Genomic DNA, 72,089 nt, shown 5'->3' on the forward strand with positions numbered 1-72,089 from the left:
AGAAAAAATGTTAGCTGGGTTAGCTATAAAGATGGTTAATATATAAGCTAACATAGTTAAGATGCTTATCAAAACTGCTATAAAATGTTATGGTTAACATGGTTAACATTTTTTAGCACTGCTATAAAATATTAGCTATAAAGCATGGTTAGCATAGTTAAAAATCTTAGCATAACTGCTAGCAAACATCAGAGCCATTCCAACTTTCAGTTCTCATCAAATATCTACCTATAAACAGCTATTAAACTATTTGAATATCAACATTCATTAAACTTCCAGTCTGTCAACAACTTTTAAACTATTTACCTTCAACTTTTAAACGGTCTACTTTTAAACTATCATTAAACTATCTATTAAACTAGCTGTCTATCAACAACTTTTAAACTATCTACTGTCTATCAACAACTTTTAAACTATCTACATTCAGCTTTTAAACAGTCTACTTTTAAACTATCAACTTTTATTAAGCTATGCAACCACCATGTCTATCCTAGCATCACCGTAGTAACCATCTCTGTATTATCTGTTTTAACTATACATGATATTTTACATCACAACTTAAGCATTTTCATGCACTGGTAATTCCTTGGAATTGCATTTCTAGTTATTATTATTATTATTATTATTTGTATTATTATTATTATTATTATTATTATTATTATTATCATACTTAAAAGTGTTTTTCATCTGATGTTAAAATAATTTCCATTGAAAATAAATAATAACTATTTTCCAAGACTTGATCTACAAGTACAGACATTTACAACAGTTTTAAAAATTCTACACAGTTAGATCTGATGAGACAGAAACTGAAATTGGATCAATCCATTTTCAGAGGAACATGAGTTCATTTGCATATCTACAGCAGGCAAAGCAACACAAGAGGTTAGGGATGATCTGATTCAGGCTCATACTACAGGCAAAGATCATGACATAGAGGCTGGAGTCAGATACACCTAAGCACAAATTCCATGATACATTGACATAGCAAAAATTAAAGACTTTTACGAGCATGACTCAAAAAAGAAAACACAGGCACATGGCAAGACCATCATGTTAAAGACTGGACATGAGAGACGTTTTTTCTCACCCTCCTGGACCTTAACCATGGTCATTGGCGACACCTGAGGGGACCCCAAGGAAAACCTCTAAAGCAGCACTTGCAAAGCATTTGCAGAAACTTGCATCACTATCAGATAATCTTCCAGATGAATATAATACAGCAACAATCATTGATGGAATGTCTCTGGTCCAGAAGGTCAGTAACAATGTCTCGACTTATGCAGACATTGCTGCTATTCATAGCATGATCCGTAAAGAGGCAAAGCAGAGGCAGATAATTTTTTAGATTAAATTAGATTAGATTGAACTTTATTGTCATTGTGCAGAGAACAAGTACAGAGACAACGAAATGCAGTTTGCGTCTAACCAGAAGTGCAAAAAAGCAGAAAAGTGCAATGTGATATACACAGTACAGACAGGTGGTGCATAGACAGGACAAGAAATATAGTGCAGTGTAAACAGTAGTATACAGTTGTTTTGCAGAAGGTGGTTTAGAGTAGCATAAATTAAATATAAATATGTGTAGTGTATTAGCAGTTACCTTATAAGAGCAGAATAAATATGGCTATGTACTGTAATATGAACAATGTATGAACAACATGTACAGGTATGTGCAATGTAGTAGCGGTACCATTATAGTAGTAGTAAGAACAATATAGATGCAGTGTATTAACAGAATTAGTATGTGCAGGATGAAAAGCAGTAGAATATGGCTATGTACAGTATAAGTGTAATTACAGTATGTACATTTGTAAATAAATAGATGGATAGATGGGTGGGATAGGGTAGTGCAGTTGTGGGGGGGGGGCTAGGGGTTGTCCGCCTCCTTGTTGTCCCTGTCAAGGTTGCCATGGTCGTGGACACCTCAACAGGCACAGGCAAGGAGGCATCAGGCGGGGCGGGCGGGGCAGGGGAGATTGGGCTTAGTTTGTTGGATGTCACCCGGGATGCAGAGCTAGAGTTCAGTAGGGTGACAGCCGCAGGAAAGAAGCTTCCTCTGAACCTGCTGGTTCGATCGGAGAGAGAACAATGCGCCTCGAGGGGAGTGGGGTGAACAGTCTGTGGTTGGGGTGAGAACAGTCTTTGATGATGCGCCGCCACGCCAAGCATCGCTTGCCCTGGATGGCCTCGATGGATGGGGAGTGAGGAACCGGTGATGTGTTGGGCAGTTTTCACCACCCTCTGCAGTGCTTTCCGGTTGTGGGGCAGAGCAGTTGCCATACCAAACTGTGACACAGTTGGTGAGGATGCTCTCGATGTTGCAGCGATAGAGGTCCTCAGAGATGTGGACACCCAGAAACTTGAAGCTGGTGACATGCTCCACCTCAGTCCTGTTGATGAGAATGGGTGTGTGTGTGCTAGCTTTAGACTTCCTGAAGTCCACAATAAGCTCTTTGGTCTTCTTGGTGTTGAGAGCCAGGTTGTTATCAGTGCACCACGATGTTAGGTGCTGGACCTCCTCCCTGTAGGCCGTCTCATCGTTATTGCTGATGAGCCCAATCACCGTAGTGTCATCTGCAAACTTGACAGTGGTGTTAGAGCTATGTACAGGTGTGCAGTCGTAGGTGAAGAGGGAGTAGAGGAGAGGGCTCAGCACACATCCCTGTGGTACACTGGTGTTCGATGGTTGAGGAGGTGTGATTATCTAACCTAACAGACTAAGGTCTGTTTGTTAGGAAGTCCAGAATCCATAAGTTTGGTTTTTCTTTTATCACATACACATATATTGGTAGATGTTTTTTCTTTACCTTGACATGTTTTGACGTATACTTCCGTCTTCATCAGAAGGTCACACGGTGGAGTAGTGTGACGCGTTTTTTATCAGCTGATGTTGTTACGGAGGTGTGATCCACCTGTCAGTTTTTTGACAGGTGGACCACACCTCCTGCATACCAGAGTCATTAAGCAGGAGAACAACCGATACCACCGCTGGATAAAGAAGGCGATTGAAATAGGAAAGCAGAGCCCAAAGACGATGAACAGAGATGAGGGAGCATATATGCTCTCCCATACCTGGAGTGCCATCCTGGGGGGCGGCTGACTGACAGCAGGAGGTGTGGGCCTCTGAGGGCTGAGCTGAAGTCAATGAACAGCATTCTTACTTAGGTGTTGCTATTGTCAAGGTGGGACAGGGCAGAGTGAAGTGCCATAGAGATGGCATCCTCTGTGCTCCTGTTCTGATGATGAATTCAATGAATAGATTAAAGATCCTTTGTACTCGTTTCAGCTACAATTTAAAAAACATTTGTACTGCAGACCTATGTATGTCATCATTTAACATTAATTTCAACTCACAATTGAAAGTAAGGAAGGTAGAATAGTAATGATCAATAAGGTCTGCATTCAGGTATTGCCATAACATGTTGGTCAACATCAAACACCACATATGCATCAGTATTAATAAGATTTGGATTATTTTCTGGGCTCTTCTAGGTCAACTTTGAAGGCCTGTACAGCCACAAAGCTACAAGATCCAACTTGCTATCATACCATTTTATACTCCAGAGATATGTAGCTTTCAGAAAAATATTTGCCCCCCCAAGTGGTAGTGACGACCCCCTGTGGCTCATGGACTATTTGTTCTGCTTCCCTTTGATGTAAATATCTCTGTGAATGAAAGGTTGTCTCGTGGTGCCCAATTTTTTCTGATGCATATGTGACCTCTCTGCAGATATAATAATAATAATAATAATAATAATAAAGCTTTATTTGTATAGCACCTTTCATACACAGAATGCAGCTCAAAGTGCTTTACATTTGAAACATGTAACACAATAATAGTCAGTCAGTCATTATCAATCACTTTTCTTTGCTGTTTATGTTATACTCAGCAACATATCAAAAAATATAGAAAATGACGTCATAAGACTGGCAGCCTTAACCCTCTTACCCCCCACAAGCACGCCATATGGCAACTGTGGCAAGGAAAAACTCCCATATTCCAGGAAGAAACCTTGAGCAGAACCTGACTTAATAGGGGGAGCCCATCCGCTTCTGGCTGGCTGCGCCCTCCAATAGTAGCAGATGTAGAATAATCTGAAAATGTAGTCTACAGGATAAGATGAGTTAACTAAAACATTAGTTAACTCTTTAGTTAACATTAGTTAACATAGATATGTATTAAACCTACAAACTATAAAGACACACTTTATCTCAGACTCCAGTTAGGCCCATTCATTGGTGTGGGTACATTTCTTCCACATTCTTATCTGCCTCTTTACATTGATCACCCCACCATGGATGCTTCCCACACTAGTCTACATTACTATACTGTAGGTGTGTATAGCAATCATCACAGCCCAAAATACTCTGTAATTAATAATAATAATAATACATTTTATTTATAAAGCGCCTTTCAAGACACCCAAGGTCGCTTAAAAAATAAAGATGTCGGACGGAGCGGCGTAGTCGCCAGCGTACCCGTGACAACAAGACATGACAAATACATTTAAAAAATAACAAACGCAGGACAAAAGATGCCGGACGGAGCGGTGTAGTCGCCAGCTTTCTTCTCATGTTCATAATGCTTTAATTCAATGTCATAATAGGCCTAATCAACATCACTTTTTTGAATCAGTCTAAGACAGGCTCTTCAACACGGAGCCCGCAGGGTGCATGCCTATGAGGTGGACAAGTCGCCTGCAGATCACGCTGTAAAACATCCTCTATTGAGACATTTTTAATGAATATTTAATTGTAGACCATACATCTGTACCATTAACTTGATATTGTTGATACCTTACAAATTGTAGCTGGGTTAAATTTCAGCCTTTGGCCCTTGCTAGTTCTTATATACCCTGGCATCACTGTTAAAGCATTTGGTGAAAAATTTATCTGCCAACGCTACAAGAGGCCTTGAAAACAAGATTGTGTTTTTATATACCATACTTTGTTTGAATGAATGAATAAATAAACAATTTGAAGTAAAAGGGATAATAGCAAAGTTATGAAGGAAATAAAGTTTGTACCTTTTAGAACTCAATTTGACCAGTAATACACAAACAGTAAACTGCTTAAAGTGTAACTCTGTGCAAAGTGTAATCATGCTTAAAGTATAACTCTGCTTAAAGGAATACGCCACCCCTAGGTGAAATTGGGTCACTCCCCGCTGTCCCTAGAGTTGGATGAGTGAGCCAAAGTGTTTTATAGCCGACCCAGCCATTGTCCTAATCTAGAAACGGCCCGGGTTAGCTTTATCTTAGCGTAGTCGCTACAGGACGACAGGAAAGCATGTGCATTATTAGGGTAACGACACACAGGAAACAAGCGCTACTGTTGCAGACATGGAGGTCATAGCATGGTCAGATCATCTGGCTGTGTCTGAAAGCTTTGTGAAAAAAAGGTAATAAAACTGCCAATTAGACATAAGCATGTGGTAACATGGCATATATAGATATGGGTGTAGACATAAGCATGTGGCATATATAGATATGGGTGTAGACATAAGCATGTGGCATATATAGATATGGGTGTAGACATAAGCATGTGGCATCTATAGATATGGGTGTAGACATAAGCATGTGGCATATATAGATATGGGTGTAGACATAAGCATGTGGCATATATAGATATGGGTGTAGACATAAGCATGTGGCATCTATAGATATGGGTGTAGACCTACATAGGGAGACAGAATAGGGATTTTCCCCATGTGAATTTGAACATTTGATCATTTTCTTTTACTTTATCTTATAACCTGCCTGTAATTCACTTTTATTTCTGATTTTTCATTTTTCTCAATCACATATGGTGTTTTGTATCTTATATTTTTGTATTATTTTTTATTCTTGTAAAAAAAACTACTTCCACTAAGGAAGTGTTAAAAGGGTTTTTCTTGTCTGGTCGTTCAATAAAGAGGACGTTTTTCCCTCCCGAATTGGATAACTTAACCCAACTCCCTCCTTTGGCTGCAAAATCAAAGTAGTATATGGTATAGTACAGTGTATACAGTATGTAGGAAATAAACGTTTTATTATTCCAACTGGTAAATTAGTAGTAGTGAATAACATCCGAATGTTTCTAGGCTAGCAGGTAAGAGTTTTATTATTCTAAAATATTTTGGTGAATAATAACGAGGAAGCATCACAACACAAACGAAATTCTTCTCATTTAACATTTAATTCCTCTATTGTGTCACTATAACATCTGCCTTCTCCTCTCCTCTCCTCTCCTCTCCTCTCTTCTCTTCTCTTCTCTTCTCCTCTTTTCTCTTCTCCTCTCCTCTCCTCTCCTCTCCTCTCAGCTCATGGCATCTTTTCTCCTCTATTGTGTCACTATAACATCTGCCTTCTCCTCTCCTCTCCTCTCCTCTCCTCTCTTCTCTTCTCTTCTCTTCTCTTCTCCTCTTTTCTCTTCTCCTCTCCTCTCCTCTCCTCTCCTCTCAGCTCATGGCATCTTTTCTCCTCTATTGTGTCACTATAACATCTGCCTTCTCCTCTCTCCTCCCACGATGTGTAATGAGCGTAGACGACCCCACACCATAGAACATTATCGCTATCCTGGCCTTCTACTGGCTATAGTGCCAGGGTAAAAATAGCACAAAGGTTAGTTGATAAATAAAACATTGAGTTCATGACTTCTGACAAAACTCACTGTGAATAAACTGTGTTGAGAACAAAGTCCAATCTTTAAACAGGCGGAGTTTGGTGCAAAATTGTTTTATTGTTGCCAGTAAAACACCAACAGCATGAACCAGAATGTATCTTGGGGTCGCATAGCTCGCTTCCAACCTTATCACCCAATTTTATGGGCGTTATCAGTGGTTATCACCCGATTGTATGGGCGTAATCAGTGGTTATCAGCCTCTTAGATACAGCAGAGGCCTGCGGAACCTTCTTGAAGGATCAGATGGTCATTATCAACTATTCACATGAGTGATCACAATCACCCTGTGGCACTTCCACCAGACCACCAAGTGCTTTGAGCGGTTGGTCCAGCAGCACATCCCAGCCTCTCTTTGACCCCTACCAGTCTACCTACAGATATACTGTCATTAGAACCTCTCAAATGACTCCACCTACAGATATACTGTCATTAGAACCTCTCAAATGACTTCACCTACAGATATACTGTCATTAGAACCTCTCAAATGACTCCACCTACAGATATACTGTCATTAGAACCTCTCAAATGACTCCACCTACAGATATACTGTCATTAGAACCTCTCAAATGACTCCACCTACAGATATACTGTCATTAGAACCTCTCAAATGACTCCACCTACAGGTGTTGCCTTACTAACTCTTACGAAAAGCCTTTCTGGGCTTCCAGATACCCATGTCCAAAAATGGTCTCCCTGTTCCTGACGCTTTGATTAGCGGCATCATCTATTAGATGGTCAGCACGCGCCTCCCCTTTATGAGTGATGGTCTCACATTTAAAGGTGCACTATGTCTCAGTGTCTATTTGTCTGAGTGAGAGTCTGTTGGAATGTTTGTCTGAGTGTCTGTCTGTCTGTCGGTCTGAGTGTCACATTTCACATTTCTGACGGATTTTGCTGCACAAACACATTTAGGTGGAGAAAAAAAAAGAACAAAAGCAATAGGATTCCGCAGTTCCACAGTTTGGACCCTTAAACACAAATATATAAATATATAACATATTGCAACTCTGGGGGGCAGTTTCACAGTTTGGACCCTTAAACACAAATATATAAATATATAACATATTGCAACTCTGGGGGGGGGGCAGTTTCACAGTTTGGACCCTTAAACACAAATATATAAATATATAACATATTGCAACTCTGGGGGGGGGCAGTTTCACAGTTTGGACCCTTAAACACAAATATATAAATATATAACATATTGCAACTCTGGGGGGGGGGGGGCAGTTTCACAGTTTGGACCCTTAAACATAAATATATAACATATTGCAACTCTGGGGGGGGGGGGGCAGTTTGGACCCTTAAACACAAATATATAAATATATAACATATTGCAACTCTGGGGGGGGGGGGGCAGTTCCACAGTTTGGACCCTTAAACACAAATATATAAATATATAACATATTGCAACTCTGGGGGGGCAGTTTCACAGTTTGGACCCTTAAACCCAAATATATAAATATATATCATATTGCAACTCTGGGGGGGGGGGGGGGCGGTTTCACAGTTTGGACCCTTAAACATAAATATATAACATATTGCAACTCTGGGGGGGGGGGGGCAGTTTCACAGTTTGGACCCTTAAACATAAATATATAACATATTGCAACTCTGGGGGGGGGGGGGGCAGTTCCACAGTTTGGACCCTTAAACACAAATATATATATATATAACATATTGCAACTCTGGGGGGGGGGGGGGCAGTTACACAGTTTGGACCCTTAAACACAAATATATAAATATATAACATATTGCAACTCTGGGGGGGGGGGGCAGTTTCACAGTTTGGACCCTTAAACACAAATATATAAATATATAACATATTGCAACTCTGGGGGGCAGTTTCACAGTTTGGACCCTTAAACATAAATATATAACATATTGCAACTCTGGGGGCAGTTTCACAGTTTGGACCCTTAAACATAAATATATAACATATTGCAACTCTGGGGGGGCAGTTTCAAAATACATGAAACTGCCAAGTCTACCTTTCATATCTTTGCTTGTGAGAAATGGGCTGAGGAGGTTCCCCAGCACACTAGCTCTTTGTCTGGAGCTGGTTTATGCTGACATGGTTACTTTCCAGGTGCAGGTGCAGGTGCAGGTGCAGGTGCAGGTGCAGGGCTTCACACACAAGTTTGGGAGTGTAAAAGAAGAACTCCATTATGGAATGTAAGAAGAACTCCCCTCCATTATGGAATGTAAGAAGAACTCCATTATGGAATGTAAGAAGAACTCCCCTCCATTATGGAATGTAAGAAGAACTCCATTATAGGATGTAAGAAGAATTCCATTATGTTTATGTTATGATGTCTGAATAAACACACACACACATATCATAAATATCATAAACTCATAAAGATGAGACTTGACAGGCTGATGAATTGTATTTAGTTTGAAGCAAAATATACATGCACTGAGAATTGCATGTACTGTATATGACAAGTTTCATTGAAAGCTGCAAACAATGTAACCAACTCAACCATTATTCATACTCATCATTTATTAACTGGCCTGCTGTAATCGAGGAGTCTGTGTAACATTACGAGACACAAAGTGCACATTCTGCACACAAAAACACATTACGAGACACAAACACACATTCTTGGGCCTCTTGAGTGAGATAAGCTCAAGGTCTCCCGCCCGGCTACATTTGAGTGGTGCCAGCAGGCGAGACAGGATGCGCCGGTAGGGAGGACATCTACTGCCTCAGATTAGAGCTCTCAGCTGACCAGATAAGGACGTCCTGCTCTCAACAGTGACGATTGTGCCCAACATGTTCGAGGAGTCTGAGTCAGCACACTCTGGCACTGAGGCCCATGGGACTAAAAATTACTATTAAATTACCAGCCTGTCCCCCCCCATTATCAAACTATCAGCATGCCCTCCCCATTATTAAACTATCAGCCCCCCCACTACTAAATTACCAGCCTGCCCCCCCCACCCCCCATCATTATATTATCAGCATCAGCCCCCTCATTCATTCATTCCCTCACTCTCTGCCTCCAGCTGATGTGTGGCCTATGAGTAGCCTATTAAATATCAGGCTACATGCCCTGAGCTCAGAATGACCCAGTGTTTATCTTACGAGGAAAAAGTCTGTTCAAGTTGATCATCAATCTCTCCTTTTGTATCCAATGACAGCATTCGGTTAAAAAGCTTGTAGGGAATTTCCCCTTGCAAGATGTCGGTGACCAGAAAAAGAGTAAGATACTGCATTGACTGAACCCTAGACTGTATACTGTATATAGTTATATATACAGTTATATATATATATATATACAGTTAATTGACGGCACACTCGTTTAAAACTCTCTCTTTACAAATATGAAGCAAAATACTTTGGTTGGTCTGCATGGCCCCACTCAGTAGCAGCACAAGTGCCATGATATTTGGAGCCTGTCAGTCAGTGGCTGAAAAGAGTGAGGTACTTTTGGACTTTTTTGTATCACATGCATTTGCAAGATTCCGACCATTATCAAAGACCATAAAAAATGGTCTCTCACTGTTTTGACCGTCACAACTGACAATTCAGACAGTGAAACTCATCTGCATCTCTGCACAGGAAGTGAAACCAAATCCGTTTCTCTGTCGCTCTCAGTGCCTTGTTCCTCCTCAGTTGTCATGGCAACTCCGCCACCTTGCCCCTTTCCTCAGTTCACTCTTCCGCTTCTACTGCACAACAAGTAAACAGATATCTCACTAGACAACAAGTAAACAGATATCTCACTAGACAACAACACAGATATCACTAGACAACAACACAGATATCTCACTAGACAACAAGTAAACAGATATCTCATTAGACATCAACACAGATATCACTAGACAACAACACAGATATCTCACTAGACAACAAGTAAACAGATATCTCACTAGACATCAACACAGATATCACTAGGCAACAATACAGATATCTCACTAGACAACAAGTAAACAGCAACACTAGACAACAACACAGATATCACTAGACAACAACACAGATTATCTCACTAGACAACAAGTAAACAGATATCTCACTAGACATCAACACAGATATCACTAGACAACAACACAGATAACAACACAGATATCTCACTAGACCAAAGAGATTGTTGTTGACTTGCGGAGAGGTCACACCCAACACCTGCCACTGACTATCGACGGTGCTGTGGTGGAGAGAGCGAGCAGCACCAAATTCCTGGGGGTGCACATCAGTGAAGACCTCTCCTGGACCACCAACACTGCATCACTGGCAGTGGCACTTCCTGCGGAAACTCAGGCGAGCAAGTGCTCCACCAGCCATCATGACCACATTCTACCGAGGCACCATTGAGAGCATCCTCTCCAGCTGTATCGCTGTGTGGGGCGGAAGCTGCACTGAATACAACAGGAAAGCCCTGCAGCGCATAGTGAACACAGCTGGAAGGATTATTGGTGCTTCACTCCCCTCCCTGAAGGACATTTACACCACCCACCTCACCCAAAAGGCGACCAAAATTGTGAGTGATGCAAGTCACCCCGCTCACAATCTGTTTGATCTACTGCCCTCTGGGAAGAGGTACAGAAGCCTGCGCTCCCCGCACTACCAGACTCACCCAACAGCTTCATACACCAAGCTGTAAGGATGCTGAACTCTCTCCCTCCTCTCCCCCCTCCACCCTCAGCTACATAACATCCTGGACATTGGACCCACAATGGCCGCCTGCACTACTCCACTTGCACACTTGTACACTTTACAACTTGGTGTTGTTGTCCTGAAAACACAACACTTCTGCTGCTTTTACATAACTTGCACCACTATGCCACTTTCTTTCTTACTTAGATCAAACAGAACTACCCAAGCCTTTTATTGGCCTGACTTTGCACTAGTATTTTATTGACTGTCTATGCACAATTTCAACCAAATTTTGCTGCTCTTATTTTTTTTCATTATTATATGTGCCCTCTTATTTACTTATTTACTTACTTTTTTGTTTACTTGAATGCTATGTTTGTCTGTGGACTTAAATTGGTAAAACATGTCTTGTCTTCACCGTGGGATAGTGAGAAACGTAATTTCGATCTCTTTGTATGTCTGGAACATGTGAAGAAATTGACAATAAAGCTGACTTTGACTTTGACTTTGACAACAACACAGATATCTCACTAGACAACAAGTAAACAGATATCTCACTAGACAACAACACTGATATCTCACTAGACAACAAGTAAACAGATATCTCACTGACTAGACAACAAGTAAATAGAGTAGAAAAGGTTTTATCGAATGAATGCGATCTTCAATAAAAGTAGAAGTGTAGTTTTTCTAGGCTATCGAACTGATGCGATCATCGATAGGTAGGAGTGTAGTTTTATAGGCTTTAGCCTATGAGACAGAAGCTATCTGATAAATTAGGATTTAATTTTGTTGTATGTGATCTAGGTAATATAACATAATGTCAGGAATTGTACATAACATCTGTTTAATACAAATATACACAGTAGCAGTTTTTGGCGGCATCTTGTAAATGAAAAATGTAAATCAGGGGCCGTATTCACAAAGAATTTTAAGGCTAAAAGTAGCTCCTAAGTGGCGAATTTAGGAGCAACTCCTAAAAATAATGGGCGTGTCACTCCTAACTTTAGGACTCTTTCACTAAAAGTAATTCACGAAGCATTTTAGACATAAAAGTAGCACCTAAGTCTGGGACAGCCTAAAAGAAGTCGAGAGGACTCCTAACTCACTAAGACCTATTCACAAACAGCTTTTTGTGTCATTTCACGTTGCGATGTTTTGAAATGGGTATGCTAACAGGAGCTTCAATCGTGAGGGAACAATTTTACATTGTAGGCATAAAAGGGATGCTATAACGCCACCAACAACAACCAAAACTACTCATTGTCAACATGTAAATTAAATGTAACGTTTCATTGTGAATCAAATTAAAATGTTCTCCTCTTTGCAAACGTAGGCATATGGTGACAGATTAATTTAATAATGTTGCAAAGATAGCCTAGCCTACTGCATCAATCCGTAGGCCTATGTTTTATTAGGCTACTAGGCTATTTGTTTTGCCTTACTCTTTATTCATTTAGGCTATGCCTTTTTATTCAGTTATTCATCATCTTCCGTCCTTCGCACTACTTGTGTAGCGCACGCATTCTCAGACCTGTCACCTGTCAGTCATCATCGTAAGGGAGGTGTTTGGAATCCCCCCCCATTAATTTACAAATAGGCTGACACCAGACATAGTTTCACTGCATTTCTTACTTCCAGTAACTATATGCATGTGACAATAAACTTCCTTGTATCCTTGTATCCTTAAATCATTCCCGCGTTACAATCATCAGCCAATCAAGGTGGTCACTTCAGTCAAGCTCGTGCATGAGTAATGACGTCATCCATAGCAACGAAGACTCACTCTTAGTTTAGGAACTGTCATTTTTCCTTACTAAGAGTAGGTCTGAAAGGCTTTGTGAATAACTTTTAAGAGAAAACTCCGATTTAGGAGTACTCCTAGTGGTAAGATAAAAGGCTTTGTGAATATGGCCCCAGGTCTATAGGCCAAGAATAGTTGCATATACAAGGAATTTGGTCTCTGCATTTATCCCATCCGTGAACTAGTGAACACACAGTGAGGTGAAGCACACACTAACCCAGAGCAGTGAGCTGCCTTGCTACAGCGGCGCTCGGGGAGCAGTGAGGGGTTAGGTGCCTTGCTTAAGGGCCCTTCAGCTGTTCCTACTACTACTGGTCAGGATCGAACCGCAACCCTTCAGTTACAAGCCCGAACCCCTAACCAGTAGGCCTCGGCTGCCCCATTTTGCCGAGGGCGGCACGAGCACTCGTAAAAAAAAAAAGAATTCAGGAGTTTTTTTTTTAATCTTTCACTTGCGATAATCATTTTTATAACGCTCATATGCACATCAATCACTATGTGGGGAGTGGGCGCCCTCTATAGGCCAACTTTGCAAGCGCCTATGCTTGCTACTGAGAAGGTCTCACACACAGAAGTGAACCATATTATGCCTCAGGGCGCTCCCTGTCATCCTCTGGGTTCCTTGTGATCTGCTTGTGAGTGCTTTGTGTTGAACACAAAGGGCTCATTGTGATTGCACACACTTATCTGTGTATTCAGTGGCGGTCCTACCTTGGATGATGCCCTGGGCAACCACCCTCCTCAGCGCCCCCCCCATTCTTTTCTCTCAAAAATATTGTTAACTTATTCTGACAGCCATGAGGCTCTATGACTTTGTTAACACAGGGCATCTGAACACACAAAACATTTTTTTTTTATCATTTTCATAACAATTGTGTATTCCCGGTCAAAAATGACCGGCCATTACAAATTAATGGGTGAGAAAATGGTCAGTGTATAAAATTGAGTCCAGGCACAAACCTATTGATCAGATGGACTGTATATGTGCTTCTATACATTAAACACTCACACAAACACAAACACACCCTCACTCCCCCTCTTTGCTTCTATGCCAGCCCCTACTGGAACCTTTTCCCAATATCTTCCCCTTTCTGACTTGCTAATGTTGTGATTTGATAGACCTTTGTATCAACTTATGTTCTATTGGATATTACCAGTTTTAAACTTCCATTTGATATGGCCTGCAGGCGTTGTGTGATATTCCCCGGCCGCTCCCCCACTCCAGGGCCTAGGGAGACACGCTACAGTGGTTAATCCTCCGGCCGCCTTTCCCTTCTCCATTTAATAGAGCATGGCTTTAAATGATTCTGTGTGTTAAAGAATAGGAGTGAGGCTTAATAATAGGATTAGGATGAGCGAGGTGCCCATCCACTATTGTATTGTATGATTAAGCAAATTAATTAGATGAACATTTATAAAAAAGGATTGAATGTTGAGAAGAATGAATGTGTGCATGAAATGATGAATGGGTGAGTGATTGTAACAGACTTACGGTCCACATATCTTTGAGAAAGGGACTGTATGACAGATGTACGAGGGCCGAGGGAGATAGCTCGTTGTTCTGTTCGGGCTAGTTATTTCCATCTGGTCAGAGCCGGTTTTGTACACTAGTTGGCACCAACCACGTTGCGTTGGCATGATTTACGTTCATGTTGTATAACAGGCTTTGTCTTAGGTTTTGACTCTGAGACGTATTGAGAAAGCGACTCAAGGAGCATCTTCTGTCAGGAAGCTCGAGAAGCCCACTTCTAATAACAACCTTGACTGTTAGACTGCTCCGTTTTACTGTTCGAGATTTAGCCTGTGTTCTGTTATGTATTGTTTTATCATCTACAATAAATCATTTGATCACTGATCCTGAACCAGCCGTCAAGCTTTATTGACCATCTTCAATACAGACATTAGAACTAAAACACATCGCAACGACCAGAGAATCCAACAGGTGTCATTTGAAACACAACACAACGACCAGAGAATCCAAGAGGGGTCATATGAAAGGAGCACAGACACATCTACAGTGGTGGATGAATTACACAAATCCTGTACTTGAGTGAAAGTAGAGATACACATTGTTGGTAAAAATATTATATACCAAAGTGAAATATGATATCCAGTCACGAAAAAGTACAAATCAAGATGCAAGGTTTATTAGGCTATATACAGGAGAGAGGCACACCCGTAGCACAATGTACTCCAGAATATGCGTCTCTGACTTGACACAGAATCATCCAGGGTTTAAGTACCCGACAGTAAGAAATAGATAATCATACAGTGACTGTGGCAACGCCAGGAGACATTCAGTCTACCTTAATCAATGACGAAAATGACTGTTAACGCAGAATAGACAACAGCAAGTGATATCCACTCTGGCGCCTTACATTATCATGTTTAAAAGAACAGTACAGATATCACACAGGGTCATGATGCAGACGTAGAATCATACTTTTAGTATCAAAGTGAGCCACTAGTGAGACATGCAGAACATTAAACCACATACTGAATATTGGGCCCAATGCTGCACATTAAACCAACATATTAAAGTATTGGACATAATGTTCAATTCCATTCTACTCTCAACATGTTCAAATGTTACTCCAGTAAAAGTAGAAGTCCTCCTTTTACATTTCCACTTGAGTGGAAGTACAAAAGTACTTGCCTTCAAATGTACTTAAGTATCAAAAGTAAATGTCCTGAAATGTATTATGACTAATAAAGTTGCATTTACTATTGTTGAAATGATTCGGCACAGACATAGGCATTCATTGAGCCTTTCTCCTCCATTCAAGGACAACATAAGCTAATAATTGTTGTATGTAGAAAGAACTAAAAACAAACTAATATGATATCTTATCTTAGATACTTCAAAGTAATCACATTTTTCTTTGTTGAATGAATTACACTTTCGGATCAAATCAAGATGTTCCCTTTTGTGTTTGATAGTGTCAGATTGTCTATCATTGTCTATCATTTGCTCAATGGCGTCAAGAGGCTAGCTATGGTAACATCAATATTGTGAAAAGGGGTAAACAAGGGACAGTAAATGGTGGTTATGACAATAACATAGGTTAGGCAACACCATTATTTAAAGCCTAGCTCACTTAATAGAAAATATACATGTAAGTACACATGTATTTGGAGAGTCTTTTTTCCAAAAGGAACTTCAGTTGTACTGTCACAAAATGTAGTGGAGTAAATAGTAAGATATTTGGCCTCAAAATGTACTGGAGTAAAAGTAAAAAGTTTAACAAAATTGAAATACTCAAGTAAAGTACAGATACATGAAAAAGCGACTTAAGTACAGTAATTGAGGAAATGTACTCAAGTAAAGTACAGATACATGAAAAAGCGACTTAAGTACAGTAATTGAGGAAATGTACTCAAGTAAAGTGCAGATACATGAAAAAGCGACTTAAGTACAGTAATTGAGGAAATGTACTCAAGTAAAGTACAGATACATGAAAAAGCGACTTAAGTACAGTAATTGAGGAAATGTACTCAAGTAAAGTGCAGATACATGAAAAAGCGACTTAAGTACAGTAATTGAGGAAATGTACTCAAGTAAAGTGCAGATACATGAAAAAGCGACTTAAGTACAGTAATTGAGGAAATGTACTCAAGTAAAGTGCAGATACATGAAAAAGCGACTTAAGTACAGTAATTGAGGAAATGTACTCAAGTAAAGTACAGATACATGAAAAAAAAGCTTAATTTAAGTACAGTAATTGAGGAAATGTACTCAAGTAAAAGTACAGATACATGAAAAAGCGACTTAAGTACAGTAATTGAGGAAATGTACTCAAGTAAAGTACAGATACATGAAAAAGCGCCTTAAGTACAGTAATTGAGGAAATGTACTCAAGTCATGTCCACCACTGCACATCCATCACACGGAATGTGCACAACTGCACGAGGGTCATGAGGGTCATAGCACAGGGGAAGCTGAGAGATAGAAGATGCCCTAGAAAACATGTATTAGTGCAGGTAACCCTTCAATTGTCCTCTCAATAGTCCTTGTTGGGGTAGTCGTGGCCTACTGGTTAGGGCTTCGTCCTCTTAATAGTCCTTGTTCAGTAGTCATGACCTACTGGTTAGGGCTTCGGGCTTGTAACCAACGGGTTGCCGGTTCGATCCCCGACCAGTAGGAATGGCTGAAGTGCCCTTGAGCAAGGCACCTAACCCCTCACTGCTCCCTGAGCGCCGCTGTAGCAAGGCAGCTCACTGCTCCAGGTTAGTACAGTATGTGTGCTTCACCTTACTGTGTGTTCTGCTCCGGGTTAGTGTGTGCTTCACCTCACTTTGTCTTCACTGTGCTCTGTGTGTTCACTTATTCACGGATGGGATAAATGCAGAGACCAAATTCCTTGTATACGCAAATATACTTGGCCGAGGAACCTACTGTAAGCATGCGGGTCTTAACTGTCGAGTAATGAATGGGATCATTAAGAACAAGGAGGATGTTGACCTATGACCTATGCAGTAGCTTTAAAGAATTAATACATATTTCTATGTTTCTTTTTTAATTATTACCAGGGTTCTAAATGAACTTTTTTGATCACCAGCCAATGTGGCTGGTAACTTTCTAAAGTTACTAGCCAATCAGAATTTCTACTAGCCAATTTTTTTCCGGTAAAAATAGGAGAATTATGAGTTTATGAGATGAGTGTCACTGAATGCATTTGATCATTTTATTAACATTGTTGGCATGAATACATACCACAAAATATACACAGAAAGTGCAAACACTTCATTTCATGTTTGGGATATCTATCTATCTATCTATCTATCTATCTATCTATCTATCTATTTATTTCTCTCAATATCCTCATCCCCTGCTTCATTCCTCTTCTCGCCCCCATGAGTCTATCCCAACCACCGCCGCATTTAGTTTAATCTTAACTTAATAAAAAGGAGATATCAATTATCATCAACAATGACAAGCCAGCTGGAATCTGCCACTCGTTTTCTCTCCTTCTCCTGCACACTCAGACACGTTCTCAATTAGCCTCCGTTGGTTCTTCTAATTCCTTGTGTTTTCTGGTAGACGCTCCGTTCGTTTTCATGGTCTCTTGCGCTGGTTTACTGCGCACAGCCAATGGGCGTATGAAACGTCATCACGTAGCATTACGGTCATGGGAAATGTAGGAAGTACTGCCAGTGGGATATATGACAGAGCCTTATGTATCATGTTATGTAATGCCTCATGCCTCACCGGCCAAACTGGCTAGTAAGTTTTTATTAACACCCGCCAAAATGAATTTTTACCCGCATTTGCCGGGTATTAATTTAGAACCCTGATTATTACTATAGTTAGATTTTAAACACTTTTAAATTATTGCCCTTTTATCAAAGTCAAAGTCAGCTTTATTGTCAATTTCTTCACATGTTCCAGACATACAAAGAGATCGAAATTACGTTTCTCACTATCCCACGGTGAAGACAAGACATATTTTACCAATTTTAAGTCCACAGACAAACATAACATTCAAGTAAACAAAAAAGTAAGTAAATAAGTAAATAAGAGGGCACATATAATAATGAAAAAATAAGAGCAGCAAAATTTGTTGAAATTGTGCATAGACAGTCAATAAAAAAACTAGTGCAAAGTCAGGCCAATAAGAGGCTTGGGTAGTTCTGTTTGACCTGAGTAATAAAGAAAGTGGCATAGTGGTGCAAGTTATGTAAGAGCAGCAGAAGTGTTGTGTTTTCAGGACAACAACACCAAGTTGTAAAGTGTACAAGTGTGCAAGTGTTCAAGTGTGCAAGTGGAGTAGTGCAGGCGGCCATTGTGGGTCCAATGTCCAGGATGTTATGTAGCTGAGGGTGGAGGGGGGAGAGGAGGGAGAGAGTTCAGCATCCTTACAGCTTGGTGTATGAAGCTGTTGGTGAGTCTGGTAGTCTTGGGGCCGCAGGCTTCTGTACCTCTTCCCAGAGGGCAGTAGATCAAACAGATTGTGGCGGGGTGACTTGCATCACTCACAATTTTGGCCTTGGCGGGTGAGGTGGGTGGTGTAAATGTCCTTCAGGGAGGGGAGTGAAGCACCAATGATCCTTCCAGCTGTGTTCACTATGCGCTGCAGGGCTTTCCTGTTGTATTCAGTGCAGCCCCACACAGCGATACAGCTGGAGAGGATGCTCTCAATGGTGCCTCGGTAGAATGTGGTCATGATGGCTGGTGGAGCACTTGCTCGCCTGAGTTTCCCTAGGAGGAAGTACAGGCGCTGAGCTCTCTTAGCCAGTGATGCAGTGTTGGTGGTCCAGGAGAGGTCTTCACTGATGTGCACCCCAGGAATTTGGTGCTGCTCGCTCTCTCCACCACAGCACCGCCGATGGTCAGTGGCAGGTGTTGGGTGTGACCTCTCCGGAAGTCAACAACAATCTCTTTGGTCTTGCTGGACGTTCAGCAGGAGGTTGTTGTCCCTGCACCACGTGGTCAGATGGTCGACCTCCAACCTGTATTGAGTCACAAATTAAGCCCTTGGTGATGAGACCCACCAGAGTTGTGTCGTCAGCAAATTTCACTATGTGATTGTTGCTGTAGGTTGCAGTGCAGTCATCGTCAGCAGGGTGAAGAGCAGCGGACTGAGCACGCAGCCTTGGGGGGGCCCCTGTGCTCAGTGTGATGCTGCTTGAGGTATTGTTGCCAACACGCATTACTACTTGGGGCCTCTGACAGAGGAAGTCCAGTAGCCAGTTGCAGAGGTAGGTACTGAGTCCCAGTTTGTCGAGTTTGCAGATGAGTTGTTGTGGTATTATGGTGTTGAATGCAGAACTGAAGTCTATAAACAGCAATCTCACATATGAGTCTCTTTTTCCAGGTGGGTGAGGGCTGGGTGGAGGGCAGAGCAGATTGCATCCTCTGTGTAGACCGCTTGGCTCGGTATGCAAACTGGAAGGGGTCCAGGGTGGGGGGAGAATGGCTTTGATATGTGACATGACAAGCCGCTCAAAGCACTTCATGATGATGGGTGTCAGTGCCACAGGCGGTAGTCATTGAAGCAGGATGGAGCAGTTTTCTTCGGCACAGGTATGATGGTGGCAGCTTTGAAACATGATGGGACGATGGCTTGCTTCAGGGGAAGTGTTAAAGATGTCTGTGAAGACATCCTTAAGCTCCCCTGCGCAGTCCTTCAGCGCCGCGACCTGGGATGTTGTCTGGACCTGTTGCCTTACGGTGTTGATAGCAGCAAGTGTCCTCTTCACGCTGTCGGCAGAGAGGCACAGGGGCTGCTCATGTAGAGGGGGATGGGTCTTCTGTGGGCAGGTGCTGTTTTGTGCTTCAAAGCGAGCAAAGAAGCGGTTCAGGTTGTTGAGCAGAGGGATGTTGCTCTCACAGCTCTGTGGCGGGCTTGTAGTCCGTGAGGGCCTGAATGCCCTGCCATAGGCTTTGTGAGTTCCCTGCTGTCTTTGAAGTGGGTGGTTATCTTGTGAGTGTATTCCTTTTTTTGCTTCCTTGATGCCACGGGACAGGTTGGCTCTCGCTGTTTTCATGCCAGCTTCATCCCCAGCTCTGTAGGCTTTGTCTCTGGCCCTCAGCAGCCTGAGGACATCCCCTGTCAGCCATGGCTTCCAGTTAGCCAGTGATGATGTCTTTTGTGTGGGTCACATCATCGATGCACTTGGTGATGTAAGAGGTTACAGTGTCTGTATACTCCTCTATGTCTGTCCGGTTGTTGTAAGTGGCTGCCTGCTTAAACATTTCCCAGTCTGTTGTGTCAAAGCAGTCTTGAAGAGCATCGGAGGCTCCCTCAGGCCACACTTTTACCTGCTTAGGAACCGGTTTGTTCGCTTTTACCCTTTGTCTGTATGCGGGCATTAGCATAACAGTGATATGGTCTGAAAGTCCAATGTGGGGGAGGGGGGTGGCTTTGTATGCTCCTTTGTGTGTAGTGTAGACCAGGTCCAGGATGTTATCTCCTCTTGTTGGAAAATCAACATGCTGGTGTAGCTTTGGAAGTACAGTTTTAGATCAGCATGGTTAAAATCTCCAGTGAAGATGGTGAAACCGTCTGGGTGTGCCGTCTGTTGTTCACTGACAGCCTGGTACAGTTCACTAAGAGCCGCGTTCTTATCGCTGTTGTTGTTGGTAGGCGGGATGTATACTGCGACTAGCAGAATCGCAGTAATTTCCCTTGGCAGGTAAAAAGGACGGCACTTTATGATCATAAACTCTGCCAGTGGTGAGCAGTGTTTGCATACTACTACAGTGTCCCGGCACCATTCGTCACGGATGTAAACACAGATTCCTCCTCCTCGTGATTTACCTCCCTTTACAATGGCCCTGTCTGCTCGATAGCATGCTAGCTGCTCCAGTTGTACAGCAGAGTCCGGAATGTTGTCATTTAACCAAGTCTCAGTGAAGACGAGCACACAGCAGTTACTTACTGTCCGGTTCGTTGATCTCAGCAGTCGTATGTGATCCATTTTGTTGTCCAGTGATCGTACATTTGCCAGGAGAATGGATGGTATGGCTGGGCGAGTTGGGCTGGCCGCTAGCCTATGCTTTTATGTACTATCACCTTGTGTGTTTTAAGTTTTCTTCTTATTATATTATTATTAATTATTATTCTTTACTTTTTAAACTATTCTTTGACTATTGCCCTTCTACGCTTTTATCAACTATTCCTGTTTGCTTTTGTTTATGTAAAGCACATTGAATGACCTCTGTGTATGAAATGCGATATAAATAACATTGACTTGACTTGACTAAATACCATAAACTATACATTAGAGGAAGAGTACCTAAGTGAAACAGACAGCAGAGAAAATGTTAATAATGATAGAAACAGCAGCGAAGACACTAAATTGCACCTGACAAGCCAAGTCAGTCTAGCTAAATAAGCCAACATATAATTAGGCCACCCAGACCTGGAAGGCTTGCTTGCCAGAAAACTTAGGAAGGACAAAATAATTAAGTCAGGCAGTTAAGAACAACTAATAAGGTGTAAGAAGTGAAGACACAAATAGGCATGAAATGAGACTAATGCTGACAGGACAGACCATAATTATTATAAAACTACCTAGCGAAAGGTACCGACTAATAATGGAAGATGCAGAGACAGGAGCCAATTTCAGCTCAATAATGAGCTTTCATAGTACTGCCACTCACATGAATGAGGCTATCGTTCAACAACTACATGGAATACACCTGTAGCCATAAGGACACAACACCGTGGAGAAAGAGCACACTCTAGTGGCCTGATATTGTACTGTCACACAGGAACTACAAAAACAAAGGATTACAAGAAAAACAAAGGATTACAAAAAACCAAAGGATTACAAGAAAAACCCACAGCCTAATCAGGATGACGTTTGAAGAACTTTTTGGTTTCATAATCACATGTTGGATTTTTCTATGTTGGAGCCTGATTGGATTAATTGTGCATCTCATCATCATCGGCCAGAAAGCACAAGAAAACTTGGTAACGCTTTAGAATAACATGTGCTTATTAGGTATTAACAGTGCATAATAAGCAGTTAACAATTCATTAATAACAGCTAGTTAACTGTTGTTATCCTTTATTAACATTAACTAACTATTAACATGCAGCTCGTAAGTGTTAATAATCAGCCTTTTAAGTTACAAGCATATTTGTTAACAGTTGTAAGTGTTAACAAGCAGCTTGTTAATGCTTGTTAATGGTGTACAAGACAAAGAGGTGGATAACTAATACGCTTATAAGACCTTTCTTACCTATTTGTAGTAAATTTTGCAGCCCCCCAATCTAAAGCGAGGACCATGTAGCCTATAGTTCCACAAGCCCAACCTTCTATCTCTATATGTACAGCATACTGTATCTATCTATCTAGCTTGGTTTAGCTGAGAAATGCACCTTCAAAATTGCTGCAGCGAGCAGGAATCGAACCTCTCCTGCGTCAGAGAGTGCACAGCTACTAATTGAGCTATATTCCTGTCCCTGTCCTACTGATGAAAATGTTCATGTTGATTCTATATTCCGATGTTCTATAGATCATACTAGCTATGCATATGATGCATCATTCCACAAAATGGTTTGACTTCAGTATTAGGAAGTTATTCAGTAAGCTTAATATACACATTTAGCCTTAACTCAAAACAGTTGTTAGGCTTTCTGATTATTCTGATCATTCTGATCTGTAGAAATGTCACATGCAGGCATGCCTAAATTAATTACACATTTATTAGAGGCCGGCATACATACAAGCAAGCATACCTGTGGGCATGTAATTGGGCTATGGGTTTTCTTCAGGAATGGCATGTTTGAACGGGCACTGCACTAGTGGGGCTATAATGATTGTAAAGATGATGATGAAGATTTAGTCCAGATATTTCCAGAGTTGGTCCATTAGTCTAGAGTTGGTCTGACCATAAGAGCGGTTTATTAATGATGATAATAATACTACTACTAATAATAATTATAATATAGATAATAATAATAATATACATTTTATTTACAAACACATTTCAAGTTGCCCAAGGCCACTGTTATTATGAAAAAATCCAAGGCCAATAAGCACTATATACAAACAGATTCACAAACACACTGTTCACAAGAGAACAAAAACACAGACACAGAGCATAGGGACATGTGAACAGCAATACAATATGTATAACTTACAATATAACAACATATGTACAGTATATAGTTATATATTTATGGACAATAAGACATGCATATTATGACAACCTTTATCTATGGGAATTAGAGTTGGCTGCCCGAGCCGATCCCTATGGGAGCCGATGGGAGCCGACGTGTCGGGTCGGGTTTGAACAAATATTTAGAAATTATAGTCTGGTTTGGTTCGGACACATGAGGGCGATATGCATTGGACGCTTTACATTTAAAATACCTTATTATGTTGGGTCTGTTTCACATGATGTAAACATTTGTTTTTTGAGAATAAAATAAAATGTAGACCAAACAGCTTTTTTTCCTGTGTGCAAGATTTGTTTATGTAGCTGTAACAACGCATGTGCATTTCAGGCGGCATGTCTTGGGTGACGTTAAAAAAAAAGTTCGTAGCCTATCAGAAGATTTTAAGACCATAGAAAACTAAGCGAATTAAGTTTAGGCCTACTATGTGAAGGCCTATGTGCGTTGCATACTGTGGTAAAGCTATAGGCTATAGGTATAAGGTTGTCTTGTTCAATTGGAGGAGGATTTCCTTGAGTTGCTCCAATTAACGTCAATGCTGCATAGGGATCAGTGACAGAAGGACTGTAGTTTCAAAGACTGTTGCAGTTCATTTCAAGACCTTTTGTCAATGGTAAGCCTAGAATTCTATTTCAATAGGCTATGCTTGCTTGGGCCTCTTGTCTTAACATGCGCTGTGTGTGACCTGCATGCGTGCACGCTCATCTGATTCTGTAAACAATGAAGAATTCCATTTGTTGTTTGTTCCATTTAATGGGCTAAAGACAGGCTATCCACAAACGTTTAATCACTAGCATAGGAATAACTGAGGCATCATCTGCATGAGCTCGTGTCAGGTTCGAACATAAAAATTAAAATGCCTGTCGGGTTTGGACGCAACTCTGTCGGATGCGGGCCGGGTTCGTACAGAAATATGCGGATTTCGGCACTATAATGGGAATCACAGGAGCTTCACTGATGATCCCTGACCTAAACCAAATCCAGGAAAGAGTGGATAACTGAATTTGTTCTGGACTTTCCAGATGAGGGTGACTGTGTCAGTGACACTATAGAAGGCCAGAGTGCCAGCCCTGTAGTCCACACACACTCCTATTCTGGAGCTTGTCACTTGAGGAACTTTGATCTTCTCATCATTGTGATAGACACAACAGCTAGTGCGGGAGAGTTTCAGCGCCCAGGACAGAATATTTGATCCAAACATAACATCAACCCGTTTTTTCCAGTGTTGGTTGTCAAATGAGAGTGATATACAAACACTTCCACTCCACTCAACCTCAAAGTAGCGGCGTTCGGAAATGCTCTCCCAACACAGCACCTGGAAACATTTCTCAGCATATCTTCGTGGATGATATGGATATGGCTGGTCCTTGTCACTCCATTCCACCTTCCTGTTGTTCTCCGTCAGATAGAGCTTCTTGTGCGCCGTGTTTGGATTCAGAGTGAAGAGCCGATAACCTTGGAGGAGCAAGAGACCATGTTTCAGGGGTTTAAATCTCTAAAAGTACAAACATGGGACATTAGCTTGCACATGGATTAAAGGAGAATTCCACCGATTTTTCACATGGAACTCCATTTCTTGAGGTCACTGTAGAACTGTCAGTACGAAAATAACAAAAACAATCGGTGCTACCTAGCTTGCGTTGCTGTAACCAACAGTTTAAAGCTTCAATGCAGCTACAGTGCCACTCTCTGGGGCCATGTTCATGAGCAGCTACAGTGCCACTCTCTGGGGGCATGTTCATGAGCAGCTACAGTGCCACTCTCTGGGGGCATGTTCATGAGCCCCCATGTTCATGCCCCCATGTCTGGCTGCCTTAGCTGTTGGCTGCAGCAACTTCAAATAGGTAAAACCGATTGGTTTCAGGTTTTTTCGTACCAGCAGTACTCGGTGACACTGATAAAATGGAGATCCATGTGAAAAAACGCCAGAATTCTCCTTTAAAACTAATTCTAGACACAAAAGTTTGTTTTTCAGCAGAGATCTCCACAGAGATGCTCTCTTTTAGTCTTGGCTTAATGCATGTAAGGAAGACAGACCCTTATGTGTATGTGTGTCCATATGTCAATGTTGACATTATGTGTGTGTGTGTGTGTGTGTCTTTGTCTCACATTTTAAGAACAACTCTCTGGTCTTTGATTCAGTTGAAATGGCCTTAATGTCCGTCACTGTTGTGGGAGATAAAAAATGATATTATGACCAAAACAGCCTCACAAGCACACGCATCACACCATCAGAACCAAACAGCATTCACACTGCCAACAAAAAATAAAATGTATTATTAATCTTATATGAAGAATGAAAAAAAATCTATATGCCATTGTTTTTAGCATGAAGAGACTTGCCTAGTGTTCTCTCAAAAGATATTTTTACTCAATTTAAGAAGACTTTGACTTATTTTAAGGAGTCGTATCAAGATACATTTGCTTATTACACGGCTCTTCAAAGTGCTGCAGAAAGTTCCATTCACATGAATGGGCCTTCCCAACGTTCGGGCCTATGTTAAGTAAGGGATAATGTATATGTACTTCAGGTCAAAGCAAAACCCCTCCGCTGCGCGTCGGGGTTCTGTTCTCCCTGTCGGGACTTATTTTCTGATAATTACCGGCGGACAATACATTATCCCGCTTATTACACGGCTACTTGCCAAAACGAGAAAAGAAACCTAACACAATGAATCTTTAAAAATGATTTTGCCAACGTTTCGTTTCTTCCGCTGACAAAATAAATAGTTCGCCACACATACTGTAGAACTTAACAGTTTCAGGTGTTGCGTGGCAACGTCTTACTAGCTTAGGCCTACTTTCCCCATTGCAATAAGCGAACGGAATTCTTGCGAAGGGATATGAAAGACGTTAATCAACCCGTTGCCATTGACAGCGGTGATTATATACTTTGCCGGTGATTTATATAGATTTAACATAGGCCCGAACGTTGGGAAGGCCCATTCATGTGAATGGAACTTTCTGCAGCACTCTGAAGAGCCGTGTAATAAAGAAACATTATATAATTCGAAACATGCATTATTCTAGCTATATTAATGGCATAGTGCATGCTATTTCCATAATCAAGTAAATCTGGCGCATCACCATGGACGGCAATGAGTTGTTAACAGACATGAACCAAGACATATAGTCCAGCAGCAATCTATCTAAAATAACACATACTTGAAGTACCATTCATGGGAAGTTGTCAAATATTGAAGGTGTTTCATTCGTCCCCCATGCTGTTTCATTTGTCCCAGCCAGGAGGGACGAATGAAACATAACGCACGTTCGACTTCTCCTTAAATAATTCTTGAACGGTTTTGTTCAGAGCTGTAAATGCAACTGTATTTGACAGAGGACAGATGTAGGTTGCTAGTGACAAAATATTAACACACTGGCAGACAATTTAGCTTGTTTTCAGGATGAGAAGTCTTGAAATAAGATCAAAATTCTTCTTAAATCAGGTCAAAGGATTTTAAGAGAAAGTGCTAGGTAAGTCTGAAAACAATGGCAACTAGATATTTTGATATAAGCAGTAGATAGGCAGTTTTTGCAGTGCAGGCACTTATAGACCCTTTCAAGAAAGTTCCATTATCAGCATCATAGTTGGCCCCACAAGGCTTCCGTTTTAACATTCCATGTTTTCTTAAAGGTCCAGTATGTAGGAAATAATGGAAAATAAACTGTAACCATTCCAAAAATGATCACCATATGTTGTCAGAGAGTAAGGAAACACGATGAATTGAAGTAATGGCTTATTTGACAACATTACTCTAACCCGTGAAACCCATGAAAAAAAATGAGTTACGGGTGAATGTCTTGGAATTTTTGTTTATGTTTTGAACGATTAATTCTAGAATAAGCATTATTAATAATGGGCTAGCGTCCTCCTATTTGGGTTGCCAAATTAGCAAAGGCCAACTGTCAACAGCTGTCAGTTGTAGTCATGAACGCCACTGAGAGGCCGGCACATTTCCAAAATTAAAACAAGAAACAAATTAAGTGGACATCGGAGGAGCTTCCTGAGATGGTGGCGTCTTCATCAAACGAAGAATATCAAGTCCTTTTAGAGCTGGCCATATTTCTTCACAACAGGTAGCCTATGCTAAACTTCATCTGCATCGCTAACTTCAGCTAAATATGTTACGTTGGTTAGAGAGGTATTTTTTGTTTTCACTGTTTCCGTAATGTGTAGCTGGGTCATGGTTGGAGAAACGTTAAAGCAGCTGCAGGTCAACTAACGTTAGCGAAGTCTTCATTACATCTGGCAACCCAGAAGAGGCTCGCGTCTGGTAGTCTTGAGAACATTCACCAGTGTTTTGATTTTGGCCTGCAGAACGTTCGGTAACAATCCTACAAATCGCACCTTTAATGCAGAGGAAGTAGATTGGGAACCAAATAGAATGTTCAAGCATTGTTTTTGTTTTTATTGTTGAAAGGGTCTATATGGAACTGGAAAGGACCGGTTTACAAGAGTTATGCATTTGATCCATTACAAGAAGCAGTAACATATATATAGTATATACCCTTTTGATCCCGTGAGGGAAATTTGGTCTCTGCATTTATCCCAATCCGTGAATTAGTGAAACACAAACAGCACACAGTGAGTTGAAGCACACGCTAACCCGGAGCAGTGAGCTACCTGCTACAGCGGCGCTCAGGGAGCAGTGAGGGGTTAGGTGCCTTGCTCAGCTGCCCCCATTACTTAATGTAAGTGTAAGTTTATAATCAGGAAGGTGACCAACCAGATGCAGATAATGGTCGGACTTCCAGTTTGCAGACATCCTCCTTCTGAGGTTTCAGTGTGTTGGAGGATTTCTCCGCAGAGAGACTTTGCTTGACAGTGATGCTTGATATATCTTTAGACTGAGGTACATGGGGAGTCTGTGAAGGAAGGAAGGAAAAATATGTTCTCACTTTTACAAACCTTTATTTAAAAAATCTACAATCAGAAACTTCCTGAAGAAGGCTAGACGCCGCAAACCACCAAAGTATAGCTTTTTAATCATGTAGATTTGCCTATTAAAATAAAGGCAGGCATTTCAATCTTTTCTTCAACAGACCAGTGCCTTGGTTTTTTTGCTAAATTGTTCATGCCCCTACACCAAAGCGCACCTTCTTGGTTTCAATATCACCAATTCCAAGAAGCTCTCTAGATCTACAGGTTTTCATTAATGACCTTAATGAGATAATGATCAAGTAAGTGACCTGGTTTACCTTCTGGGACAGCTGGTGAGAGATAGTGGTGTTTCCCGAGTCTTCGGGAGTCATATCCACATCACCTGCTGCAGGAGGTGCGCTTGATGACACAGCAGGAGCAGTGGAGGTGGCTGCAGGAGGTGCGCTTGATGACACAGCAGGAGCAGTGGAGGTGGCTGCAGGAGGTGAGCTTGATGACATAGCAGGAGCAGTGGAGGTGGCTGCAGGAGGTGCGCTTGATGAAACAGCAGGAGCAGTGGAGGTGGCTGCAGGAGGTGAGCTTGATGACACAGCAGGAGCAGTGGAGGTGGCTGCAGGAGGTGAACTTGATGACACAGCAGGAGCAGTGGAGGTGGCTGCAGGAGGTGCGCTTGATGACACAGCAGGAGCAGTGGAGGTGGCTGCAGGAGGTGAACTTGATGACACAGCAGGAGCAGTGGAGGTGGCTGCAGGAGGTGAGCTTGATGACACAGCAGGAGCAGTGGAGGTGGCCGGAAGGCTGTGGGGCTCAGATGCGTTCTGGCTGAGATGTGATCTGTCTGAAGTAGGCCCTGTACTGTCAGCAGGGGGCGCTATGGTGTCTGTGAGCTCCGATTCAGGATTGACCCCCATCTCCCACTTATCCAAAAATTTCCGTATGTTCTCTTTAAACATTACAACAACTTGCTTTGAGAGGCCATTGGAGAGATGGAGTTCAGGCCCAATGTCCTGGTGAGTGATGACTCTCCCCCCCAGGTCAGTTATTAAAGAACGTGCTCCGTGATTGATTTTATTAATGGCTTTTGTTGCGGCTTCGTCAGTCATGCATTTGAATTTCCAGGAGCCTCCTGGCAGCATGTCAGACCACACAATCAGGCACTGGGGGAAGATTCTGTGCGTTTTACCCAAATCCTTCCTGATGCTTTTCAGACTACAGTGTGGATTTCTCAGGTCAACGTTCCTCCCTCCCAAATGAATTAGGAGCATGTCTGGGCGGGGCTGCTGACGTTTGAACCGGCACATCTCGATTACCTGTTGCGTCCAGGTCATCTGAGGAGTCCCCCACTGGTGAACCCTCATGCTCGCGCATGTATTCCCTAGTTTAGCGGCCTGATTTTGTGCTGATGTTATCCTTTTGGCTAAATTTGAAAGAGCAAAACCACACATCCAGACCACTTTGGGTGGACCTTTCACATCACATGTTTTGGTAACAGGGCCTGCAAGACAGAAAAAACACAGTGCATTGCATTAGCGTTTAGTCAAAAACTGTTTGAGTAATTACAAGCAGGGTGCGATTTGTGTAAAAACCAGAGGGGGGGATGATTTTGTAACCCCCCCCAAAAAAAAATTAACTAACGATTCATAGCCTAGTAATGTCATGGCTAATAATAGCCTATATTAATTTTGCCACCTTTGTAACATTTTAGTTTCAGTTTACCGTGGTGTATGACTTTAAACAGCGAGTGTGCTTGGTATGATGATCAGCTCCTCTAATGCAGGGTAGGACTACGTTTTGACAAGCATACAAATTCACCTTGTTCTTGCCCCATCTGAAATGACTCCTCTACTTTTGCTGCCTCCATCCTTTCTGTATTTGTTGTGTAAAAAAACGTTATATATGATGGCACTGAAGTCTTAAGTTAGCAAATTGGCTAACAGTGTTGGTAACCAAATAGCCTACACATTGCGCTACATGCTGCGTAGGCTACGTGCATTCTCTCTCCTGCTGATTTGCGTTCAGTAGCCAAGTGCGTAATATTGCAAAAGTTGAAAAAATAAATGTGTTTATTGTAGCCTACAGAAAATAAATAGCCTACTATCATACTGTCAGTTAATTGGCTACAGTGCAGTGAAGAGTTTGGAGAGTAAAGTTATAGGGCAACTTGAAGTTTTATGAAAATAATTTACGAACCAAAACATAAAGACCATGAAGCTTCTATTTCTTGCAGCTGTTAAAACACCCGGTAGATAGTTTAAATACCCACCTACATTTGTTTTTACAGATTATTTCTGAAAGTTATTTGTCTACTAGGCCTAGCCTACTGGCTGATTTATCAAACGAGTGCTTTCTCGTTCGTCCTCCGCAAACTACAGGTGTTTCGGTAGAGAGCCATTGAATAAGTGATGCCAAGCAATTTCTGTAAAACTTTTTGTGACAATCAGCAAATATCTCCTCATTTAATGTAAGTTCCTTCGGACAATAGGCCTACGTTCTACTCTACGTGCAGTTGTCCTCCATCTCAGTTGCAACAGTTTTCTAATTTTGAAGGTTCTAAAATATGACTATATGCTTCACTGAATCCTTCTCGTTTTCTTTCATTTGTCCAGCTAACTTTTTCATTGAAACTAGCCATTTATGATGGATTACACACTCGACATTCTGAAATGTCCTGCACGATCAAGGCCAAATTAAGTTATCACGCAGCCACTGTGTCAGCAGCATGAGTGCTGACAGTGCGTTTCTGATATGTCAGATTATTATGTAGGCTAGCTAGACTGTTCTCACGTTGCAGCGCTTTACTTATATGAAGTAGCATTAATCAATATGAGGGGCAGAGGGGGATAAATGTTGTCCCCACCGGGATTAAAAAATAATTTAGCAGAGGTAGGGATAGGAAAACCAGAGGGGGGGAAATCCCCACCATCCCCCCTACAAATCGCACCCTGATTACAAGCGTTCTCCCTGTTAATTACATTAGATATGTTAGACAACAACAAGGGCTGAAGATTTAAAGCATTATTAAAGGATGGGTGTTTGAAGTGTTATTCTTAAGTAACAAATGAGAATGGTCTGACTGCAGAGCCACAGTTCTACAAATTCACCAGCAGCTGTACCCTATAGCCAACTCTAACCCAACTAATCTACACAAAGAACACAGTACCCTATAGCCAACTCTAACCCAACTAATCTACACAAAGAACACAGTACCCTATAGCCAACTCTAACCCAACTAATCTACACAAAGAACACAGCTGCACCCTAAAGCCAACTCTAACCCAACTAATCTACACAAAGAACACAGTTGTACCCTATAGCCAACTCTAACCCAACTAATCTACACAACAAACAAAACTGTATGGTCTGCTGGTGATCAGAGTGTGTGTGTAAACTCAGTGTGTGTGTGTGTGTGTGAACTGCAGACTTGACAATGTGCTTTGTAGAATAGAGAGTAACAGAGAGAGTTGGCCTAGTGGAGCAGAAAGCAGTTTATACAGGTGCAAATCAATTTAATTATTAGCCCACTGTAATGTCATAGGGCCAATGCAAAGTCTATGGGGGAAAATAAGCTTGATTTATGTTAATATCTCCAAAAGTATAAAGTTTACAAAAATGAAAAATACATTCCTCAAGTGTCCTTTTCAAGACCTACGCTACAAAGTTTGAACAAAATTTCTAAGTTAAACGGTTGAAGCTGCATTAGACACAGAAATTTGGTGGGAAGTATAAGTACTGTATAGTATAAGTATGTATACTCTTTTGATCCCGTGAGGGAAATTTGGTCTCTGCATTTATTCCAATCCGTGAATTAGTGAAACACACACAGCGCACAGTAAACACAGTGAGGTGAACACACTAACCCGGAGCAGTGAGCTGCCTGCTACAGCGGCGCTCCGGGAGCAGTGAGGGGTTAGGTGGCTTGCTCAAGGGCACATCAGCCGTGGATGTGGGCACGGGAGAGCAGTGCTCAACCACTTCCCCAGCCCACATTTTTCCTACTGGTCAGGTATCGAACCGGCAACTCTTCGGTTACAAGCCCGAAGCCCTAATCAGTAGGCCACGGCTGCCCCTCAAAAAAGAAAATAAGACGAAGAAGAAGAAGACTTCGGATAACAGAACAGTGCATTTTCATGCACTGTAATTATGCCGGTTCAACAACCTTTAATTTCATCAGGCATCTCAAAACGCACCCAGATAGGTCAGTCACTACTGTGAAAGAGACGTTAAACTTAGCATGTATCATCACAGGTATCACGCTAACCATCGCAAAGTGTTAATGCTGGGAACAGACAGATTGCATCTTTATAGTTGGCCATATGATGTGACACACTTAGGTTAGGGCTAGAGGGATATGTTAAGTAGCAGATTAGACACAATGTTGGAGACCCAAGTTGGAGACCCAAAGTAAATTCTGGATGTAAACTAAATTAAGCTAGCTCCAGCATGAGTGATATTTTTATGTCACAAGATCATCTACTCTTGGCTGCCCACTTTGATTTCAGAAAAAAAAACATGATAGAAATGTTGTAGTATTAGTTTAGAGCTATTTCCCCCAAAAAACTACACGTCAGTTGTATCATGCACTTTTTATAAGTGGCAAGCAAAATAAGCAATTGCAAAAAAATAATATTGAAACAGAGATCTTAATTTATGTTTCTTCAGATTGCAGCATTGCAGTAGACCCCATAACATTATCCTACAACTGATTTAGCAGTTTTGGTAGCTACAGGACATACAAGGATACAAGGATACAAGGAAGTTTATTGGGATTGGGGGGGGGGGCACCAAGAAGGAGCACCCAAGAGCATGCTTTGAATATATAACAATACAGCATAATATTTAACAATACAGTGTTAGGGGCAGAGCCAGAGACTTGAGATTTGACCTTGTGACAAAAGACTTGAGACTTGACTTGAATTTCTCCCTCAAAGACTTGAGACTCGACTTGGACTTCCAAAAAATTACTTGTGAACATCTCTGGTAAACTGCACTCAGTGTGTGTGTGTGTGTGTGTGTGTGTGTGTGTGTGTGTAAACTGCACTCAGAGTGTGTGTGGTACCTGTGATGGGCTCACTGCTCCCATGTGTCTGGTTCGCCTCCACAGGACTCTCATTGCTCTCTCTGACCTGCTGCTGCTGGAGGTCAAGAACACACAAGATCAGTCAAAACTATTGCAGACTGCAGACATCTTTTCACAAGTTGAGCTGTTATTATTACCCCCAAAAGCCAAAATAAAAATGAAATCTCTGACTTGAGACAGACTGTTAAGTAATCTGAGATATTCTACACACCGAAATAACAACAATTCTGTTTGCTATGCCCATACTCACATTAATGAGAAAATACATTTCAGACATGAGATATATCACATGAGAGATATCAGACATGATTTCTGATACCCTGAACAAGTAAAAAATAGTTATTTTTTTTACCCAAACTAGCAATTTGCTTAGTCCTATTGCAAGCGATGCAATCCCACTTAGAGTGCTGCAGAAGTGTCGTTAGTCTTATTAAGAGTTTATGTGCCATCAAAATGATTTTGGAAACCTTATTTTAAGGTAAAAAAAACTCTTTAGGGGGCCTTTACACTAAAGGCATTTGAACCTTTTCTTCAACAGACCAGTGCCTTGGTTTGTTGCTGAATTGTTCATGCCCCTCCACCAAAGCGCACCCTCTTGGTTTCAATATCCAGATCTACAGATTTTCATTAATGATTTTAAAAGGTGCTCTTAGTGATGTTACCTGGTTTCTTAGCTAAAACATTTTTTGTCACATACAGTACAGCAAACATCACCTCACCATCCGCTAGTTGCCTGTACCTTGAATGTCAACAGAAGTGACGTAACCCAATATCACTTAGAGCAGCTTTAATGGGAGGGAGGGGGAGTAGTGAGCATGCAAATGTATAGGGATGGGTGCAAATGTAGAGGGATAGGGGCTAAAAAGTAAGGGCAAGGGGTGAAATGGGATTGGTCTGAACACTAATATGGAACAACGACAATTTTCAATGTGATTAATTTGGTGATGAACAAGTCAGAGGCCTGTTTACCTTCTGGTTTAACTGCTGTTGTGGGGAAATGGTGGCTGTGTCTAGTGGAGTCACATCCATGTCATCACCCGCTGCAGGAGATGAGCTTGATGAAATGTCAGGAACAAAGGAAGTGGGGGGAAGGGTATGGGATTGAGCTGTGTTCTTTGGGGAGTTCTCATCCTTTTGGGGCTGTTGGGGGGAGATAATGGTGTTTCCTGAGTCTTCTCGAGTCACATCTAAATCCGCATCTGGAGGTAGACCACCGCTCTCTCCTGGTCTGGGTGTTCCAGAGGATGAAACTACAGGAGATGAGCTGGATGAAACATCAGGAGCAGTGGAGGTGGCTGGAGGGCTTCGGGGCTGAGATGCGTTCTTTGGGAAGTTCTCATCCTTCTGGGGCTGTTGCAGGGAGATAATAGCGTTTCCTGAGACTTCTTGAGTCACATCCACATCATCAACAGAATGCAAGAGAGAATTGTGGAACGGATCAACAGGTTCTAGGTTGTTGTTAGAGGGCTCTGGGGATTTCGGAATAGTTTCGGTGTGCACCGACACAAAGTTGACCTGCCTCTTCCACTCATCCACAAACTGCAGTATATTAAGGTTGAACCTTCTAATGCCTTTGTCTGAGATGACCATTTCATTGCCACTGGGGCTATAGAGTTCAGGGCCAATGTTGTCATGGGTGATGACTCTTCCCCCCAGGTCATGAACTATAGCATGCACTGTACGATTGATCACCTCATGAATTCTGTCGCCTGCCTCATCAGCCTTGTTACTAGGAGTCATGCCTTGTTTGTAGAAGGGCATTAGCACCATGTCAGACCACACAATCTGGCACTGGGGGAAGATGTTATGTGTGAGAGTCAAGTCTTTCTTGATTGTGTTCAGCAAGTCTTCTTTTTTTGTCATGTTGATGTTATTGCTTCCAAGATGGATGATGAGCATGTCTGGATATGGTTGGTTGCTTTTCATCTCGTGCATCTGGAGCACAAGGTTAGTCCAGGTCATTCCAGGACCTCCCAAGTGGTGCACCCTAATGCTAGGACTATTATTCCCCAGTTTACTGGCATGTTTTTGATCTGTTGCCATCCTTCTGGCCAAACCTGAAAGAGCATATCCACACATCCAGACTGTTTTATATGTTTCAGGTTTCATGCGTTTTTGAGTTGAGGTGGATGGAGAGCTATGGGGCTGAGCTGTGTTCTTTGTGCAGTTCACATCCTTCTGTGACTGTTGGAGGGAGATGATGGTGTTTCCCGAGTCTTCTGGAGTCACATCCAAATCCGCATCTGGAGGTAGACCACCGCTCTCTCCTGGTCTGGGTGTTCCAGAGGATGAAACTACAGGAGATGAGCTGGATGAAACATCAGGAGCAGTGGAGGTGGCTGGAGGGCTTCGGGGCTGAGATGCGTTCTTTGGGAAGTTCTCATCCTTCTGAGGCTGTTGCAGGGAGATAATAGCGTTTCCCGAGACTTCTTGAGTCACATCCACATCGTCAACAGAATGCAAGAGAGAATCGTGGAATGGATCAACAGGTTCTAGGTTGTTGTTAGTGGGCTCTGGGAATTTCGGAATAGTTTCGGTGTGCGCCGACACAAAGTTGACCTGCCTCTTCCACTCATCCACAAACTGCAGAATATTAAGGTTGAACCTTCTAATGCCTTTGTCTGAGATGACCATTTCATTGCCACTGGGGCTATAGAGTTCAGGGCCAATGTTGTCATGGGTGATGACTCTTCCCCCCAGGTCATTAACTATAGCATGCGCTGTACGATTGATCACCTCATGAATTCTGTCGCCTGCCTCATCAGCCTTGTTACTAGGAGTCATGCCTTGTTTGTAGAAGGGCATTAGCACCATGTCAGACCACACAATCTGGCACTGGGGGAAGATCTTGTGTGTGAGAGTCAAGTCTTCCTTGATTGTGTTCAGCAAGTCTTCCTTTTTTGTCATGTTGATGTTATTGCTTCCAAGATGGATGATGAGCATGTCTGGATATGGTTGGTTGCTTTTCATCTCGTGCATCTGGAGTACAAGGTTAGTCCAGGTCATTCCAGGACCTCCCAAGTGGTGCACCCTAATGCTAGGACTATTATTCCCCAGTTTACTGGCATGTTTTTGATCTGTTGCCATCCTTCTGGCCAAACCTGAAAGAGCATATCCACACATCCAGACTGTTTTATATGTTTCAGGTTTCATGCGTTTTTGAGTTGAGGTGGATGGAGAGCTATGGGGCTGAGCTGTGTTCTTTGTGCAGTTCACATCCTTCTGTGACTGTTGGAGGGAGATGATGGTGTTTCCTGAGTCTTTTGGAGTCATTTCCAAATCTGGAGGTAGACCACCGCTGTTTTCTGGTCTGGGTGTTCCAGAGGATGAAACCGCAGGAGATGAGCTGGATGAAACATCAGAAGCAGTGGAGGTGGCTGGAGGGCTTCGGGGTTGAGATGTGTTCTTTGTGCAGTTCACATCCTTCTGGGGCTGTTGGAGGGAGATGATGGTGTTTCCTGAGTCTTCTGGAGTCACGTCCAAATCGTCAACAGAATGAGAGAGGGAATCGTGGAACGGATCAACAGGTTCTAGGTTGTTGTTAGTGGGCTCTGGGGAATTTGAGGTGATTTCTGATGTTGGGATTAACTCCTTCTCCCAGTTTTCCACAAACTGTTGGAGGTTTTGGTTGAACTGTTGAATGCCTTGGTCTGAAAGGCAAATGTCATTGGGGTAATAATGTTCAGAGCCAATGTTGTCATGGGTTATGACTCTTCCCCCCAATTCAGTTACTATAGCATGTGCTCTGCAATTGATCATGTCATGAATTCTGCCTGCTGCCTCATCAACCTCCACATCAGGAGTCATGCACTGTTTCCAAAAGCATGTGGGTAGGATGTCAGACCACACAATCAGGCACTGGGGGAATAGGTTGCGTACGCGGGTTAGTTCCTCCCTAATGGTGATCAGCAGGTCCTCTGTGTTCCTCATGTTGATGTTGTCGTCGCCCAGGTGGATGATGAGCATGTGTGGGAGGGGCCACTTGTTTCTGAGTCTGTTCAAATGGGGCACAAGCTCTTTCCAGGTCATTCCTTGCGTTCCACTCCATAACCCTTTCATTTTATCCAGCTGAATGCCACACTCTGGCCACATGCTCATCCTTCTGGCCACAGCTACAAGACCATGACCACAAATCCAGACTGTTTTATCATTTCTGTCAGTACCATCACCTGAAAGAAAGGGGACAAAAACAGTACTTCAGTCAAGCACTGCTTGAGTGTTTCTGTCTGGTTATTAAATGGCTCTCTGACATACTTAAATGTAATTTGATAAGTTTGGTGTTATTTTTTAATAACAAATCATGGAAATATACAGACACAGATAATGTGTATAATCACACTGATTGTAAGGAAATAATGTACATCTAGCTCTTAGTCTTTCATTATTCTTTGACCCCAAATATCAATGAAACACTCTTTCTTTCCCTACATTTTTTACTTTTTAGGCATATTTTTAAATTCCCCTTTTCAGATTGTTTATCATATCATAAGGAATGATGTGGGGGGATACAGTAATCTTACATAAAACTAAGAGCTAGGATTGCAATTAATACTAAATAATTCTCACTGATTGTTAGAGCAGTAGGGTACATTTGTCTGACTAAACGAGGAAGAACGTACCATGTCGAGGCTGTACATGTTTGGTCCCCACTAGATCAATAGACTTGCCAAGGGTTGCTCCTTCAGGAAAACACCTACCCCCATCTGACCGCCTACGCATCTTAGAGATCTGCAGTTCATGCTGGCTCAGGCTTGGTGTTTGGTCTTCTCTCTTCTGATAATGTGGCACTATACACTATACTCTTCTATACTCAGTCATCGGCATCTCTGTCATGATCACAGCGGCCCTCGCTATCCTCCTCAGCCTGTCTGAGGAACTGCACTTCTACACACAGCACTGGTTCCACGCCATTACCACATAAACTATCCCTCCTGAACCTCGCAGCGCGGTCATGTCGCAAGTTATCTCTTTGTACTTCTTTGGCCCCTCCCAGACTACTTCTTTTAGATATTTTTTATATTCCTCGTCAATCTGGAAGGGGTCATAAAGGTTGTCTCCGTGGGCTTGTCTGAGATGGGGCATAGCTCTCTGATGTTGTGGAGATCTGGAGAAAGAGAGGTTTGGCATGCAGTGTCCTTACCATCAAAGATGACAGATGTCATCTCTAGTTCCAAGTCAGCAATTTCAGCCAGCTTTTCAGCAATCAAAGCATTCAAATCTTCCAGCTCCTTTTTCTTCCTGGCCAAATCCTCACCCTCCTCATCCTCAACTGCATGAGGATTGGGTGATCTGTAGGTGGTAGTACCAGAGGCCTTAGAACTGGACAGGTCCTTACGAACCTTTGCAGTCACAGGCTCTATCTTGGGACTCCTGCTCGGGCCTCATGTTTCCTGGAGGAACCCTCACCACTGCTGCTTTGTCGCTTCTCATCTCTACACTCAGAGCTAAAGTTCCTCCCCTGATTGCTCCTCCTATCCTGGTCTCTGCCCCTGTTCCTGTCCCCATCTCTACTCCCCTCCCAGCTACTGCTACGTCTTTTTCTGGGGGAAAGTTCTTTGCTCCTGCTGCGACTCCTCCCATCACTACGGCTCCTCTCCCTTTCTCTTCTTATCCATTCTCTGGTTGCTGTATGGTGCCACTCAAATTGACCAATTTTGCCACCTCTTTCCCGGCTTCTACTTCTGCTGTGACTGCTGCTGTGACTCCGACTGTGACTCCTATGGGAGTGATCTCTGCTCCTGCTGCGACTATTGTTTCTGTTCCACCTCTCCTTGCTTCTTCCTCGCCTCCTTTCCCTGCTTGAGCTACGGTGACTCCGATCTCTGCCTTGGTCCCTGACCCTGTCACTGCTCCTGCTCCGCTTGTTCCCGGTAGACCGCTCTCTGCTCCTGCTGCTCCTTCTCTCTCTCTCTATCGCCTTCGTCTTTGCTTACTCCTACTTGTCTCCTTTCTCTGCTCGAGCTACGGTAACTCTGAGGTCGATCAGTCCTGCCACCCTTATATGGGATTCTGTTCCTGCTTTGATTGCCATGGTCACAGTTCGGGTGGATGCTGCTTCTCCTTCCAGATGCTTCTGTTGTCTTTGTGTTGGGGTCCTCTGTATTCTCTGTCATTGCCAGTTTTACTGCACTGACTGAGCCGGGCAGAACTTGGACATGCGTTCTGTGGCAAAAACAAATAAATTGTTATGTCTACTGATAATGAAACTTTTGTAAATGTTCCACTGGTAAATGCAAGACCTGTGCATTGGACCCAGAGAACCAAAAACGTACCCTGTTTTGGGGCCATCAGGATTGATTCCTGTGTCTTTCTGCATCCTTTCCTTGGTGTGTGTTGGTTGGATGGTAATCTTCTGTGTACAGGAAGTGTACAAGACAAGGATTATCAACAAATACATGGTATTCATTTTACAATTCTTACAATTGTTGTGAACTGAGGTTTTTAACTTGTTTGTGATTTGCCTATGAAGTATATATATATATATAAAACATTCTCCAAATAGGGACAGGACCACAAAATTAGAAATGGGAGTTAAATGTGGAAAACCAATTACTGCACCTTTTGTGCCTGTGTTGTAGTGGGGCCCTCTAATGGTGGCACAGATATGAACACTTTCTCTGAATGTGTTGTAGTGGGGCCCTCTAATGGTGGCACAGAGATGAACACTTTCTCTGAATGTGTTGTAGTGGGGCTGTCCAGTGTTGGCACAGGGGTGAACATTTTCTGTCTCCTGATCTTGATGGCTTGGTAGCCAGTCCCAGCCACCGTGTTCTGGACAGATCAAGAGGAATATGAACGTATCTGAATATAAAGCTATCTAGACGCCAAGTAAGATTATTCTGAATTATCCCAAAAATAATTGTTTGTCTCTTTTTTGTCACTAAGTGAAAGGCATCATACTGGTTCTATGGTGAACTCCACATTCTCAGAGTTGGAGAGCTTCTTGTCTACCAAGACCTCACAGAGGTCAAAGACCAGTTTGGGGTCCTGAGAGCACTTGATGTATCCAAATGAGTTGCTCAAGCCAAGAACCACACCCTGATAAAGTAATGCACTTCGTCAAGGAAATTATTTTGTACTGATAATGACTTGGAAATACGGACCACCACAATAGAGCGCAACAGTCCAGCCCCTCCTCCGAGAACACTTTGTTTCCTGAAGTAAGTTTCCCATTCAATTCCCCAATTAACGTCTGAAAATATCCATAAAGAGTTTTAGGCCATGCCTTAGGCTAACCAGCTACAATGTGACTCATAATCATACAACATATCATTTCGAGCAAAAGAACGATCAGAAAAACAAAAAAAAGGTACATGACTGTGTACATAATTTAATTTTGGAGTGAAGGAACTACTCATTCCAATGAGCCACGACAGCCTTTTCAAATGCTGCAAAGCACCAAAGTATTGTTTTTTTTAATCATGTAGATTTGCCCATTAAAATAAAGGCAGGCATTTGAACCTTTTCTTCAACAGGCCAGTGCCTTGTTTTTTTTTGCTAAATTGTTCATGCCCCTCCACCAAAGCGGTTCTTGGTTTCAATATCACCAATTCCAAGAAGGTTTCCCGATCTACAGATTTTCTTTAATGACCTTAATGAGAAAATGATTAAGTAAGTGACCTGGTTTACCTTCTGGGACAGCTGGTGAGAGATGGTGGTGTTTCCCGAGTCTTCGGGAGTCATATCCACATCATCACCTGCTGCAGGAGGTGCGCTTGATGACACAGCAGGAGCAGTGGAGGTGGCTGCAGGAGGTGCGGTTGATGAAACAGCAGGAGCAGTGGAGGTGGCTGCATGAGGTGCGCTTGATGACACAGCAGGAGCAGTGGAGGTGGCTGCAGGAGGTGCGCTTGATGACACAGCAGGAGCAGTGGAGGTGGCTGCAAGAGGTGAGCTTGATGACACAGCAGGAGCAGTGGAGGTGGCTGCAGGAGGTGAGCTTGATGACACAGCAGGAGCAGTGGAGGTGGTTGCAGGAGGTGAGCTTGATGACACAGCAGCAGCAGTGGAGGTGGCTGCAGGAGGTGCGCTTGATGACACAGCAGGAGCAGTGGAGGTGGCTGCAAGAGGTGAGCTTGATGACACAGCAGGAGCAGTGGAGGTGGCTGCAGGAGGTGAGCTTGATGACACAGCAGGAGCAGTGGAGGTGGTTGCAGGAGGTGAGCTTGATGACACAGCAGGAGCAGTGGAGGTGGCTGCTGGAGGTGAGCTTGATGACACAGCAGGAGCAGTGGAGGTGGCCAGAAGGCTGTGGGGCTCAGATGCGTTCTGGCTGCGATGTGATCTGTCTGAAGTAGGCCCTGTATTGTCAGTAGGGGGCGCTATGCTTGTTGAGGTGGTGTCTGTGAGCTCTGATTGAGAATTGACCCCCATCTCCCACTCATGCAAAAATTTCCGTATGTTCTCTTTAAACATTTCAATGACTTGCTTTGAGAGGCCATTGGAGAGATGGAGTTCAGGCCCAATGTCCTGGTGAGTGATGACTCTCCCCCCCAGGTCAGTTATTAAAGAACGTGCTTTGTGATTGATTTTATTAATGGCTTTTGCTGTGGCTTCGTCAGTCATGCCTTTGATCCTTGAGCCTCCTGGCAGTATGTTGGACCACACAATCAGGCACTGGGGGAAGATTCTGTGTGTTTTACCCAAATCATTCCTGATGCTGTTCAGACTAGAGTGTGGATAGCTCAGGTCAACGTTCCTCCCTCCCAAATGAATGAGGAGCATGTCTGGGCGGGGCTGCTGACGTTTGAACCGGCACATCTCGATTACCAGTTCCGTCCAGGTCATCTGAGGAGTCCCCCACTGGTGAACCCTCATGCTCGCGCATGTATTCCCTAGTTTAGCGGCCTGATTTTGTGCTGATGTTATCCTTTTGGCCAAACCTGAAAGAGCAAAACCACACATCCAGACCACTTTGGGTGGACCTTTCACATCACATGTTTTGGTAACAGGGCCTGCAAGACAGAAAAAACACAGTGCATTGCATTAGCGTTTAGTCAATCACTGTTGGAGTAATTACAAGTGTTCTCCCTGTTAATTACATTAGATATGTTAGACAACAACAAGGGCTGAAGATTTAAAGCATTATTAAAGGATGGGTGTTTAAAGTGTTATTCTTAAGTAACAGATGAGAATGGTCTGACTGCAGAGCCACAGTTCTACACAAATTCACCAGCAGCTGCACCCTATAGCCAACTCTAACCCAACTAATCTACACAAAGAACACAGCTGTACCCTAAAGCCAACTCTTACCCAACTAATCTACACAAAGAACACAACTGTACCCTATAGCCAACTCTAACCCAACTAATCTACACAAAGAACACAGCTGCACCCTATAGCCAGCTTTAACCCAACTAATCTACACAAAGAACACAGCTGTACCCTAAAGCCAACTCTAACCCAACTAATCTACACAAAGAGCACAGCTGTACCCTAAAGCCAACTCTAACCCAACTAATCTACACAACGAACACAACTCTATGGTCTGCTGGTGATCAGAGTGTGTGTGTAAACTCAGTGTGTGTGTGTGTGTGTGTGTGTGTGTGTTTGTGTGTGTGTAAACTACAGAGATGGGGACTCAAGTCTGAGTCGGAAAAACAGTAACTTCAGACTTGACAATGTGCCTTGTAGAATGGAGAGTAACAGAGAGAGTTGGCCTAGTGGAGCAGAAAGCAGTTGATACAGGTGCAATCAGTTTAACTGGCTCTTTGAGGGGGCCTAGTTGAGCAGCTGGCAGTTGATACAGGTGCAAATCAATTTAATTAGCCCATTGTGATGTCATAGGGCCAATGCCAAGTCTATGGGGGAAAATAAGCTTTATGTTAATATCTCCAAAAGTATAAAGTTTACAAAAATGAAAAATACATTCCTCAAGTGTCCTTTTCAAGACCTACGTTACAACGAAATTTTGAACGAAATTTCTACGTTAAACGGTTGAAGCTGAATTAGACGCAGAAATTTGGTGGGAAGAATAAGTATAGTATAAGTATGTATACTCTTTTGATCCCGTGAGGGAAATTTGGTCTCTGCATTTATCCCAATCCGTGAATTAGTGAAACACACACAGCGCACAGTAAACACAGTGAGGTGAACACACTAACCCGGAGCAGTGAGCTGCCTGCTACAGCGGCGCTCCAGGAGCAGTGAGAGGTTAGGTGCCTTGCTCAAGGGCACATCAGCCGTGGATGTGGGCACGGGAGAGCAGTGCTCAACCACTTCCCCAGCCCACATTTTTCCTACTGGTCAGGTATCGAACCGGCAACTCTTCGGTTACAAGCCCGAAGCCCTAATCAGTAGGCCACGGCTGCCCCTCAAAAAAGAAAATAAGACGAAGAAGAAGAAGACTTCGGATAACAGAACAGTGCATTTTCATGCACTGTAATTATGCCGGTTCAACAACCTTTAATTTCATCAGGCATCTCAAAACGCACCCAGATAGGTCAGTCACTACTGTGAAAGAGACGTTAAACTTAGCATGTATCATCACAGGTATCACGCTAACCATCGCAAAGTGTTAATGCTGGGAACAGACAGATTGCATCTTTATAGTTGGCCATATGATGTGACACACTTAGGTTAGGGCTAGAGGGATATGTTAAGTAGCAGATTAGACACAATGTTGGAGACCCAAGTTGGAGACCCAAAGTAAATTCTGGATATAGACTAAATTAAGCTAGCTCCAGCATAAGTGATATTTTTCCTGTCACAAGATCATCTACTCTTGGCTGCCCACTTTGATTTCAGAAAAAAAACATGATAGAAATGTTGTAGTATTAGTTTAGAGCTATTTCCCCCAAAAAACTACACGTCAGTTGTATCATGCACTTTTTATAAGTGGCAAGCAAAATAAGCAATTGGAAAAAAATAATATTGAAACAGAGATCTTAATTTATGTTTCTTCAGATTGCAGCATTGCAGTAGACCCCATAACGTTATCCTACAACTGATTTTGCAGTTTTGGTAGCTACAGGGCATGCTTTGAATGTATAACAATACAGCATAATATTTAACAATACAGTGTTAGGGGCAGATCAGATGGCCAGAGACTTGAGATTTGACCTTGTGACAAAAGACTTGAGACTTGACTTGAATTTCTCCCTCAAAGACTTGAGACTCGACTTGGACTTCCAAAAAATGACTTGTGAACATCTCTGGTAAACTGCACTCAGTGTGTGTGTGTGTGTGTGTGTGTGTGTGTGTGTGTACTGCACTCAGAGTGTGTGTGGTACCTGTGATGGGCTCACTGCTCCCATGTGTCTGGTTCGCCTCCACAGGACTCTCATTGCTCTCTCTGACCTGCTGCTGCTGGAGGTCAAGAACACACAAGATCAGTCAAAACTATTGCAGACTGCAGACATCTTTTCACAAGTTGAGCTATTATTATTACCCCCAAAAGCCAAAATAAAAATGAAATCTCTGACTTGAGACAGACTGCTAGGTAATCTGAGAAATTCTACACACCGAAATAACACCTGCATTACCTCATTCTCCAACTACCAGCACTCGAGCAACTCTCAAATGGCTATAAAATCAACAACAAATCTGTTTGCTATGCCCATTCTCACATTAATGAGGAAAAAATGGAAATGAAATCTTGATATCAGACATGATTTCTGCTACCCTGAACAAGTAAAAAAAATAGGGCTTTTTTTGACCCAAACTAGCAACTTGCTTAGTCCTATTGCAAGCGATGCAACCCCACTTAGAGTGCTGCAGAAGTGTCATTAGTTTTATTAAGAGTTTATGTGTCATCAAAATGATTTTGGAAACCTTATTTTAAGGTAAAAAAAAGGGAGCAGTGAGGGGTTAGGTGCCTTGCTCAAGGGCACTTCAGCCGCAGCCCACTGGTCGGGGCTCGAACCGGCAACCCTCCGGTTACAAGTCCAGAGTGCTAACCAGTGGGCCACGGCTGCCCAAAATGGGAGGGAGGGGGAGTAGTGAGCATGCAAATGTAGAGGGATAGAAGGCTACAACATGCAAATGTAGAGGGATAGAAGGCTACAACATGCAAATGTATAGGGATAGAAGGCTACAACATGCAAATGTATAGGGATAGGTGCAAATGTAGAGGGATAAGTGCTAATGTATAGGGATAGGGGTGAAATGGGATTGGTCTGAACACTAATATGGAACAACATTTTCAATGTGATTAATTTGGTGATGAACAAGTCAGAGGCCTGTTTACCTTCTGGTTTAACTGCTGTTGTGGGGAAATGGTGGCTGTGTCTAGTGGAGTCACATCCATGTCATCACCCGCTGCAGGAGATGAGCTTGATGAAATGTCAGGAACAAAGGAAGTGGGGGGAAGGGTATGGGGTTGAGATGAGTTCTTTGGGGAGTTCTCATCCTTTTGGGGCTGTTGGGGGGAGATAATGGTGTTTCCTGAGTCTTCTCGAGTCACATCTAAATCCGCATCTGCCGGATTCAAAGGCAGACCACCGCTCTGTTCTGGTCTGGGTGTTCCAGAGGACGAAACTACAGGAGATGAACTGAATGAAACATCGGGGGCAGTGGAGGTGGCTGGAGGGCTCTGGGGTTGAGATGCAGAATGAGAGAGAGAATCGTGGAACTGATTAACAGGTTCTAGGTTGTTGTTAGTGGGCTCTGGGGATTTCGGAATAGTTTCTGTGTGCGCAGACACAAAGTTGACCTGCCTCTTCCACTCATTCACAAACTGCAGAATATTAAGGTTGAACCTTTTAATGCCTTTGTCTGAGATGACCATTTCATTGCCACTGGGGCTATAGAGTTCAGGGCCAATGTTGTCATGGGTGATGACTCTTCCCCCCAGGTCATGAACTATAGCATGCGCTGTACGATTGATCACCTCATGAATTCTGTCGCCTGCCTCATCAGCCTTGTTACTAAGAGTCATGCCTTGTTTGTAGAAGGGCATTAGCACCATGTCAGACCACACAATCTGGCACTGGGGGAAGATGTTGTGTGTGAGAGTCAAGTCTTTCTTGATTGTGTTCAGCAAGTCTTCCTTTTTTGTCATGATGTTATTGCTTCCAAGATGGATGATGAGCATGTCTGGATAGGGTTGGTTGCTTTTGAGCTCGTGCATCTGGAGCACAAGGTTAGTCCAGGTCATTCCAGGACCTCCCAAGTGTTGCACCCTAATGCTAGGACTATTATTCCCCAGTTTACTGGCATGTTTTTGAGCTGTTGCCATCCATCTGGCCAAACCTGAAAGAGCATATCCACACATCCAGACTGTTTTATATGTTTCAGGTTTAATGCGTTTTTGAGTTGAGGTGGATGGAGAGCTATGGGGCTGAGCTGTGTTCTTTGTGCAGTTCACATCCTTCTGGGGCTGTTGGAGTGAGATGATGGTGTTTCCTGAGTCTTTTGGAGTCATGTCGAAATCTGCATCTGGAGGTAGACCACCGCTGTTTTCTGGTCTGGGTGTTCCAGAGGATGAAACCGCAGGAGATGAGCTGGATGAAACATCAGGAGCAGTGGAGGTGGCTGGAGGGCTTCGGGGTTGAGATGTGTTCTTTGGGGAGTTCTTATCCTTCTGGGGCTGTTGGAGGGAGATGATGGTGTTTCCTGAGTCTTCTCGAGTCACGTCCACGTCATCAACAGAATGAGAGAGGGAATCGTGGAACGGATCAACAGAATGAGAGAGGGAATCGTGGTTATTGTCTGGTTATTAAATGGCTCTCTGACATACTTTATTGTAATTTGATAAGTTTGGTGTTTAGTTATTCTTGAATAACAAATCATGGAAATATACAAACACAGATAATGTGTATAATCACACTGATTGTAAGGAAATAATGTACATCCAGTTCTTAGTCTTTCATTCATCTTTGACCCGGAGGGCTGTATTTTGGGCTCCAGCGCATGGCTTAAAGCTCGTTATTCACACGCGCAAAGCTTAATTCGGTATTTTGCATGTTTATTTTTTAAACATTGCGACCAGGGGTGTGACAATTAACAACCTAGGGAGGGGCCTGGCGCGTTGTCTAAAAATCGATATCATACACCATCTAAACCTGGTCAGAAGTCAATGGCGAGTTGTTCATATGCTATTTTAAGAGAGCATGTCAACAGTCATATTAGCAGGTGCACGCACCATCCTTCTATCATTCATGAACGCACACCAGCGCACGTCCATGCAAAGCATTACAAATTGCACGATTACAATGGGAAACATAACTAGATGTACCGCATAGCGGTACAAAATATGACAACCCAGCTCAGTCCTGTACATCCGTTCCGAAAAAATAAATCACACTTCAATTTGTCTCCATATTTTACTCCATCCCCACTCTTGAAACTTTTGTGTATGCTTGTTTGGCATGCCTGAGTGTGTGTGTCGCGGCTGCACAGAAAGTACCCTACTGGTGCTGAAAAGGTGAATAGATTGTAGAATAGCCAAAGAAGATGTAGAATTGTTATAAACCTTTAAAATCTCTAAACAATCACAAGTAGGGCAGTTCATCACAGTTCATCCATTGCAACTGGATTGATGAAAGGTCACTTACACCTGTAGGCTACATTGTATTTGGGAAAAGCAAAAGGTATCAGCATAATGTTATTTATTTATTTATTTTTATGTATTTATAAACAAAAACATCTCTGTCAGTTCCATGCCGTTTTCAACAGCTATCAAAACAAAGGTCATTTTGGATGGATGGATTTTTTGTGAATGTTTCTTCTTCTACATAAGATTTGTGTCATCTTTAGTTCATGTAATACTTTATTGTCAATGCACAAATTAAGTAACAGTAGTCTGAAACGTTATTGTTAATGCACAAATTAAGTAACAGTAGCCTAGTCTGAAACGAAATGCTGTTTTACATCTAACCAGTGGTGCAAATAATTGACATGTCCAAATGGGCCTTGATGAAATCGCCGCTAGACTGTTCATACACATTTTAACGGGCCAAAGTTGAAAAGCTTTGTCGTTATTGTTAGTGCAAAATATAGGCTGATTCATGTTCCCTTGCATTGTTTAACTGAGGTCCATGGCTAGTCTGGCTTTCATCAGACCAAGCTCAATCTTTTAAGAAATCAAAAAATAAATAGCGAGGGCAGATCAGGCTGGGTTCACCCAGCCTAGTCCATAGGCACCGATATTGTTTAATTTTCCGATTGAGATATACACGCTCTGGCTATTCTAAATGCAAAATGCATCAGGGAGTTATGACAAAGCGGTAACTAACAAACTAGATCCTAATAGAAAGTTGTTAGCTTCCCTAAGCTACAGGTAGGATTATAAGGTAGGCCTATTGACAACATAAATTGTCAATAGGCTATGCTAGCGACACAAATAAAATCTCCTTTTGAAACCAATGGCTTACGCCTTACAGTATCAAGCGGACTTAAACTGTCATCATTGGCGAAAAGTTGTAATAACATTCGCAGCTCCATGAGTCAAGGAAAGCCGAATGAAGTAGCCACTTCTAAATGGGACCCACTACACAGTAGCTTAAGGTGTTTTGCTAAAGCAGCCATAATGAAATGAAGGTGTCATTGTTTGGATACTTCACACACACGCGTGCTTTTTAATTTCACAGACTACAACTACCAAGCTGTAATCAAAGCACATCGATTCCCCTCTCACACCCTGCACGCACTTTAAAACAAAATAAACAGGCGTCTCAGTCTCGATGTATAGGCAAAACTGTATCAGACCGGTAACGTTGGTAAATCTTCCATTGCACAGAATGATTTTGTAGCACGTGCAATAAATGACAGTCGAAGATACAAACAGTGCTGCTATCAATTTGCTTGGTATAACCGCATTTATAGTTTTCTACAAATGCAATCAATCAAATGCCTCCATCACTCAACCAACGCTAACGGTAACATTACCTAGGTCCTTATTGATATTACAAGATTAACGTACCTGCAGTAAAAACCAAGCATGTCCGAGAAACATCCTTAGATTTATTTCGGCTTCAAGAAGAAATGGGAATTACACTTCATGTGAACATCGTCCTATCCTTATTAGATGTTCGCTGCGGTAAATTACAGTCCTTGTATGAAGCGTCCATTGTTTTTCCAACCCACTTTTAACTTCCAACAAAATTACGTCTCACTGCAACGATGCGCCATCTAGTGGACAAACGACTACTTCTCGCCAATACTGAAAATGCAGCCATGATGATGATGATGAATATTTATTTTGGCTTTCTTTTTAATCCTACTGATTTTCATTTTTACCGGGGGGGGGGGCAAATCACAAATGAGTGATTATGAGCCAGGTTGATGTGGGCCCTTGAGACCAACATACCATAAAAGATTCACAGAGAACTGTGTCTGCCCTACCCTCCTTCGGGGTCCAGTCCAGGGGGCTGCAGATGAAAACGAAAATGACGGTTCCATGCTATCCATGTGGGGGTACATGATCACCAAGTTTTGTGTACCCCGGTCTTTCAGTGTCCGGGAATCCTTGTTGGTGTACGTCACTAAATGTACACATAAATTATTTTATTGTAAGGCCCCCATGAACGAAAGTACACAAAACTTAGCATGCATTCAGAGGGTGTCATAATGATCCTACTCTTTTAATTTCGTGCAGTTTTGACCTTGTCAGCCAGAGATATTGAGATGAAAACACCTCATTTTTTTGCTTTTTAATTTTTAACTAGGTGGCGCTATACATGAAATAAGTGGTAATGGGATGGGTTGACATGCCCCTTAAGACCAACATACAAAAAAAAAGGTGGACCTCCTAGGCCCTACGGTTCTCGAGATATTCACAGAAAACTGTCTCCGGCCACCTACAGGCCAGTTGGTGTATAGTAACATAAATTAATTTATTGTGTGGCCCCCCATGAACGGAATTCCACAAAACTTGGCGTGCATACATAGGGTGTCATAATGATCCTACACTTCCAATTTTGTGCAGTTTTGACTATGTTAGGTCACAGATACCTTCAATTACACCACCTCATTTTTACTTTTTTGTGTTTAACTAGGTGGCGCTATACATGAAATGAGTGGTTATGGAATGGGTTGACATGGCCCTTGAGATCAACATACAAAAAAAAAAATGGTCCTCCTAAACCCTACGGTTTTCGAGATATTCACAGAAAACTGTGTCTGCCCTACCCTCCTTTCGGGGGGTCCAATTCAGCGGAGGGGCTACAGATCAAAACGAAAAACGATGGTTCCATGCTATCCATGTGGGGTTACATGTCCACCAAGTTTCGTGTACCCCGGTCTTTCAGTGTCCCGGGAATCATTGACGGAAATTTGGGCATGCGAAAAAGAAAAAAAAAAAAAAAAAAATCTGACTAAACCTATATGACCGCCGCTTCGCTGTGCGGCGGTCATAATAAAGATATTACGAAATACTGTACATCTCATGATGAGTAGTTATTCACCATCATTTGCAAATTGGTAATGACGGTTAAAAGTGATTAGGGGAGAGGAGAGAGACACGTATGGAGCACAGCTGAAGATGCACTGTCACGAGATATAAGCAACTCCTCTGCAGGATAAATGTTGTTTTATTCAGTCATTTGAGCAATATTAGGGTAGGTGTTGCTTTTTCCAGCCTATGTTTTCGATGGTAACCCATTGTCAGTCAATAGTGAAAGTAACTGCATATAACTGTCTTCGTTGACTGACACCTTGGTGAAGTTGGTTTCTCTTTGCCAATGAGTTCAAATAATAGACGAGTGCAAATGCGTGAAGGCTATGCTAGGTTTTAGTAATGCATGGTTTAAGAATGACTATTTCATACGGTCTTGCAAGCAAACTTCTTTCAAATGCGCCGTTGAATGCCAAAATACCGATGCATTTACCGATGCAATACCGATGCATTACCGATAAAGGGCTTAGCTTTACCTACTTTTCGGGAAAGCCCTGCAATCTGATCATTCACTCATTCAATCAGCGCTAGCCTATAGGAATTCAGTGGGCTCTTTAAATATGTTCCACCTAACACTGCTTTTGCTTCTCAGTACGCCGACTTTGACGTCGCCTCCACCTCCCCTCCAGCCACCTCTGCCAGCAGTCCACGTCCATCGGGCATGGTCTGCCTACCACATAATCTTCCTTCAGCCACCACCACCAGTTGGTCCCGTCTGCGTCGTGGGGTAGTGAAGCTCCCCGCCCTGCCTTCATCCATCGGCAGGAGATGAGATCCACTCATCGCTGGACGGATCCGAGACGGGGCCTACGCCAAAGACTGTTACCTATTCAGGACTCTATCATGCTTGTATCCAAGCTGTTCCTTTACTAATTAAATTGTTAACTGATTCTATTCTGTCTACTGAGTCTTTCTGGTAGAACTACTGTTCATGCTGGCTCAGGCTTGGTGTTTGGTCTTCTCTCTTCTGATCATGTGGCACTATACACTATACTCTTCTATACTCTATAACAGTCATCGGCATCTCTGTCATGATCACAGCGGCCCTCGGTATCCTCCTCAGCCTGTCTGAGGAACTGCACTTCTACACACAGCACTGGTTCCACGCCATCACCACATAAACTATCCCTCCTGAATCTCGAAGCGCGGTCATGTCGCAAGTTATCTCTTTGTACTTCTTTGGCCCCTCCCAGACTACTTCTTTTAGATATTTTTTATATTTCTCGTCAATCTGGAAGGGGTCATAAAGGTGGTCTCCGTGGGCTTGTCTGACATGGGGCATAGCTCTCTGATGTTGGGGTGGTGGTAGTGTAGTGGTTAAGGAACTGGGCTAGCGTGCAGTAGCCTGAAAGTTGTCGGTTCAATTCCCAGCTTCCACCGTTGTGCCCTTGAGCAAGGTACTTAACCAAGTTTCTCCGGGGACAATGTGATCCCTTGTAATATAGCTGACATATGTAAGTCACGTTGGTCAAGAAGTGTCTGCTAAATGTAATGTAATGTAATGTAATGTTGTGGAGAAAAAGAGGTTTGGCATGCAGTGTCCTTACCATCAAAGATAACAGATGTCATCTCTAGTTCCAAGTCAGCAATTTCAGCCAGCTTTTCAGCAATTAAAGCATCCAAATCTTCCAGCTCCTTTTTCTTCGTGGCCAAGTCCTCACCCTCCTCATCCTCAACTGCATGAGGATTGGGTGATCTGTAGTTTGTAGTACCAGAGGCCTTAGAACTGGACAGGTCCTTACGAACCTTTGCAGTCACAGGCTCTATCTTGGGACTCCTGCTCCGCCTGCGTTTCCTGGAGGAACCCTCACCACTGCTGCTTTGTCGCTTCTCATCTCTACACTCAGAGCTAAAGTTCCTCCCCTGATTGCTCCTCCTATCCTGGTCTCTGCCCCTGTTCCTGTCCCCATCTCTACTCCCCTCCCAGCTACTGCTACGTCTGTTTCTGGGGGAAAGTTCTTTGCTCCTGCTGCGACTCCTCCCATCACTACGGCTCCTCTCCCTGCTCGTTTCTCTTCTTATCCATTCTCTGGTTGCTGTATGGTGCCACTCAAATTGACCAATTTTGCCACCTCTTTCCCGGCTTCTACTTCTGCTGTGACTGCTGCTGTGACTGCTGCTGTGACTCCGACTGTGACTCCTATGGGAGTGATCTCTGCTCCTGCTGCGACTATTGTTTCTGTTCCACCTCTCCTTGCTTCTTCCTCGCCTCCTTTCCCTGCTTGAGCTACGGTGACTCCGATCTCTGCCTTGGTCCCTAACCCTGTCACTGCTCCTGCTCCGCTTGTTCCCGGTAGACCGCTCTCTGCTCCTGCTGCGACTTCTCTCTCTATCGCTCTCATCTTTGCTTACTCCTACTTGTCTCCTTTCTCTGCTCGAGCTACGGTAACTCTGAGGTCGATCAATCCTGCCACCCTTATCTGAGATTCTGTTCCTGCTTTGATTGCCATGGTCACAGTTTGGGTGGATGCTGCTTCTCCTTCCAGATGCTTCTGTTGTCTTTGTGTTGGAGTCCTCTGTATTCTCTTTCAGTCTTACTGCTCTGACTGAGCCGGGCAGAATTTGGACATGTGTTCTGTAGCAAAAACAAATAAATTGTTATGTCTACTGATAATGAAACTTTTGTAAATGTTCTACTGGTAAATGCAAGACCTGTGCATTGGACCCAGAGAACCAAAAACGTACCCTGTTTTGGGGCCATCAGGATTGATTCCTGTGTCTTTCTGCATCCTTTCCTTGGTGTTTGTTGGTTGGATGGTAATCTTCTGTGTACAGGAAGTGTACAAGACAAGGATTATCAACATATACATGGTATTTATCATTTTACAATTCTTACAATTGTGGTCAACTGAGGTTTTGAACTTGTTTGTGATTTGCTGTAGATCCCTATGAAGTAGATATATATATATATATATATATATATATATATATATATATATATATATATATATATATAAAACATTCTCCAAATAGGGACAGAACCACAAAATTAGAAATGGGAGTTAAATGTGGAAAACCAATTACTGCACCTTTTGTGTCTGTGTTGTAGCGGGGCCCTCTAATGTTGGCACAGAGATGAACACTTTCTCTGAATGTGTTGTAGTGGGGCTGTCCAGTGTTGGCACTGGGGTGAACATTGTCTGTCTCCTGATGCTGATGGCTTGGTAGCCAGTCCCAGCCACCGTGTTCTGGACAGATCAAGAGGAATATGAACGTATCTGAATATAAAGCTATCTAGACGCCAAGTAAGATTATTCTGAATTATCCCAAAAATAATTGTTTGTCTCTTTTTTGTCACTAAGTGAAAGGCATCATACTGGCACTATGGTGAACTCCACATTCTCTGAGTTGGAGAGCTTCTTGTCTTCCAAGACCTCACAGAGGTCAAAGACCAGTTTGGGGTCCTGAGAGCACTTGATGTATCCAAATGAGTTGCTCAAGCCAAGAACCACACCCTGATAAAGTAATGCACTTCGTCAAGGAAATTATTTTGTACTGATAATGACTTGTAATTACGGACCACCACAATAGAGCGCAACAGTCCAGCCTCCGTGAACACTTTGTTTCCTGAAGTAAGTTTCCCATTTAATTCTCCAATTAATGTCTGGAAATATCCATATATAAAGAATTTTAGGCCATGCCTTAGGCTAACAAGCTACGATGTGACTCATAATCATACAACGTATCATTTCAAGCAAAAAAAAGATCAGAAAAACAAAAAAAGGTAAAAGACTGTGTCCATATTTTAATTTCCGAGGGAAGGAACTACTCATTCCCATGATCCACGACAGCCTTTTCAAACTTAAACATTTCGAACATTTGCAACGTAATGACAGTTTAACATGCTTCTATTTTAATTCCGCTCAAGAAGATGACTTCCTACCGTTTCCATTGAGTAAATTCAACTTTCAAGATGAGAAAAACTGTTTTTATCAGACGGCCACACATTGGTTCTGACAGCCTCGGTATCCATCTTGATTCTAGTGAGTAACGAGTCTATATGAGCATGTACAATCGCTTAGTCATATCGTAGCTGGTTTTAAGTCTACCACGGACGGATACGATTTTATGGCTTATATTTCAATTGTCAATGGAGAAATTGTACTAGGGAATCTTACTTCCGGAATCGGCTGTGGGCGGAACTGCTGCGGTCTATAACATATCCTAAACTACACTAAACTTCCAAATATTAATTAACACAAAAAGAGTCTTCTCTTGCACTTTCGTTGCTGACAACTGAGCATTCACCAGACTCACTATTTTGCGTTGCTCCTCTGTGTGATCGCACTCAAAGGTGTCGGCCAGGATCTCCACGTTGACGGCCCTCTCTGCCTTGGTCTTGAGGTTGGTGGATATTTTAAACTGAACTTTATCCCCAACCAGCATGGTGGCCTTCGTTAGCACATCGTCTGCACTGAAGCTCAGCTTCTTCTCCACTCCCTCCACAACGGCCTTCAAACCACCAAGAGGAAGGTCCTGCAACAAATACAACAGCATTAACTACGGAGTACCTGAACTTACAACTGGATTAGCTCACTCGGTGCAAACTCTTTACCCAGTTCTCTACCAAACATATAATAATAATAATAATAATAATAATAATAATAATAACAACATTGATAATAATAATAATAATCTTAATTTAGAGAGCTTTCCATAACAAAGTTACAAAGTACTTTACATATCTAAAAGAAATAAACAGATGTTTATTCATATCAACATTGGCAAGAATAATGGAAATGTATCTCTTTTTTTAAATTACAAAAACTACTGGAATTAGAGGGTATACAATGCAAAACAAAAGCAAAAAAAAAATGATAGCCAACTGTTTATGACTACAGCCAACATCAGACTTGTTACCCCATTTACAACAGGAGCTGACATCTTCCAACAATGGCTGTTACACAAAGAGACTCCACAGTACCACAGAAGTGTAATGTCATTTTGAGCTATGTTTACACTCATTATCATCCATAAATAGACCCTTGGTTGTTAGACTGGATTTGTCCTTTAAATGTGTGATAACCAAAAATCTATGAGAGAAAATAAATGATTAAAAAACAGCAAAGCATAGCTTTCCCTTTGCCTTCCATTTACTGAGCCAACAATATGAACAATACCCATCGTTTGATTGTGTTTATGCCCACAACCAACATACACACTTTGAACTGTGTCCATTACAGTCCATCAATAACTTGCCTTAACTGATAGATTACTGATGAGTGTGTTCTGTTTTGGAGGGACTCTCAGCACAGTTCCCTCTGTGTGTTCAGTCCTTACAGCCACAGGCCCGTCTGTCTCTTCAAGAGATGGCTCTGCACCACCTATCGGTTTTCCCTAGAGGGAAGACATAACCAAAGGAAAATGTTTTATCAAGCACAGGGCAAGGGCAAGTCTACACGTCCATGACATTAACATGTTAACATGTCATCATTCTCAATACTGTATTACTACACAGATTAGAACACTGGGTTGGATTTACATGTTTAGTTGTCAACTAGCTCAAATCATATCTACCTCAAGACCAATGTCCTTGACCTGTGGTGTTCCCCAGGGGTCGATCTTGGGGCCATTATTATTCAACCTCTATATGTTCCCACTTGGACAAATCATCAAAAATAATTTGATTTCATATTATAGCTATGCAGATGACACCCACATTCACTTAGTTCTGTCTTTAAATGACTATGGTCATCTTGAATCTCTTTGTCAGTGTATTGGCCAAATTAACAAATCGAATTTTCTTCAGCTGGACAAAGAAAAAAACTGAAGTAATTATATTTGGCAAAAAGGAGGAAAGAAGGTTGACACTCTCATTGACACAAAAGTTTTAAATGCAAAGGATATCTTGGTGTATTAATTGACAGTGATCTAAACAGCCACATGAAAGCAATAACTAAATCAGCTTTTTACCACTTCAAAAACATTGCCAAACTTAGAGGGCTGATGTCAAAACATTTAAAAACATGATTTAAAAAACTCAGCAGAGTTGATTACTGCAATGGGCTTTTCACAGGCCTTCCTAAAAAGACTATCAAACAGCCTCAGGTGATACAAAACACAGCAGCTAGGGTTCTCACAAAAACTAAAAGAACTGACCACATTTACTCCAATTTTGAAGTCCCTAAACTGGCTTCTAGTAAGTCACAGAATTGACTTTAAAGCACTACTGCCTGTTTATAAATCAGTTAGTGGAGCAGGACCTAAATACTTAGTTAAGAACAAAATTATTAATACCCCTGGCAAATACTGATTTAATGTTAATTTTCTATTGACCAATATGTTTCTGGCTGAAAATGACACTGCCACATGCCAAAAGGTTGTAAGACAATGTGGGAGAAACATGGAATCAAAAAAGACACATTTTCATCTTTTTTTCAATTTTTTATGAAAAATGGCATGTCCAAAACTATTCATACCCTTTTAAATGATCAATGAAAACATCTGTATTTGCATTCACAGCTCTCAAAATGGTTTGTATAGTACCATGCCTCAGCAGTACACACCTTCTCGACCTCTCAGGAGAAAAAGCTGTTGGTAGAACCTGCTGTTAGAACTAAATATGGTGAAGCAGCTATTAGCTGCTAAGCGGTTCAGCTCTGGAACCAACATTCAGATGACATCAAAAAGGCCCCAACTGCAGCCAGTTTTAAATCTTGACTTGAGAGAAAACTATTCACAGATGCCTTCTGCTAACTGCACTGAGTTACAAATTCTGAATCTGTCTTTGAATTACTCTACCTTGTGTCTTTTATTTAGTCTTTTTCATTATCCTTTATTATGACCGCCGCGCAGCGAAGCGGCGGTCATATAGGTTTAGTCAGATTTTTTTTTTTTTTTTTTTTTTTCGCATGCCCAAATTTCCGTCAATGATTCCCGGGACACTGAAAGACCGGGGTACACCTAAACTTGGTGGACATGTAACCCCACATGGATAGCATGGAACCATCGTTTTTCGTTTTGCTCTGTAGCCCCCCCGCTGAATTGGACCCCCCAAAAGGAGGGTAGGGCAGACACAGTTTTCTGTGAATATCTCGAAAACCGTAGGGTTTAGGAGGACCATTTTTTTTTTGTATGTTGATCTCAAGGGGCCATGTCAACCCATTCCATAACCACTCATTTCATGTATAGCGCCACCTAGTTAAACACAAAAAAGTAAAAAATGAGGTGGTGTAATTGAAGGTATCTGTGACCTAACATAGTCAAAACTGCACAAAATTGGAAGTGTAGGATCATTATGACACCCTATGTATGCACGCCAAGTTTTGTGGAATTCCGTTCATGGGGGGCCACACAATAAATTAATTTATGTTACTATACACCAACTGGCCTGTAGGTGGCCGGAGACAGTTTTCTGTGAATATCTCGAGAACCGTAGGGCCTAGGAGGTCCACCTTTTTTGTATGTTGGTCTTAAGGGGCATGTCAACCCATCCCATTACCACTTATTTCATGTATAGCGCCACCTAGTTAAAAATTAAAAAGCAAAAAATGAGGTGTTTTCATCTCAATATCTCTGGCTGACAAGGTCAAAACTGCACGAAATTAAAAGAGTAGGATCATTATGACACCCTCTGAATGCATGCCAAGTTTTGTGTACTTTCGTTCATGGGGGCCTTACAATAAAATAATTTATGTGTACATTTAGTGACGTACACCAACAAGGATTCCGGGACACTGAAAGACCGGGTACACAAAACTTGGTGAGCATGTACCCCCACATGGATAGCATGGAACCGTCATTTTTCGTTTTCATCTGCAGCCCCCCCGCTGGACTGGACCCCCGAAAGGAGGGTAGGGCAGACACAGTTCTCTGTGAATCTTTTATGGTATGTTGGTCTCAAGGGCCCACATCAACCTGGCTCATAATCACTCATTTGTGATTTGCCCCCCCCCCCCGGTAAAAAATGAAAATCAGTAGGATTAAAAGAAAGCCAAAATAAATATTCATCATCATCATCATGGCTGCATTTTCAGTATTGGCGAGAAGTAGTCGTTTTTGTCCACTAGATGGCGATCGTTGCAGTGAGCGTAATTTTGTTGGAAGTTAAAAGTGGGTTGGAAAAACAATGGACGCTTCATACAAGGACTGTAATTTACCAGAGCTTAACATCTAATAAGGATAGGACGATGTTCACATGAAGTGTAATTCCCATTTCTTCTTGAAGCCAAAATAAATCTGAGGATGTTTATCGGACATGCTTGGTTTTACTGCAGGAATGCGTTAATCTTGTAATATCAATAAGGACCTAGGTAATGTTACCGTTAGCGTTGGTTGAGTGATGGAGGCATTTGATTTATTGCATTTGTAGAAAACTATAAATGCGGTTATACCAAGCAAATGTATAGCAGCACTGTTTGTATCTTTCGACTGTCATTTATTGCACGTGCTACAAAAATCATTCTGTGCAATGGAAGATTTACCAACGTTACAACCGGTCTGATACAGTTTTGCCTATACATGCGTGAGACTGAGACGCCTGTTTATTTTGTTTTAAGTGCGTGCAGGGTGTGAGAGGGGAATCGATGTGCTTTGATTACAGCTTGGTAGTTGTAGTCTGTGAAATTAAAAAGCACGTGTGTGTGAAGTATCCAAACAATGACACCTTCATTTCATTATGGCTGCTTTAGCAAAACACCTTAAGCTACTGTGTAGTGGGTCCCATTTAGAAGTGGCTACTTCATTCGCGCTTTCCTTGACTCATGGAGCTGCGTGAATGTTATTACAACTTTTCGCCCACGATATGACAGTTTAAGTCCGCTTGATACTGTAAGGCGTAAGCCATTGGTTTCAAAGGAGATTTTATTTGTGTCGCCAGCATAGCCTATTGACAATTTATGTTGTCAATAGGCCTACCTTATAATCCTACCTGTAGCTTAGGGAAGCTAACAACTTTCTATTAGGATCTAGTTTGTTAGTTACCGTTTTGTCATAACTCCCTGATGCATTTTGCATTTAGAATAGCCAGAGCGTGTATATCTCAATCGAAAATTAAACAATATCGGGTGCCTATGGACTAGGCTGGGTGAACCCAGCCTGATCTGCCCCGCCTATTTATTTTTGATTTCTTAAAAGATTGAGCTTGGTCTGATGAAAGCCAGACTAGCCATGGACCTCAGTTAAACAATGCAAGGGAACATGAATCAGCCTATATTTGCACTAACAATAACGGACAAAAGCTCTTCAACTTTGGCCCGTTAAAATGTGTATGAACAGTCTAGCGACGCATTTCATCAAGGCCCATTTGGACATGTCAGTTATTTGCACCACTGGTTAGATGTAAAACAGCATTTCGTTTCAGACTAGGCTACTGTTACTTAATTTGTGCATTAACAATAACGTTTCAGACTACTGTTACTTAATTTGTGCATTGACAATAAAGTATTACATGAACTAAAGATGACTAAAATCTTATGTAGAAGAAGAAACATTCACAAATGCCTTACCTTTTGCTTTTCCCAAATACAATGTAGCCTACAGGTGTAAGTGACCTTTCATCAATCCAGTTGCAATGGATGAACTGTGATGAACTGCCCTACTTGTGATTGTTTAGAGATTTTAAAGGTTTTATAACAATTCTACATCTTCTTTGGCTATTCTACAATCTATTCACCTTTTCAGCACCAGTAGGGTACTTTCTGTGCAGCCAAGACACACACACTCAGGCATGCCAAACAAGCATACACAAAAGTTTCAAGAGTGGGGGATGGAGTAAAATATGGAGACAAATTGAAGTGTGATTTATTTTCGCGGAACGGATGTACAGGACTGAGCGGCGGTCATATTTTGTACCGCTATGCGGTACATCTAGTTTTTAAATGATTTTAACTTGTGTGTTTTTTGTTATAAAATGTACTATATAAATAAACTGGACACGTGCCACACAACATCAAAGAACACAACAACCAGTATTGTGTACTACAGCCAGGAATGTGTACTACATCAAGTATAAGTAAGTATAAGTATATATACTCTTTTGATCCCGTGAGGGAAATTTGGTCTCTGCATTTATCCCAATCCGTGAATTAGTGAAACACACTCAGCACACAGTGAACACACAGTGAAGTGAAGCACACACTGATCCCGGCGCAGTGAGCTGCCTGCAACAACTGCGGTGCTCGGGGAGCAGTGAGGGGTTAGGTGCCTTGCTCAAGGGGCCTACTGGTCGGGGTTCGAACCGGCAACCCTCCGGTTACAAGTCCGAAGCGCTAACCAGTAGGCCACGGCTGCCCCATCAAGGCACATGATAAAGGAATGATACATGAAACAATTATGTAACAGGGAAATTCACCTGCTGTTGGCTCTCGTCCTCCTCGTCTGGCAGCAGAATATCTGCGTCTGAGGACCAGGGGTGGGCTGGAGGAGGAAGGCCCAGGAGTACGGCCTCCTGCTGCAGCCTGAGGAGGTGGTACCTGGCTGCGTCGTCAGCCTGCCGCAAGAACAACAGGTGGGTATTAATGCGCTCCAGCAGCTCTTCCGCCTGTCGCTGGGTCTCCTCTTGGTCAAACAAGACGCTGTACGGAGTGGCCAGCTCTCCTGGAAGAAAAAAAGAGAGAGGCACGCAGGCAGACAGACAGGGACAGACAGAGGGTCAGACAGACAGGGCAAATGGTATTCCCGTCAACCAGTCATTTTAAATTATCCTGATCTTCCCGTAATCAACAGCGCAAGAAACCTACGCAGCTCCTGCTGGAAGCACATCTGCTCCTTAGCCAGGTACTGGATCCTCTGCAGGTAAACACCTCGATCCTTCCTCAGTTTCTCCCGCTCTTGGAGGACCTGGACAGCACAAGGTTTAAGAATCAGAATCATTTTATTAAGTAAGTTTTCTTTTCCACGCGAAAAAAGGAATTTGACTTGGTGAAATGGTGCAAGACACTTTAAGAAGTATTTAAATACAAATACAAATACAATACAATACAATACAATACAATATAATATAATATAATATAATATAATATAATATAATATTATATAATATAATATAGGCCTATATATGAGACTTCTATTCAGCATGTTTGCTAATGGCTGGATCAAAATGTACTGGCTGCAATGGCAATTACCAGAACATGGGCCACAGGAATCACACTAGATCCCACTACATCCCACTCTTGTTTATGAAACACTGAGCCAGGTCAGGGGGGTATTCCAGAAAGGAGGATTAACAGTCACTAGGTTTCCATGGCGGGAATAAACTGTTTTGAATCAGTTTAATGCCCAAATTCCGTTTATGTCAATACTCTGTTTAACCTGTTTACAAGCAAGTAGAATGTCTTGTTTTGAGCATATTCCTGTTTACATGTGCGTGTTGTTTCACCATGATTAGGAAAGTGTGTGAGACAATTGGTTCATGTTATCGTTATTCTGTGGGAACTGAGCATGTGCAGGCCTACAACACTCTTCCTTCTGGGAGCAGATTCCGTTTAAGGTGTTTTCATGACCCAACATTCCGTTTAAGGTGTTTTCATGACCCAACATTCCGTTTAAGGTGTTTTCATGACCCAACATTCCGTTTGAAACAGGCTGTGCGACGTTTATTATGTGTATTTACCAGACACACACATATTCGGTTTATTCCCAATAAACTGATTCGAAATCGTTTATTGGCTGTATGAAAACGTAGTGACTGATATAAACTCTAAATTCTAGGTTGTCTGAACCTGTGACGACTAAACCCGAGCTCCCAAAACATTGGTTCCAAATTAGTTCAATCAACCAGGTGTTGGTTATTATATAATTTTTATGATAAACAGCAAAATCAATCAGGTAATCAAGCAATTCTTGGCAGTTCTTTGCTCATGCAGCTCAATTGGGGTTACCAGTCAAGTTCTGCATTATTTACAAAATTCTGCTTCTCACCTACAAGTCTCTCCATGCTCTGGCCCCTGAACACCTTTCTGAGCTAGTCCACCCGCTCCATGCTCTGGCCCCTGAACACCTTTCTGAGCTACTCCACCCGCTCCATGCTCTGGCCCCTGAACACCTTTCTGAGCTACTCCACCCGCTCCATGCTCTGGCATCTAAATACCTTTCCGACCTACTCCCTCTCGTCCTCAGAGATAAACCCTGAGGTCAAACATGTTGGCACCCATGCTTATGGTGACCAAAAAGAGGAATATAAAACCATCTTTTGGAAATTGATCTTAATGCTGTTGTAGAAAAATTCTGATCAACTGAGTCAAACTCTTGACAAAGCGAAAGAATACTGAAGAAGTGTAGCTTTAACGCACACCTGAGCATTGGTTCATGAAACAAGCTGCCCTACTCTGGCTGCTGTCCAGCCTTTATACCCCTTCAAGTTATCCTAGACTGGACCTTTTGTGGCTTTCCCACCACCTATGTAATAAATAAATAAATAAATAAATAAATAAATAGCTAGCAGACAAGGTCACATATGGTACTTCTCCTTTGCCTTCTCATCCTGTTATCAATAATTTTTTTAGGTTTTGCTTGCATTTTATGGCGCTAAACCTTATCTATGACCTTTTCTGCCAGGTCTGCTCTTTCACTAAACCAGTCTTCCTTTGCCACACACTGAACATACTACATAATTCAGTTTCACAAAATAATGATATTACACAAAATAAAGATACTACATAAAATATATATAAAAGATATATAAAAGACACCACAATGCCTTAAGTACAAACATGGGGAAATATCCAACCTTTAAGGACACCAATTGTCTTTGTGAATGAATAAAGTATCATAAATAAATAAATGTTCTTCCTTAAAATACAGGGGTCATAAGTATTGGCACCATGTTAAATTCCCATAGAGACAGGCAGATTTTTATTTATATACTATGCATCCTGATAAAGTTCCCTTGGCCTTTGGAATTAAAATAGCCCCACATCATCACATACCCATCATCATACCTAGAGATTGGCATGGTGTTATTTCAGTTAGCCTATTAGCTGGTTTGATTGAGCTCAATGCAAAATCTGACACTTTTGCGAACAAAATCTGCAGTCATTAGTGTAGCGAGAGAAGAGCAGTGGGGAAAGGACACACCCCTGTGGGGCGCCAGTACTGATGGACTGGGTTTTGGATGAGATGCTCCCCAGTCTGACATGCTGCTGCCTGTCAGTCAGGAAGCTGATGATCCACTGACAGGTGGTGGCAGGCACTGAGAACTGGGTGAGCTTCTGATGTAGGAGTTCAGGGATGACTGTGTTGAACACTGAGCTGAAGTCAGAAGTCAGAAACAGGATCATGGCATACGTCTCTGGGGTTTTTTGGGGACTGGAATGATGGTGGAGCATTTGTAACAGGAGAGCACTTCACAAATTTTCTCGGAATAAAGGGTTAAAGATCTGCGTGAAGTTTGGCACCAGATGTTCAGCACAGACATGCAGACAAGAGGGGGTTAGGTGTTGAGGGGAAACCTTTTTGCGTGAGAGGTGTGATAATGGGTGCTTTTCAAACCAGCAGTAAAAGTCATGTGATTTGCATTGAGCTCAATGAGCATCAAACCAGCTAATAGGGTAACTGAGGCCTAGTCCACACATACCAAACCGATCTTTTTTTCCTCTGTCTTCCCTGGAACCGTATCAAGAATATTTGCGTCCAAACGGATCCATCTCAACACGACTCAACACGTTACTTCATACCCCAGGCCTATAGGTGGCACTGTTTCTTTACAGAAATTGACCAAAACTTGCGCTTTACAAACAGACAGAATAGGCTACTTAATTTAAATGGCTAGTGCAAGGAAACCAGAATTGTTTGTGTGGACTGATGGTGAACTGTCAACTGTAGTCAACTGTAAAACTAATAAACTTTATTTTACGGTTTGTGAAGGGTGCAGTCCTGTCCTTTATTTGGCTAACGCAGGTAGGCCTACTAATCACCTTTACTTTCTTTGGTTGTAGGATAGTCCGCGGATTCACATTAGTTTTGGCTATCACCGCAATTAGGCTACTAAACGCAAGGCTTACCCAAGTTCTAGGCTATTCTGTCACCACATTTATAATATTGCTATAAAACCTTCGTTAGTAACAGTCAGTACGTTTGCCTGCATCAAATCGCGCATTTGCATTCAGTGTGCTACCATCGGCTTAACGTGAGTTCTAACCGTCTTTGTATGCTTAAATCTGATTTCACTCGACTGTGAATGCATGTATATATGTTGTAAGACATGTAAAAATAAATGAATGACACTGGCACTACGCACAAATTAATGTAGCCTCAACATACACCGCGACTTTCCTAATAACTTAAGTTCTCGGCCACCGCCACTGACAGTTGCTAGAATGCATAAAAAACGCCGGGGAAAAACAGTGTTCAGTCCACCAAGTCATAAGCTATCGGCGCTGCGCAGCACCAGTTGTGATATTTATCTTACGGAGTGTAATCGTAGGTAATGTCATGTATGAAAACTAGTATTGTTAGGCAAAAAGTGCAAGTCTAGGGCAGCTGAGGTGTGGCGATGACATCACCGATACGCAAGCAGGATGTGCGGTTCTCGCTGTCTAAACAAATTCAAACGGGTTACGGTTTCAGATTTTTCCACTCTGGGACCAGGTTTCAGAAAAGTGCGGTTTCGGGCAGTGCGTTTACAGGATTCGTTTGGACGCTCGGCCGCTAAAAAGTGTCTCCGTGTGGACAGGCCCTGAAATACACACCATGCCAATCCCTATGGTGAAGGGTATGTGATGATGTGGGGCTATTTTAATTCCACAGGCCAAGGGAACTTTATTACATTACATTACATTACATTACATTTAGCAGACACTTTTTGACCAAAGTGACTTACATTTGTCAGCTATATTACAAGGGATCACATTGTCCCCAGAGCAACTTGGGGTTAAGTGCCTTGCTCAAGGGCACAACGGTGGAAGCCGGGAATTGAACCGACAACTTTCAGGCTACTGCACGCTAGCCCAGCTCCTTAACCACTACACTACCACCGCCCACCTTTATCAGGATGCATTGTATCCTGGATCCATTAAATAACTGGCTATTAAAAATAAAAATCTTCCTGCCTCTATGGGAATTCAACATAGGGGTATGAATATGTATACACCCTGTACTTTAATGAAGAACATTTTTTTTTTTTTTTTTTTTTTTTTTTAATTAAGGCATTAAGATCCATTTCCAAAAGATGCTTATTTTATTCCTCTTTTTAGTCAACTTTAGCATGTGGCTGAATACTTTTTAAAGGCACTGTATGGTTTGTCATGTGTTGATGGAAAAGTTTGTGAAGTATTCCACCGAGATGAATGGGTAGGGAGATGGGCGCAGAATGTAATATGATTAAAGTCACTTTTCTCGCAAACCGTTTACCACAACAACTACCGCCTAATATAGATAGATAGATAGATAGATAGATAGATAGATAGATAGATAGATACTTTATTGATCCCCAGGGGAAATTCAAGGTCTCAGCAGCATACATACAACACAAATATCGTTTAACCCTCCTGTTGTGTTCGCCATGCTGACTACCATGAGGATCCTTGACTTTGTTAACACAGGGCATCTGAACACACAAAACAAATTTTGATATTTTTTATAACAATTTGAGTGTTTTATATAACTTTAGAACACCCATGTGTGTTTTCAGTCAAAAATGACCAACAAAATAAATGGGTGAGAAAATGGTCAGTGTATAAGATTGAGTCCAAGCACATACTTATTGCATATGTGCTTCTGGACATTAAAACACACACACAAACACACCCTCACTCCCCCTCTTTGCTTCTATGCCAGCCCCACTAGAACCTCCCACCAATATCTTCCCCTTTCTGACTTCCATGAGCTCAGGTCAGTGAGGCTTGCAGGCCATAAATAGCAAATGGAAGAAGTACACAACTGGTTATATTCAATAGAACACAAGTTGATACAAAGGTCTATCACAATATTAGATGATAATATGTGTGTTACTATGGATTTATAAGAAGTTATAATCCAGCGGTCACTTTTGACCGGGAACACAAAACTAGTAAACATGAAACTAACACAACAGGAGAGTTAAAAGCTGAGAAAAAGCTCTTTCTTGTGATGTGATACATGTGATGTCTGTGTGATGATGAATAGGCTTGTGATACACGTGATTTGGAGGCACTTTCTTTCTTGCCGTGTCACTTTCTCCAATGCGTAAAAGACTAAATTAATTTGAGCTGTGAGCTGTGAATGCTAAGCTTAATTTGAGCTGTGAGCTGTGAGCTGTGAATGCTAAGCTTAATTTGAGCTGTGAATGCTAAGCTTAATGTGAGCTGTGAATGCTAAGCTTAATTTGAGCTGTGAGCTGTGAATGCTAAGCTTAATTTGAGCTGTGAGCTGTGAATGCTAAGCTTAATTTGAGCTGTGAGCTGTGAATGCTAAGCTTAATTTGAGCTGTGAGCTGTGAGCTGTGAATGCTAAGCTTAATTTGAGCTGTGAATGCTAAGCTTAATGTGAGCTGTGAATGCTAAGCTTAATTTGAGCTGTGAGCTGTGAATGCTAAGCTTAATTTGAGCTGTGAATGCTAAGCTTAATTTGAGCTGTGAATGCTAAGCTTAATTTGACAGGCCATTTCTTTTTTGTTTTGTGTTATGTTCTTTTATTCAAATGCAGAGCAAAAGACCCTTTTACATTTCACTACATGTAAAATGTATGTGACAAATAAAAGCACTTGACTTGACTTGACATCTGCTGAATAAAAATTGCTAGTCGGACGGAAAGCCGAATATTGAAAGAAGAGAACACCAAGGCCACACTGGCCTGTGAACCTCCGATTTTCAAAGAGGCATCACAGCCAACGCAAGGGCCGTGGTGGGGTATCACAGCCAACGCAAGGGCCGCCGTGGGACTGTGAAATTCCCACCTTGTCCCCCCCATAAGTAATTTAAATACTCAATAACGTAGATTTGCACATCGTTAAAACAACAATCATGATATTATGGCAGACGATACAGTATATATATATATATATATAAATATATATACCGCCCACCCCTAATAGATAGATAGATAGATAGATAGATAGATAGATAGGCAGATAGACAGATAGATAGATGCTCTGTAAACTACATGTGATTATGTAAATAATTTTATAAAATAATCTGTAAATAGTTGTATCAGTCTACAACATCACTATAAATGGCACTGGGGAAACCCTTTAATTCACCTGGTTTAACAACACATGTAGGCTAGGCTATGGGCCTCATGTGTCTACCAATGGGCCTGCACTGAAAGACTGGCATAGCTGTGGGCTATGCCTTTTGCACAAAGATCACATTCTGGTAACCCCTCTGACCAGGACCAGCTGTCTATACCCCACACCAGACAAGATCTTTAGGGACAGCTGTGTCTGGGACCTTTGTGTGTCTGCCCCAACTCTTTGGAACCAGTATTTTAAAAGTTTTATTTTTAGTAAGTATTTAAAGTATAATAATCAGATCCCACTGACTAACTATTGAGAATTCATGATGGCGTTCAGGAGTAGGCTGTTTATGTTGGTTCTTGGTAGACGCTTTCAACCAAAGCAACTTATGACACCAAAAGATATTACTTTAACATTCAAATTAAATAGAATATCTACTTGCCTGGGAAAGATCACGCTCGACATAATTAAGCCGTTGCACAGGTCTAAACGATCCACGTTCCGCGATTTGTCCAGTGTTGACTCCGCGCTCACCAGCCATGCTTGTCTGCAGGTCTGGAAACAGAGCAAACTTTTGATCTTTCGAGTCGTGACCATAAACTGTGGTCGTGACAGATCAGTGGGCAAAGTGGGCTGGGCCGACGACCGTCTTTAAAAACTCGTGTTTTTGTGTTTTTAATCATACGAATTTCACGCCATATCAGCAGCAGAATATTAAACCACCATAGGCTATACCATTAAACATACTAGTAGAGTAATCTGCAAACATGTGTAAATGTAAACCTATCAACCTTGTAGACTCTAAAAATATACCGATGTCAAAAATGTACCGATGTCTAAGACCGGGGCATAAAAGGCATGTTTTTTTGTTTACGATGTCAAAATGCACCAGCTTCGTGTTACATGCAAGGATGATCATGCAGCAACATCGAACTTGCCTTGAACGTTACTTAGCTTAGGCTGCTATTCTAATTAATTGGGAAACGCATCTTGAGTGCGCACCAGAGAGAGAGATTCTGGAGGAAAAGATTAGGCAGTGTGCCCAGAGACCTGCCCCAATAGGCTTCATTGGACCATTAAACCATACAATGATCCAAAACACACCGCCAAAACAAGCCAAGAAATGGATAACAGAACAATGTCAACATTTTAAAGTGACCCAGCCAAAGGGTATGAATAATTTTGGACATGCCATTTTTCATAAAAATGTTAAAAAAGATAAAAAACGATTTTTGTATATATATATATATTTATATATATATATATATATATATATATATATATATATATATATATATAACATGGATTGTATATGTTAATTGTTAAAACAATGATAATTGTAAGAAGAAATCCATTATGGAATAAGAACTCCATTAATGTAATACAGTTTGTTCTGAATGCTTAAACACAACCGTGATTCTTATAGCACAATTTCTAAAACTATTAATACCTATAGCAAAACCACTCACCGAGTTCGCAAAACTAAAAGCACAAACACTGCTTTGCACTCCGTTTGCAATTTTGTAACACACACTTTGCACAACTGTAGGCACAATTCACTGCACAGCACTCTTTTTGCGGAACTGTTAACACAACTCATGCTTTACACTCCGCCAGTAGTTAGGAATAACTCACAACCGAGAGTGCAGTAAAGTTATCTTCAACTACCTATACATAGCAGGCAAATACGGCAATCGCACTGATACACAAACAGAATGAACAGGGGCAGAGACAGGCTACGGCATACGGCTTTGCCATATACAAGGACCTGTAGTTTACCGCAGAGAACGTCTAATAAGGATAGGACGATGTTCACATGAAATGTAATTCCGAAATAAATCTGAGGATGTTTATCGGACATGCTTGGTTTTTACTGCAGGTACGTTAATCTAATAATATCAATAAGGACCTAGGTAATGTTACCGCGTTGGTTGAGTGATGGAGGCCAATTTGATTGATTGCATTTGTAGAAAACTATAAATGCGGTTATACCAAGCAAATTGATAGCAGAACTGTAATTGTATCTTTCGACTGTCATTTGTTGCACGTGCTACAAAAATCATTCTGTGCAATGGAAGATTTACCAACGTTACACCGGTCTGATACAGTTTTGCCTATACATGCGTGAGACTGAGACGCCTGTTTATTTTGTTTTAAGTGCGTGCAGGGTGTGAGAGGGGAATCGACGTGCTTTGATTTCAGCTTGGTAGTTGTAGTCTGTGAAATTAAAAAGCACGTGTGTGTGAAGTATCCAATGACACCTTCATTTCATTATGGCTGCTTTAGCAACACACCTTAAACTACTGTGTAGTGGGTCCCATTTGGGCCGCGGCTGAAGTGCCCTTGAGCAAGGCACCTAACCCCTCACTGCTCCCCGAGCGCCGCCGTTGTAGCAGGCAGCTCACTGCGCCGGGATTAGGCTGTGCTTCACCTCACTGTGTGTACACTGTGTGCTGTTTGTGTTTCACTAATTCACCGATTGGGTTAAATGCAGAGACCAAATTTCCCTCACGGGATCAAAAAAGTATATATACTTATACTTATATACATTTAAAAGTGGCTACTTCATTCGCGCTTTCCTTGACTCATGGAGCGGCGTGAATTTTATTACAACTTTTCGCCACGATATGCCAGTTTAAGTCCGCTTGATACTGTAAGGCGTGAGCCATTGGTTTCCAAAGGAGATTTTATTTGTGTCGCCAGCATAGGCTATTGACAATTTATAAGCCTACCTGTAGCTTAGGGAAGCTAACAGCTTTCTATTAGGATCTAGTTTGGTAGTTACAGTTTGTCATAACTCCCTGATGCATTTTTGCATTTAGAATAGCCAGAGCGTGGATATCTCAATCGGAAAATTAAACAATATCGGGTGCCTATGGACTAGGCTGGGTGAACCCAGCCTGATCTGCCCGCTATTTATTTATTGTTTTTTTTTTAAAGATTGAGCTTGGTCTGGTGAAAGCCAGACTAGCCATGGATCTCAGTTACACAATGCAAGGGAACATGAATCAGCCTATATTTGCACGAACAATAACGGACAACAGCTCTTCAACTTTGGCCCGTTAAAATGTGTATGAACAGTCTAGCGACGCATTTCATCAAGGCCCATTTGGACATGTCAGTTATTTGCACCACTGGTTAGATGTAAAACAGCATTTCGTTTCAGACTACTGTTACTTAATTTGTGCATTGACAATAAAGTATCACATGAACTAAAGATGACTAAAATCTTATGTAGAAGAAGAAACATTCACAAAAAATCCATCCATCCAAAAATGACCTTTGTTTTTGATAGCTGTTGAAAACGGCATGGAACTGACAGAGATGTTTTTGTTTATAAATAAATAAATAGATAAATAAATAAATAAATAAATAAATAAATAACATTATGCTGATACCTTTTGCTTTTCCCAAATACAATGTAGCCTACAGGTGTAAGTGACCTTTCATCAATCCAGTTGCAATGGATGAACTGCCCTACTTGTGATTGTTTAGAGATTTTAAAGGTTTTATAACAATGCTACATCTTCTTTGGCTATTCTACAATCTATTCACCTTTTCCACCAGTAGGCTACTTTCTGTGCAGCCGCACACACACACACTCAGGCATGCCAAACAAGCATAGGCCTACACAAAAGTTGCAAGAGTGGGGGATGGAGTAAAATATGGAGACAAATTGAAGTGTGATTTCTTTTTGCGGAACGGATGTACAGGACTGAGCGGCGGTCATATTTTGTACCGCTATGCGGTACATCTAGTTTTCATTATTTTGCCAAATCTCTGGCACACTTTATAATGTGAAAACTGTTTTAGATAATTAGTTCACTTTGCAATCAGCCTAAGCACTATAAATAAGCCACAGGTAATGTACAATGGGTATAATGGAGGGAGCAGGAAGAGTGAGAAGAGTAAGAATTAGAGGAGGCTGAAGAATAGGATGTGGAGGTGAAGAAGTAGGAGGAAGAAGAGGAGGAGGAAGAGGACTCGGAGGTGAAGAAGTAA

General features: G+C 42.0%; 1 protein-coding gene and 1 long non-coding RNA gene across 2 annotated transcripts; both read right to left on the minus strand.

Annotated features, from left to right (window-relative positions):
* Positions 1-6,703: 6,703 nt before the first annotated feature.
* Positions 6,704-7,655, minus strand: LOC125311245. Its single transcript, XR_007196463.1, has 2 exons — positions 7,284-7,655; positions 6,704-7,242 (listed from the first exon to the last, which is right to left on the minus strand). It is a non-coding gene; the product is annotated as an uncharacterized LOC125311245 (long non-coding RNA).
* A 16,883-nt stretch (positions 7,656-24,538) lies between these two features.
* Positions 24,539-55,495, minus strand: LOC125311866. Its single transcript, XM_048270230.1, has 12 exons — positions 55,256-55,495; positions 54,028-54,186; positions 53,684-53,763; positions 52,546-53,573; positions 45,851-47,223; positions 44,895-44,970; positions 41,293-42,617; positions 33,643-33,718; positions 28,904-30,081; positions 28,432-28,570; positions 25,811-25,867; positions 24,539-25,156 (listed from the first exon to the last, which is right to left on the minus strand). The coding sequence occupies exons 1-12, from the start codon at positions 55,493-55,495 to the stop codon at positions 24,642-24,644; spliced, it is 6,246 nt and encodes a 2,081-aa protein (XP_048126187.1). The 3' UTR covers positions 24,539-24,641.
* Positions 55,496-72,089: the final 16,594 nt, after the last annotated feature.

This window comes from Alosa alosa, chromosome 18 (assembly GCF_017589495.1).
Source record: "Alosa alosa isolate M-15738 ecotype Scorff River chromosome 18, AALO_Geno_1.1, whole genome shotgun sequence".
In the NCBI taxonomy this organism is placed as follows: domain Eukaryota; kingdom Metazoa; phylum Chordata; class Actinopteri; order Clupeiformes; family Clupeidae; genus Alosa; species Alosa alosa.

Coding starts and splice junctions, on each gene's coding strand:
- LOC125311866 (XM_048270230.1), bottom strand. CDS start 55,495: ATGCTGTTGTATTTGTTGCAGGACCTTCCTCTTGGTGGTTTGAAGGCC. Junction 44,971..45,850: donor AACAGCAGTTAAACCAGAAG/GTAAACAGGCCT, acceptor CTTGACCTCCAG/CAGCAGCAGGTCAGAGAGAG. Junction 33,719..41,292: donor CTCACCAGCTGTCCCAGAAG/GTAAACCAGGTC, acceptor CTTGACCTCCAG/CAGCAGCAGGTCAGAGAGAG.